The sequence below is a fragment of the Staurois parvus genome, unplaced genomic scaffold, assembly GCF_062004578.1.
Source record: "Staurois parvus isolate SC_StPar_1 unplaced genomic scaffold, SC_StPar_1.0 ptg001021l, whole genome shotgun sequence".
Taxonomy (NCBI): domain Eukaryota; kingdom Metazoa; phylum Chordata; class Amphibia; order Anura; family Ranidae; genus Staurois; species Staurois parvus.
The window spans coordinates 343,756-415,844 of record NW_028318817.1 but is presented as its reverse complement, the minus strand read 5'-3'; the positions used below and the strand labels follow the sequence as shown (position 1 = coordinate 415,844).

Here is a 72,089-nt window from a genome sequence, read left to right as displayed (position 1 = left end):
GCTAGAGAACAGCGATAGTAAATCAGAACCACTTGCAGAATTGAGTGATAATGATTCGTGGGGGAAATTCCTCATCAGACACTGAAAACGATTCTGCGACTGAGCTCAGCGATGTGCGAACTTGGCGCTCTATTTCACATTTCAGTGTTTTTGGTTTGATTACATTATTGAATTAAATGTATTATATTATTTTTTATGATTATTTATTAAATTATAATTTATGATTTTGTGTTTCAAATGTTTACTAGACTCTTGTTCGGACAGATTTCAGAGAGTTATTCCTAAGAATTACAGGCTTACAATAAAAAAATACATATTTCCATGCAAAAAAATGTACCGCTTTGAGCACAGAAATATGGACATAATCAGACCGCTAGGGAGGTTAATGGCACCTCAACATACTGTGCAAATGAATGTGTAATGCAGTGAATCACAATCACAGCAGTGAATTAAATATTAAAGGTAGAGGCTCAGCAGCCAAGCAAATGGCATTTTCAGAGTTGCATCAACAATAGCAGGTTTTGTTTAGTGGTGATCTGCAACCAAATATAAAACAATGTAATCTGGTAATGTATTCTTGATAAAATCATTAGCAATATTTTTAAAGCTAAACCCCAGCCAAAAACTTTAAATATATTTCTCAATACAAAAAAAATTACAATGTCACAAAAAATATAAATCCAACCAACCCAGATCTTACCCTGACATCCTTGCTGTACTGTATATAGCCGAGCTGTGGGAGGGACCAGCAAGCTCCACCTATTACAGGCTGTCTGCAGAAAACTATCGGAGGGGGTGGAGCCAAGACAATCACCCTGCACAAGGAGAGAGAGGACAGCAGTGACTGGTCTTTATTGCAGGAAGCTCCTACACAGTGGTAAAGATTTATACTAGATTACTGCACACATCAAGCTTGGACCAATTAAGTGTGTGCGCCATACATGAGGGATTGCTCTAGAACAGTGGTCTCCAAACTGCGGCCCTGGGGCCAGATGTGGCCCTTTGTTTGCTTTTGTCTGGCCCTTGAGGCATTATTCCTGCCACCGACACCAACAATGGGGCATAATTCCTGCCAATGACACCAACAATGGGGCACTATTCCTTTCACTCATACCAACAATGGGGCATAATTCATACCAATGACACCAACAATGGGGCATAATTCCTACCACTGACACCAACAATGGGGCATTATTCCTTTCACTCATACCAAGGATGGGGCATAATTCCTTCCACTGACAACTAAAATGGGACACTATTCCTTTCCCTCCTATCAACAATGGGGCATCATTCCTACCACTGACACCAACAATGGGACACCATTCCTTTCCCTCATACCAACAATGGGGCATAATTCCTATCACTGACACCAACAATGGGACACTATTCCTTTCCCTCCTACCAACAATGGGGCATAATTCCTACCACTGACACCAACAATGGGACAGTCACTATTCCTTTCCCTCCTACCAACAAATAGGCATAATTCCTACCACTGACACCAACAATGGGGCACTATTCCTTTCCCTCATACCAACAATGGGGCATAATTCCTACCACTGACACCAACAATGGGGCACTATTCCTTTCCCTCATACCAACAATGGGGCAGAATTCCTTCCACTGACAACTAAAATGGGACACTATTCCCACTGACACCAACTATTTCTCCCCCTAATACCAAAGATTGGGCATTGTTTACTCCCACTGGGCACAATCCGCCCCCCCCCCCCAAGTCTGAAGGGCAGTAAACTAACCCTTTCTTTAGAAAGTTTGGAGACCCCTGCTCTAGAAGCTGGAATCCACCATATAGTCATTGCTGCTACAGTGATCCCTACTAGATTCTGGGTGCCAAGCGGCTGCCCTGCTACTTAGAGCTCACAGGTCGCTTGCTCAGCATGGGTGCCATTGAGGGAGCTCTTTGCAGTTACTTAATGCATAAAAAGAGTTCTCTGATTGGATGAGGCGGAGAGGCGATGTGATGTCACAATCCCCATCCCATCCAATCAGGGAACACTTTGTATTACTCAAGAATGACTGTGAATGACATTAGTGCTGAGAGAGCAACTATACGTGTTCAGTAAGCAGCAGGGAAGTCGCTCAGCACAGGACCTGGAAGCTAGTGGAGAGTAGTGGTGTCTATAACATGATTTCCAGCTTCTAGGACCCCACAGGTATGGTATGTACTGTACACATTTATACTGGTCCAAGCTGGGCCAATGTAACTATGTACAAATTGCCATACCTGGAATTCAGCTTTAAGAATGCACACTTGAATATACATATTCTGTGTATTTTTATATTACAAATGTACATATAAATATATATACACACAGTATATATACAGTATATTCTTTCTTTAACTACTTCAATACCGAACACTTTCACCCCCTTCTTGCCCAGGCCAATTTTCAACTTTCAGCGCTGTCGCACTTTGAATGACAATTGCGCGGTCATGCAGCACTGTACCCATATGACTTTTTTTTTTTAGATAGAGCTTTATTTTGCTGGTATTTAATCACAACTGTGGTTTTTTTTTTGCTAAACAAACAAAAAAAGAACAAATATTAAAAAAAATCTAATTTTCTTCGTTTATGTTTTAAAATATTGCAAGTATGAAATTTGTCTTCACTGATGTGCACTGATGATCACAGTGTAAACAATGTACTACCAGCCATTGGCTCTCCTTTCCTCTCACAGAGGCAGTGTGAGAAAAGAAATACCAATAACCAGCAAGTCTATTTACATGTGCCCAGCTGCGATTGGACACAGCTAATCACATGGTAAAGGATCGCTGTGATTGGCCCTTTACAATAGTGCAAAGGACACAGCGGTAACAGCCCATATGGAAGACAAATATATTTGAAATATATTTTAGAAATATTCTTACTAAAAATATTGCCATATATAGAAAAGTAGTACATGCACTTCCCTCCTAGATTGTAAGCTCCCAGGATCAGGGCCCTCTTATCCCTCTTGTATTGAACTGTATTGTTGCTGTATTGTCTCCTGTTATATTGTAAAGCGCTGAGCAAACTGTTGGCGCCATAAATCCTGTATAATAATAATAATAATATTTGAAATACTACAATTTTGGCCATATTCAATATATTTTAATAAATATATATATATACTGCATGTTGAAATGCGTTTTTATTACAAAATATAAAATATTTTTAACAATACATTTCAAATATACTGTATGATTTTAAAAATACAAATGTAGATTTTTGGAATGCATTTACAAATATATGTAAAAATAACTTTTTTATATGTTAAAAAAAATCTGAAGAATATGTTTAAAAAAAAAATATTTTTCAAAAATATATTTTTTTCTGATTTTTTTAACATATAAAAATGTCATTTTAACATATATTTTTACATATATTTGTAAATGCATTCCAAAAATGTAGATTTGTATTTTTAAAGACTTACAGTATATTTGAAATGTATTTAAAAAAAATGTTTAATATATTTTGTAATAAAAACACATTTCAACATGCAGTGTGTGTATATATATATATATATATATATATATACAGTTGCAAGAAAAAGTATGTGAACCCCTTGGGATTACGTGGAGTTTTGCATGAATTGGGCATAAAATGTGCTCTGAACGTCATCTAAGTCACAACAATAGAAGAACACAGTCTGCTGAACATAATACTACACACACATTAGATGTTGCCATGGTTTAATTGCACATAACATGTAAACATTCACAGTGCAGGGAGGAAAAAGTATGTGAGGCCCTAGCTTAATGATTTCTCCCAGAGCTAATTGGAGCCAGGAATGAGCCAACCTTGACTCCAATCAGTGTGATGATATTGGATGTGTGGCTGACAGCTGTCCTGCCCTTAAAAAACACACACCTGTTTTGGGTTTACTGGTTTCAAGAAGCCCTGTCTGATGTGAACCATGCCTCGCAGAAAAGAGCTCTCAGAAGACCTACCATCAAGAATTGTTGACTTGCATGAAGCTGGAAAGGGTTACAAAAGTATCTCCAAAAGCCTTGATGTTCATGTGTCCACGGTAAGACAGACTGTCTACAAATGGAGAAAGTTTAGCACTGTTGCTACTCTCCCTAGGCGTGGTCGTCCTGTAAAAATGACTGCAAGAGCACAGCGCAGAATGCTGCATGAGGTAAAGAAGAATCCCAGAGTGTCAGCTAAAGACCTACAGAAATCTCTGGCACATGCTAACATTTTTGTTGACACATCTACAATAAGGAAAACATTAAACAAGAATGGAGTACATGGGAGGACACCACGGAGGAAGCCATTGCTGTCCAAAAAGAAGATTGCAGCACGCTTGAAGTTTGTAAAAGAGCACCTGGATGTTCCACAGCACTACTGGCAAAATATACTGTGGACAGATGAAACCAAGATTGAGTTGTTTGGGAAGAACACACAACACTATGTGTGGAGAAAAAAAGGCACAGCACACCAACATCAAAACCTCATCCCCACTGTGAAACATGGCGGAGGGAGCATCATGGTTTGGGGCTGCTTTGCTGCCTCAGGGCCTGGACGGATTGTTGTCATTGATGGGAAAATGAATTCCAGAGTTTATCAAGACATTTTGCAGGAAAACGTACGACCATCTGTCTGCCAACTGAAGCTCCGCAGAGGATGGGTGATGCAACAGGACAATGACCCAAAGCATACAAGTCATTCAACAAAACAATGGCTGCAACAGCACAGAATACGCCTTCTGGAGTGGCCCAGTCAGAGTCCTGACCTCAACCCCATTGAAATGCTGTGGCGTGACCTTAAGAGAGCGATTCACACCAGACATCCCAAGAATATTGCTACACTGAAACAGTTTTGTGAAGAGGAGTGGTCCAAAATGACTCCAGATTGTTGTGCAGGTCTGATCTGCAACTACAGGAAACGTTTGGTTGAGGTTATTGCTGCCAAAGGAGGGTCAACTAGTTATTAAGTCCAAAGGTTCACATACTTTTTCCTCCCTGCACTGTGAATGTTTACATGTTATGTGCAATTAAACCATGGCAACATCTAATGTTTGTGTAGTATTATGTTCAGCAGACTGTGTTCTTCTATTGTTGTGACTTAGATGACGTTCAGAGCACATTTTATGCCCAATTCATGCAAAACTCCACGTAATCCCAAGGGGTTCACATACTTTTTCTTGTAACTGTATATATAAAATTTTAAATATATCTAATACGGACAAAATTGTAGTATTTCAAATATATGACAGTATATTTGGAAGAATATTTTTAAAATATATTTTTCTTCCATGTGGGAGGGCACGCCCGATGCCTGCCCCAGGGGACGCACGCGTGGAAGGATGTCCACAGATGTCCTCCCAAAACTGGAGAGCCACGTTGTAGGGAAGTGGTTCGCCAGAGTTTAGTGTCACGTTAATCACCTTCCATCCACGCTATAGCTGATAGGCTGCTGCAGCGCGGATCTCCAGTCCTGTGAGGAAGCCCTTCCATGTGCACGCATCGGGCGCGCTCTGTGACCGCTGTATGCTTTGGACACAGCTGATCAAAGATCGGGGTAAACGGCCAATCACAGCTGTCACTATGTAAGGCTAGGTTCACATCTGTGCGGGTGGTGCCGCTGCGGATCCGTGCAGCTGCACCACCCTCACAGGGGAATGCGGACCCGTGGGCGGGTGCCATTAGTTCTAATGGCACGCCACCCGCACTGGAAGTCGCAACCGTACTGGGAACCTCGGCTGTGTTTTCAGAAGAAGTGCAGGGACTTCTTCCCTGCGTGTCCCGGGGCACAGGAGTCCATTCAAATAAATGGGTTCTCGTGCCTACGCAAAATTCGGCCCGCAGTGACGCAGATATGTAAACCGGGGGTTAACTATGAAAGGAGAGATGATTTGAGGGGGCACAGTGAGTAGCAGCATTTACACTGATAGTCAGTGCCCGTCAATGCAGCCTTGTCAGTGCCTGCCCGTCAATGCAGCCTTGTCAGTGCCTGCCCATCAATGCAGCCTCGTCAGTGCCTGCCCATCAATGCAGCCTCGTCAGTGCCCGCCCATCAATGCAGCCTCGTCAGTGCCCGCCCATCAGTGCAGCCTCGTCAGTGCCCGCCCATCAGTGCAGCCTCGTCAGTGCCCGCCCATCAGTGCAGCCTCGTCGGTGCCCGCCCATCAGTGCAGCCTCGTCAGTGCCCGCCCATCAATGCAGCCTCGTCAGTGCCCGCCCATCAGTGCAGCCTCGTCAGTGGCCGCCCATCAGTGCAGCCTCGTCAGTGCCCGCCCATCAGTGCAGCCTCGTCAGTGGCCGCCCATCAGTGCAGCCTCGTCAGTGCCCGCCCATCAGTGCAGCCTCGTCAGTGCCCGCCCATCAGTGCAGCCTCCTCAGTTCCCGCCCATCAGTGCAGCCTCCTCAGTGCCCGCCCATCAGTTCAGTGTAGCTCATCAGCGCACATCAGTGAAGAAGACAAATTACATGTTTGCAAAATTTAAAATTTTTTTTCATAATGTTTTGTCTTTTTTTCCATTTATGTAGCAAAAAAATACCCCCCCCCCCCCCCATGGTGATAAAATACCACCAATAGAAAGCTCTATTTGTCTAAAAAAAAAAATGAAATGAAGAAAATGTCATTTGAGTACAGTGTTGGATGACTGAGTATTTGTCATTCAAAGTGCGACAGCGCTGAAAGCTGAAAAATGGTGTGGGCGGGAAGGGGGTGAAAGCGCCCGGTATTGAAGGGGTTAATGTTCTTCCAGGTTGCAAGAGCAGAGGGATGACCTCATCAGTGGGACAATCCTTCATTGTCCAGTGAGCAGACAGGGGGCGTGCCAGTGACCATGCTTTATGACCTAAAGGAAATAGAGGTCAGGGACCTGGCCGGGCCATTGAGATCGCAAACCTGCGACTAAATGTCATCCATATCTGTGTATTTTTTTTCTCTTTTGCCTTTTGGTAACACCCAGCGATCATTCCATTCTCTGTACCAGGAAAGGTTTATACATTTAAACAGCCCAGGCACAAGAGTGCTATTATTCCGCCATTTTCCCGTCCGTCGGATGAAAAGATCGATTGTCCTGTCAGACACCACCCAGCGATTGTCTGCCCCCCCCCCCCCCCCATCATTGAACATTGTCCTTGTTTCCTTTCTCCAGGAAGTATTGGACAGGAAGTGCTGCTTCCTGCTCTCGGCTTCCTCTTTGCGCTCTAACGGGAGAATTCGCGGCTGGAATTCCTGCCGGGCTGAGCGTGCGGCCACGTAGGAAGAAAAAAAAAAAAGAGACCAGCCTTCATTTAGAAATTTCATGTGCTGTTCTTTTCAATGCTTTAAAAAAAAAAGAAAAAAGTTCCCATGACAATTTTTTTTTTTAACTGTCTGATCCTAATAGAGAAATACTCATTCCAGCTATCGCTCTTGTTTCTATGGTAACTGCAACCCGTCTGGGTTTTTTTTTTTCCAGAAATTAAGGAGGCTGGCAGGTGAATGGTTAACACGATGTTTCTGGGAAAACTCTGGAAAATGGTTAATATACCGATGGTCTCACACCAGGTTCCATGTTGCAGTATGGCGGTATCAGAGACGGCGGCGTGGGAAGTAACCGCAGTGGAATTTCAAGTAGTCTAGAATGTAGCAAAGCAATGTTCTTTGCAGTGCATTGTGTTGCATTAAGGTCTTGCTCACATGGGAATACAACAGCGTACACCTGTGCGAGGGTCTCATTTACAGTGGATAGAAAAAGTCTTCACACCCTGTTAAAATGTCAGGTTTGTGTGATGTAAAAAATGAGACAAAGATAAATCATTTCAGAACTTTTTCCACCTTTAGTGTGACCTATAAACTGTACAACTCAGTTGAAAAACAATCTGAAATCCTAAGGGGGGGGGGAAGTAAACAAAAAACTAAAATAATGTAGTTGCATAAGTGTCCACACCCTCTTATAACTGGGGATGTAGCTGTGTTCAGAATTAAGCAATCACATACAAAATTATGTTACATAGGAGTCAGTACACACCCGCTATCATTTTAACTGCCTCTGATTAACCCCAAATAAAGTTCAGCTGTTCTAGTCGGTCTTTCCTGACATTTTCTTAGTCGCATCCTCCAGCAAAAGCCATGATCTGCAGAGAGCTTCCAAAGCATCAGAGGGATTTCATTGTTAAAAGGTATCAGTCAGGAGAAGGGTACAAAAGAATTTCCAAGGCGTTAGATATACCATGGAACACAGTGAAGACCATCATCATCAAGTGGAGAAAATATGGTGCAACAGTGACATCACCAACAATGACATCACCAAGAACTGGACGACCCTCCAAAATGGATGAAAAGACGAGAAGAAAACTGGTCTTGGAGGCGGCCAAGAGGCCTACAGCAGCATGAAAGGAATATCTGGCAAGATCTGGCCATGTGGTCCATGTGACAACAATCTCCCGTATTCTTCATATGGCTGGGCTATGAGGTAGAGGGACAAGACGGAAGCCTTTTCTTATGAAGAACAACATCCAAGCCCGGCTAAATTTTGCAAAAACAAAAGTCTTCCAAAAGCATGTGGGAAAATGTGTTCTGGTCTGATGAGACCAAGGGTGAATATTTTGGTCATAATTCCAAAAGATATGTTTGTTGCAAAAAAAAAAATGCACATCACCAAAAGCACACCATACCCACCGTGAAGCATGGTGGTGGCAGCATCATGCTTTTGTGGCTGTTTTTCTTCAATTGCGTGGTCATGCAACGCTGTACCCAAATGAAATTTCTGTCTCTTTTATCCAAACAAATGTAGCTTTCTTTCGGTGGTATTTGATTACCTCTGTGATTTTTATTTTTTGCGCTATAACCAAAAAAAGACCGACAATTTTGAAAACAAAAACCAATATTTTTTACTTTTTGCTATAAAACATGTCCAGTAAAAAAATGTTAAAAAATCAAAATTCGGCATACATTTAGGACAAAATGTTTTCTGCTTTGTGTCTTTGCTAAGAAAAAAAAAAAAAAATACCAATACATATAAATTAATTGGTTTAAAAGTTATAGCACCTACAATTGGCGGTATAGATACTGGAAATTTTTATTTATATATTTTCTTTATACTAGTAATGGCAGCGATCAGCAACTTATAGCGGCACTGCGGTGGGCATTCTGACACTGGGGAGGGGGGGGGCTGACTTGGTGTCACTGACATCCCCAGTGACACCAATACAGTAATCAGTGCTAATAAAAAGCACTGACACTGTACTAATGGCACTGGGCAGGAAAGGGTTAACATGAGAGGCGATCAAAGGGTTAACTGTGTGCTTATACTAGTAATGGCGGCGACTTATAGCGGGACTGCGGCTATGCTGAGCAATACAAAGCAGCGTGCTGTAGCTGACAGGGGAGAGATCTGTGTTGTTTACATACAAACCTCTCCCCCGTCAGCGTTCCTCACCGATCGTCGCATAACGGCGGGGAATCTCCCGGGACCCGGGGATGGACAGCTGTAGCCACCAATGGCAGGGTGGGAAGGGCAGCGCGCACCCGCTATCCGGGGATGCAACATCACATATATATATATGTATATGTGTGTGATTTTGAACAGCCCTGCCACTCTGTAGCAGTAGTTCTGCTGTAGGGCGGTCGGAAAGTGGTTCACCCCTTGGCGCCGACGCCTCCTGGCCCTATAAGGGTTTCAGAAGCCGGGAGGTGGGGTGGGGTTTAGGGTCATGTGACCGCCGTGGCATGCCATCACGTGATCGGGAAAGGTCTCGATCAAAAGAGGAAATCGGGACCTTTCCGTGAGTACCGGACATGTGTGCTGGGAATACGCAGGCTCTCAGCACATATGTTTTTTTTTTAACAGAACGCAAATGTGCGGCCGCTCGGCGTCTAGGCCCAGACGCTGGGAGACAGCACATTTGCGTACGGCCGGCATGAAGAGGTAAAATAAACTTTCTGCATGCATCCTCTTCAAGCCCAGCCCTCACCTGAGTCCAGAGATGTGCACGAGAGCAGCGTCTCTCTCCTTCCTCATAGACTTAGACACAGCAGTGGGAGCCATTGGTTCCTGCTGCTGTCAATCACAGCCAGTAAGCAGAGAGTGGGGGCGGAGTCAAGTCATGCTCTGTCTTATGAATAAATAGAGCCGGCTTGGGAGCGAGCACTCACCAGTGCCCCCATAGCAAGCCGCTTGCTTTGGGGGAACTCAGCAGGGGGGAGGGGCCAGGAGCGCCAGTAGGGGACTCGAGAAGAAGAAGATTAGGGCTGCTCTGTGCAAAAGCATTACACAGAGCAGGTAAGTATAACATGTTTGGGTTTTTTTTTTTGTTTTTTAACAAAAATTTTGCCTTTAGAACCACTTTAATAGACCCTTAGATTTATGGCCTATAAATTAGATGGAGGTCATCGCAAAGGTGAATGTCACCACCGATGATTATACAGAACACTTCTTGGAGGCAGATATTTTTGTTAAAGGGTCAAAAATTGAAAAGCGTATCAAATACGTACAGTAATTTTCCTTTCCTGCCAACGATCCATGTGGTAGGATGCTGCCATGCTGGCGCCGTGAAAATGATATTGCATTGATAGGCAAAGTCTGGTGGGCTAAGTCAGCCCCTGGCTTCTTCTATGCCTTGGATTTTCCAGTAATGAGATCTCCCCAACTCTACTCCTACACACTTAGAGGGTTCAGAAAACTCCTTACATTGTGAATGGGGGAGGGGAGGGTGAATGACAGGATCCCCTCCTCCACTCACAGAACATGTTATTCTTTAAAAACAATGGAAACAGTGGGTGTTGGGACTACTTCAAGGTACTGCAATGTTAGACCCCAAGCAGTTAACCAACGCAGATCCGAAGGTTCAGAACTGTAAAGGGGACCTGTCATCATTGCAGGGAACATTCGCACGCTAAGAAGCAATCAGAAGGATGTGGGATACGCTTCATTGCAGGTAAGTTATATGCAGCTGTAGCCAACCCCCCCCCCCCCAGGGTTATGGACAGGGGCGGACTGACAACTTATGGGGCCCCCCCGGGCAATAGGGGATCATGGGGCCCCCGGGAAATAGGGGATCATAGGGCCCCCCGGGCAATAGGGGATCATGGGGCCCCCCGGGCAATAGGGGATCATGGGGCCCCCGGGTAATAGGGGATCATGAGGCCCCCCCAGGCAATAGGGGATCATGGGGCCCCTGTGTCCTTGCCCAAACTCAAAAAAGCCTATAAAAAAGGTGCCAGGGGCATCTCATGGGGCCCCCTACTGACCCCAGGCCCTCGGGCAGTGCCCGAGTTTCCAAATGGTCAGGCCGCCCCTGATGGTGGCCATAGAAGCTGCAATAAATGGTCTATTTCTTTTCTGAACAATCTCTTCCAATAAAGATAAATGATCTATAGTCCACAACCCATTCAAACGATACGTCACACACAGGGAAGTGGATTTGGATGGAAACTTTACAGTGGAAATTTACTCTCTCAATCAACATTGACTATTTCGAATCCTTATGCAGGCCATAGAAGGGCCGTTTATCGGCCGAATAGTTGGCCGATAAACGAAAAATTGGTCGGTGCCGTTGCCGCCACCAATGCTCATGAAAGATTGGGACAAGAAGCCAGTTTGACAGAGACAGGGGAGCGCACCATATAATGTGACAGCAATACAAATACATTATGTTTTTATTCGGATACTAATGGATACATTTGTTGCAACCGCAAAACTTCTTCATATAAAATATAATAGCGGAAGAAGAACGGAGCCGCCGTTCAGTGACACCTGTACATTCCATAGCGCAGTACAGAGCAGTCACAGGGCAGGCAAAGGCCAGGACTGGGAATGGTGCACTGAATTCACTGCTTGTGAGGTCTTCTTCTTCCTCCTCCTCAGGGGCGGACTGACAAATCATGGGGCCCCCGGGTAATAGGGGATCATGGGGCCCCTGTGTCCTTCCCCAAACTCAAAAAAGCCTATGAATAAGGTACCAGGGGCATCTCATGGGGCCCCCTACTGACCCCGGGCCCTCGGGCAGTGCCCAAGTTTCCAAATGGTCAGTCTGCCCCTGCTCCTCCTCCTTCTTCCTCCTCCTTCTTCTTCCTCCTCCTCTTTCTTCTTCTTCTTCTTCCTCCTCCTCCTTCTTTCTCCTACTTCCTCCTTCTTCTTTCTTCTTCATCTTCCTCCCCCTCCTTCCTCCTCCTCCTTCTTCTTCATCTTCCTCCTCCTTTCTCCTCCTTCTTCCTCCTTCTTCCTTTCTTCTTCTTCCCTTGCAGGTCACAGCTCATGCGCAGACTTTTTATCGGTAAAACGATCAGCCTATTTGCCCATCATTGCCGGGAAAATCAGCCGATCGTACAAATTGGCCGCACATTTTTCAACATGACTGATAAAAAAACTGTGCAAAAAACCCGAAAAACAGCCAACCAATTAACCCAAGATTTTTGACCCGTCTATGACCGGCATTATTACTGCTAGCAGTAAATAGATAGGAAAGCATATTATATTTACTCGTTTTAAACTTCTTTTTTTGACATTTCTTTAGTTACTTCCTGGTTTTCACGCCTAGGCAAATGATGTCATACATCCCAGGAGATTTCAGGAGGGGGTTTATCAGCTAAGCACACTCTCCTGTCTGCATGCCTGAGCTAAGGGCAGATGGATTCCAGGAGGTTAATTGCTACATGAATCATCTGCCCTTACTCAAGATGGTCACGGCCAGAAATGCTAGGGGAACGTTCTTTAAAGTGATTTCTGAGCCACACAAAAGCATGGAGCCATGGATGGGGGAGCTTGATTTGAATATTACATATGAATTAAGTAGTGACTCACAGTCCCATTTGCTTATTGGACAATGAAGGATCAGCGAACTGATGAGGTCACCTCTCTGCTCTCCCAACCTGAAAGCATGTTAAAGTAACATTAAACTTTAAAAGAAAAAAAAACAAAACATTCTATTCCAGTATGTATTCTTAAAGTGATATTAACAGCTTCTCGTCCGCCCTATAGCAGAAATACTCCAACAGGGCGGCACGGGTATATATATACGTGATTTTGCATTTCTGGGTAGGGGTGCAGCGCAAGCCACGCGCACCCTACCCGCACCGCCATTCAACCGGGTCCCGGACGGTAATTACTCGCTGGTGCCTGGTGATTTCCGAAGATCTCCGATGGGGAGGAGGACTGTTTTGTTTACTAACATTCCTCCTCCCTGTCAGCTCGGGCACACTGCACAGCACAACCATCCAGAGCAGTGTGATTACAGTGAAGCACACTGACCCCGCCCCCTAGTAAAACACTCCCAGCACACAGTTAACCCTTTGATCACCCTCATGTTAACCCCTTCCTGCCCAGAGCCATTAGTACAGCATCAGTGCTTTTTATTAGCACTGATCACTGTATTGGTGTCACGGGGGATGTCAGTGACACCAAGTCAGTTCTCCCCCGTGTCAGAATGTCCGCCGCAGTCCCGCTATAAGTCGCTGATCGCCGCCATTACTAGTACAAAAAAATCCCAGTATCTATACCGCCATTTGTAAACGCTATAACTTTCACATAAACCAATTCATTTACACGTATTGGGATTTTTTTTAGCAAAGACATGGAGCAGAATATATTTTGGCCTAAATTTATGATGAAATTTGATTTTTTAAATTTTTTTACTGGACATGTTTAATAGCAAAAAGTCAAAAATATTGTTTTTTTTCCTCAAAATTGTTAGTCTTTTTTTATATAGCGCAAAAAATAACCGCACAGGCAAGCAAATACCACCGAAAGAAAGCTCAATTCGTGGGAAAAAAGGACTTAAATGTCATTTGGGTGCAGCGTTGCATGACCGCGCAATTGTCAAAATAACACAGTTCTGTAATGCAAAAAATGGCCTGGTCAGGAAGGGAAGGGGGGGGGGGGAATCCTCAGGAGGCCAAGTGGTTAAAAGCAATATATTTTTTTTAATAACAAACATGTCATACTTACCTGCTTAGTGTAATGGTTTTGCACAGAGCAGCCCCAATCCTCCTCTTCTCAGGTACCTTGACAGCGTTCCTGGCTTATCCCTCCTGCCAAGTGCCCCAGAGCAAACAGCTTTCTATGGGGGCACCCAAGCAGGCTTGCTCCCAAGCCGCTGCTCTGTGTGTCCATTCACACACAGAGATGTGGCTCGGCCCTGCCCCCTCTCTTTCCTCATTGGCTCATTGACTCTCGCTGCTTTCTCAGCCAATGAGGAGGGAGAATCCCCAGAGAGCCGAGACTCTCGTGCACATCACTGGATTGCAATGGATAAGTATTGGGGAGGGCTGGTATGGGTCGCTGCACACAGAACATTTTTTACCTTTATGCATAGAATGCATGAAGGTCAAAAAAACCTTCAGCCTATACAACCACTTTAACCACTTGAGCCCCAGAGGATTTACCCCCCTTAATGACCAGGCCTTTTTTTGCTGTTTGGCGCTGCACTAATTCAAATGATAATTGCGCGGTCATGCAATGCTGTACCCAAACAAAATTTACGTCCTTTTCTTCACACAAATGGAGCTTTCTTTTGGTGGTATTTGATCACCTGTGCGCTTTTTATTTTCGGCGCTATAAACAAAAAAAACACGAAAATCTTGAAAAAAAACCAATTTTTTCTACTTTCAGCTATAAAAAATATATCGTAAACTCAAAGTTAGTCATAAATTTAAGCCAAAATGTATTCTGCTACATGTTTTTGGTAAAAAAAATCCCAAGAAGTGTATATTGATTGCTTTGTGTGAACGTTATAGCGTCTACAAACTATGGTATAGATACTGTAATTTATGCCTTTTTTTGCTATACAGCGCTGCACTAATTCAAATGATAATTGCGCGGTCATGCAATGCTGTACCTAATCAAAATTTACGTCCTTTTTTTCACACAAATAGAGCTTTCTTTTGGTGGTATTTGATCACCTGTGCGCTTTTTATTTTTGGCGCTATAAACAAAAAAACACGAAAATCTTGAAAAAAAAACAATTTTTTCTACTTTCAGCTATAAAAAATATATCGTAAACTCAAAGTTAGTCATAAATTTCAGCCAAAATGTATTCTGCTACATGTTTTTGGTAAAAAAAATCCCAAGAAGTGTATATTGATTGCTTTGTGTGAACGTTATAGCGTCTACAAACTATGGTATAGATACTGTAATTTATGCCTTTTTTTGCTATACAGCGCTGCACTAATTCAAATGATAATTGCGCGGTCATGCAATGCTGTACCCAATCGAAATTTACGTCCTTTTTTTCACACAAATAGAGCTTTCTTTTGGTGGTATTTGATCACCTGTGCGCTTTTTATTTTTGGCGCTATAAACAAAAAAACACGAAAATCTTGAAAAAAAAACAATTTTTTCTACTTTCAGCTATAAAAAATATATCGTAAACTCAAAGTTAGTCATAAATTTCAGCCAAAATGTATTCTGCTACATGTTTTTGGTAAAAAAAATCCCAATAAGTGTATATTGATTGCTTTGTATGAACGTTATAGCGTCTACAAACTATGGTATAGATACTGTAATTTATGCCTTTTTTTGCTATACAGCGCTGCACTAATTCAAATGATAATTGCGCGGTCATGCAATGCTGTACCCAAACAAAATTTACGTCCTTTTCTTCACACAAATGGAGCTTTCTTTTGGTGGTATTTGATCACCTGTGCGCTTTTTATTTTCGGCGCTATAAACAAAAAAAACACGAAAATCTTGAAAAAAAACCAATTTTTTCTACTTTCAGCTATAAAAAATATATCGTAAACTCAAAGTTAGTCATAAATTTCAGCCAAAATGTATTCTGCTACATGTTTTTGGTAAAAAAAATCCCAAGAAGTGTATATTGATTGCTTTGTGTGAACGTTATAGCGTCTACAAACTATGGTATAGATACTGTAATTTATGCCTTTTTTTGCTATACAGCGCTGCACTAATTCAAATGATAATTGCGCGGTCATGCAATGCTGTACCCAATCGAAATTTACGTCCTTTTTTTCACACAAATAGAGCTTTCTTTTGGTGGTATTTGATCACCTGTGCGCTTTTTATTTTTGGCGCTATAAACAAAAAAACACGAAAATCTTGAAAAAAAAACAATTTTTTCTACTTTCAGCTATAAAAAATATATCGTAAACTCAAAGTTAGTCATAAATTTAAGCCAAAATGTATTCTGCTACATGTTTTTGGTAAAAAAAATCCCAATAAGTGTATATTGATTGCTTTGTGTGAAAGTTATAGCGTCTACAAACTATGGTATAGATAATTTGAAATTTACACAGCTTTTACTTTCTGACCGCCCATCACATCTCTTGAGGTGCTAAAATACCAGGATAGAACAAACACCCCCAAATGACCCCTTTTTGGAAAGCAAATCTCAGGGAGGGGGAGGGGGGGCCATTTTCTCCCGCTGCTTGTAAAGGCAATTCTGCAGCTAATTAACCACTAGGAATGCTTTTACATGAAAGCCCATTTCCGGCTGAAAAAAATAAAACCAGGATGATGCCTGCAGCTGCAGGCATCACCCTGGTATAACCATTCAAAGTCCAGTGATGTACCAGTACGTCACTGGTCCTTGTTGGGTGTATATGCTATGTTCTTTTTTTCTTTATGCAGCCTGTGGGCTGAATGAAAAAAAAGAGAAGAAATCTCTGCCAGAAAAAGTGTGTGGTATGCCCACCATTAGAAACCTCCCTCAATCCACCCACTTCTAATGGTGGGCACATATGAAATGTGCCAACAAATATAAAATATATATGCCGAAGCATGGGGGCCATCCACCCACTGGCCACCCCAGGCCCCCATGCTTTGGCATATATTTTCTTTTTTTTAACTGCGGATGAAAAATCTCATCCGACAGCACTGCACACACCTACTTATGTCTATTCTGAAAGCAAGACCCTGTTGCTGTCAGAATAAACAGGTCAGTGCTGCAGTTTGACGTTCCTGCAAAAAAATCAACAATGGTTAACAATAAAACATAAACTCAATAAAACAACTTTATAAGGAAAAGTGTGTGGTGGTATGCCCACCATTAGAAACCTCCCTCAATCCACCCACTTCTAATGGTGGGCACACATGAAATGTGCCAACAAATATAAAATATATATGCCGAAGCATAGGGGCCATCCACCCACAGGCCACCCCAGGCCCCCATGCTTTGGCATATATTCTGTTTTTTATAACTGCGGATGAAAAATCTCATCCAACAGCGCTGCTCACGCTGACTTATGTCTATTCTGAGAGCAAGTTCCTGTTGCTGTCAGAATAAACAGGTCAGCGCTGCAGCTGAAAGCATTCCTGCAAACAGAAATGGTTAACAATAAAACAACAATAAACCAGTGAAAGTCGAACAATCACAAAAATGACAACAACAAAAAAAACTATAACTATTTTTGGTTTTTACATTTTTTATTTTTTTGGGGGGTATTTGTACTTTTATTTATTTTTTTTATTTTTTTTAACTTTTTTTTCCAAACTTCAAACATTTAAACAGCTGGTAGGGTCTCTCCAAATGCGATAGCCAGTTTCCTGACTACCGAACATCTTTTGAGACCCTGTGTAAATGTGCCCTGATCTGTGCCGTGCTGTACCCTATACTAATAGTTCACTAGTGTATGGTAGAGGCGGAAGCAGGGCTTGATGCAGAGGCCAGGTTGGCCAGGACAGGAGGGACAACAATAGCGGCTGTCACGCCTAATTCCACGTTTGCTGCAGACACGACATCTTTTTTGGGGTCTTCTTTGGGTTGGGGTACCAGGAATGGTATCGAGAAAATGTCTCTCATGCAGACGGCTAACTGCATCTGGGAGAGGGATTTGGGGCACAGCACCTTCTGGATACAAAAGGGCCCTGATGTTCTCTAACTGGAAATTTAGGTATGATCCACTATGTCCAGTTGCTTTATAGAGAACAAAAGCATTATATAGAGCCAATTGAAATAAATAAACTGACACTTTTATGTACCAGCGTTTGGATTTTCGGGAAACTAAATACGGCTGCATCATCTGGTCATTGAAGTCCACCCCTCCCATGTTAAGGTTATAATCGTGGACACAGAGGGGCTTCTCAACAACACCAGTTGCCGTGGTAATTTGGACGTTCGTATCTGCATGAATGGAAGACAGGAGGTAAACATCCCGTTTGTCCTTCCACTTCACTGCGAGCAATTCTTCATTTCTCAAGCAGGCTTTTTCCCCCTTTTTAAGACGGGTATTTACAAGCCGTTGGGGGAAGCCTCGGCGATTAGATCGCACAGTGCCACATGTGCAAATTCCCAAATTGAACAAATGTCTAAATAGTGGCACGCTTGAATAAAAATTGTCCACGTATAAGTGGTACCCCATGTGGAAATAGGATGACGCCAAGTCCCAAACTATCTTGCCACTGCTCCCCATGTAGTCTGGGCATCCGGGGGGCTCCAAGTAACTATCTTTTCCCTCGTAAATCCGAAACTTACATGTATAGCCTGTTGCCCTCTCACAGGTCTTATACATCTTGATCCCATATCTGGCACGCTTGCTGGGGAGATATTGTTTGATTACAAGGCGGCCAGAATATTGAATGAGGGACTCATCGATGCAGATGTTTTTCTGGGGAGTATACACATCTGCAAATTTTTGGTTAAAGTGATTTACGAGGGGCCGAATTTTGTGGAGCCGGTCAAATTCAGGGTCACCCCGAGGAAGACTGAGTGAGTTGTCGTAGAAGTGCATAAAACGCATTATACTCTCATATCTATGCCTGGCCATGGCAGCAGAGAACACGGGCATGTGAACAAGAGGGTCGGTGGACCAATACAACCGCAATTGATTTTTATCATTAATGCCCATGTTGAGGGTTAGGCCCAAAAAAACTTTAAATTCGGAAACCGTAATGGGTTTCCATGCGAATGGTCTGGCAAGGTTTGAATTTGGGTTGGCGGCGATAAATTGGCGTGCATATAAATTGCTTTGATCCACAATCAATGCATAAAGATCTTCTGTGAAAAACAGCTCAAAAAAATTAAGGGGAGTATTTAAATTTGCTGTTTCCACCTGAATTCCGGGTTGGGCAGTGAATGGGGGAAGTACGGGTGCTGCAGAATTTGTGGGCTGCCAATCGGGATTTGCAAGCACATCCGGAAGGACACTAGGGGCTCTACGGGCCTGTCTGCGAATTCTTGGTGGCCGCGGGACACTACTTGTGCTCGCCACCGCACCAGCTTGTACTGCACTTATGGGACTCGCCACGTCACCAAGTGATACTGCAGTGCTGGTATGCCTACGACCAGGACGTACTAGGCCGCTGGTGCTCGCCAGTTCACCAAAAGATACTGCGGCACTAGTACTGGCACTCTGCTGCATATGAGAGTCATCATGCATTTGTACCACCTCAGCAACCTGTGAATGGGATCGGGTACGCCTGACCTTAGCAGGGACCACTTCCTCGTCGCCTGAGCTAGCTGTCAGGGTGCCGCTGCTGTCTATAGGTTCGTATTCTGAGCCTGATTCTGCCAGTGAGTCTTCCCCTTCGCTCTCACTTGACATGCTCAGAATCCTATAGGCCTCTTCACTAGTGTACCTTTGCTTAGACATTTTGGCCACTAAATTTACAGGTACCTAGTGCGACTCACGGGAAAAAGAGCGCCTGGCTGTCAGGGACTGCTTGAACCGCTACAAAAAATTTACCGACAAGTGCTAACAGATATCAGGCCTGATTCTGTGAACACTGCGGTTTTGTGTGTAATATGTATCAAGTGACAGTTATCTACTGACACTGCACTTGCCGGGGGAGAAGGGGGGGCGTAGGGGCTAAACGCAGGTGCTGGCAGGTGTTGGGGCTGATCCCGCTAACACTGCGTTTTTGGGGATACTAAAGTAATGTGAATGCTGGTATAGCGCTGATCTGATCAAAGATATTGATCCAATCAGACACTATACTAGCAATGAAGGTTTAGCGTGCAAGTAAGCGTGTTCCTGGCAATCAAGGGGTCAAATGTGATTATCTGTGTACTAGCGGGCAAACTGGTGCTATCTGGGAGGGGCGCTAACACTATTGGAAGTCGCTAGTGACACTGATACAGTGATCAGTAAAAATTGGTTCACTGAGCAGTGACACTGGTGACAGGGCAGTGAAGGGGTCAACTCAGGGGGGAGGGGGGGGGGGCGATCAAGGGGTTAGACGGGATCACTGGTGTATTAGCGGGCAATCTGGCGCTATCTGGGAGGGGCGCTAACACTAACGGAAGTCGCCAGCGACACTGATACAGTGATCAATAAAAATTGGTTCACTGATCAGTGACACTGGTGACAGGGCAGTGAAGGGGTCAACTCGGGGAGGGGGGGGGGGCGATCAAGGGGTTAGACGGGACTACTGGTGTATTAGCGGGCAATCTGGCGCTATCTGGGAGGGGCGCTAACACTAACGGAAGTCGCCAGCGACACTAATACAGTGATCAGTAAAAATTGGTTCACTGATCAGTGACACTGGTGAGAGGGCAGTGAAGGGGTCAACTCAGGGGGGAGGGGGGGGGGCGATCAAGGGGTTAGACGGGATCACTGGTGTATTAGCGGGCAATCTGGCGCTATCTGGGAGGGGCGCTAACACTAACGGAAGTCGCCAGCGACACTGATACAGTGATCAGTAAAAATTGGTTCACTGATCAGTGACACTGGTGACAGGGCAGTGAAGGGGTCAACTCGGGGAGGGGGGGGGGGCGATCAAGGGGTTAGACGGGACTACTGGTGTATTAGCGGGCAATCTGGCGCTATCTGGGAGGGGCGCTAACACTAACGGAAGTCGCCAGCGACACTAATACAGTGATCAGTAAAAATTGGTTCACTGATCAGTGACACTGGTGAGAGGGCAGTGAAGGGGTCAACTCAGGGGGGGGGGGCGATCAAGGGGTTAGACGGGACTACTGGTGTATTAGTGGGCAATCTGGCGCTATCTGGGAGGGGCGCTAACACTATCGGAAGTCGCCAGCGACACTGATACAGTGATCAGTAAAAATCGCTTCACTGATCAGTGACACTGGTGACAGGGCAGTTAAGGGGTTAACTGGGGGGGTGGGGGGGGAAATTAAGGGGTTAAATGGCTTTATTGGTGTACTGGGGGGCAAACTGGCGCTATCTGGGAGGGGCGCTAGCACTATTGGAAGTCGCCAGCGACACTGATACAGTGATCAATAAAAATCGCTTCACTGATCAGGTACACTGGTGACAGGGCAGTGAAGGGTTAACTGGGGGGGGGCAATCAGGGGGTTAAATGTGTCCTAGAGTGTGTTCTAACTGTTAGTGTAGTGTTTTACTCACGTTTAAATGTCTCTTCTTCTCTGTCTGGAACGGAATGTGTCCAGGCAGAGAAGAATGACATCATATCCTGCCCTGTGTAAATATCAACACAGGACAGGATAGGACAGGGACCGATCATCCGATTTCAGCCAGAAATCACTGGCTGAAATCTAATGATTGATCCCTCCTGGATCGAATCGGATCACCCGCGGGTCGGCGGGCGCGCGCGCGCGCGCCCCCTGCCCGCGAAAGTGTCGGGAGCGCGGAACCCGTTTTTAAACGTGGTTTTGCGCTCCACTGCCGCCCTGCACACGTATAAACACAGTGGCAGGGCGGCAAGCGGTTAAAGCGGTATTATATGTTTGTTTATATTGCAGCTTATCCATTCTCATTGGATGAGGTGGCTGCATAAGTTTTCTTATTTAGGCTTTCTTCTATTTTCATCTGGTGATCCAGCCAGTAAGTCTGTTGTCAAATGAAGAAGTGGTCCTGCAGCTGTAGCAGTAAGGGGGATGAGACAAACCATTTACTCATGATAGGGGTGCTTACAATGATCAGCTTTTATTTATTTATGTAAAACCTTTATCCCAAAAGGAACAAAATGGTTATTGTAACTAATAATAAAGTATTGGCTGGAGTTTGGCTTTAATTTGTTAGTGTATCTAAATCTGTTAATACATCTAACACTCCCCCCAGATTAATTATGCTATTGTCCAAAGTTACTCCCTGTGCTCCTCTAACTTCCTGTTGCATCTCTGGGACAGGAAGTGAAGTAAAATTTCACTAATGGACTTCAGACAGCAAAAGAGTGTATTTTGGCCCTTAAAGTTTTCTCTTCCTATTCTATACAGTCAGGTCCATAAATATTGGGACATGGACACAATTCTAACATTTTTGGCTCTATACACCACCACAATGGATTTGAAATGAAACAAACAAGATGTGCTTTAACTGCAGACTATCAGCTTTAATCTGAGGGTATTTACATCCAAATCAGGTGAATGGTGTAGGAATTACAACAGTTTGCATATGTGCCTCCCACTTGTTAAGGGATCAAAAGTAATGGGACAATTGGCTTCTCAGCTGTTCCATGGCCAGGTGTGTGTTATTCCCTCATTATCCCAATTACAATGAGCAGATAAAAGGTCCAGAGTTCATTTCAAGTGTGCTATTTGCATTTGAAATCTGTTGCAGTCAACTCTCAAGATGAGATCCAAAGAGCTGTCACTATCAGTGAAGCCATCATTAGGCTGAAAAAACAAAACAAACCCATCAGAGAGATAGCAAAAACATTAGGCGTGGCCAAAACAACTGTTTGGAACATTCTTGAAAAGAAGGAACGCACCGGTGAGCTCAGCAACACCAAAAGACCCGGAAGACCACGGAAAACAACTCTGGTGGATGACCGAAGAATTCTTTCCCTGGTGAAGAAAACACCCTTCACAACAGTTGGCCAGATCAAGAACACTCTCCAGGAGGTAGGTGTATGTGTGTCAAAGTCACCAATCAAGAGAAGACTTCACCAGAGTGAATACAGAGGGTTCACCACAAGATGGAAACCATTGGTGAGCCTCAAAAACAGGAAGGCCAGATTAGAGTTTGCCAAACGACATCTAAAAAAGCCTTCACAGTTCTGGAACAACATCCTATGGACAGATGAGACCGACATCAACTTGTACCAGAGTGATGGGAAGAGAAGAGTATGGAGAAGGAAAGGAACTGCTCATGATCCGTCGCATACCACCTCATCAGTGAAGCATGGTGGTGGTAGTGTCATGGCGTGGGCATGTATGGCTGCCAATGGAACTGCTTCTCTTGTATTTATTGATGATGTGACTGCTGACAGAAGCAGCCGGATGAATTCTGAAGTGTTTCGGGAATATTATCTGCTCATATTCAGCCAAATGCTTCACAACTCATTGGACGCTTCACAGTGCAGATGGACAATGACCCAAAGCAGACTGCAAAAGCAACCAAAGAGTTTAAGGGAAAGAAGTGGAATGTTATGCAATGGCCAAGTCAATCACCTGACCTGAATCCGATTGAGCATTTCACTTGCTGAAGACAAAACTGAAGGGAAAATGCCCCAAGAACAAGCAGGAACTGAAGACAGTTGCAGTAGAGGCCTGGCAGAGCATCACCAGGGATGAAACCCAGCATCTGGTGATGTATATGCGTTCCAGACTTCAGGCTGTCATTGACTGCAAAGGATTTGCAACCAATTAATAAAAAGTGAAAGTTTGATTTATGATTATTATTCTGTCCCATTACTTTTGGACCCTTAACAAGTGGGAGGTACATATGCAAACTGTTGTAATTCCTACACCGTTCACCTGATTTGGATGTAAATACCCTCAAATTAAAGCTGACAGTCTGCAGTTAAAGAACATCTTGTTTGTTTCATTTCAAATCCATTGTGGTGGTGTATAGAGCCAAAAATGTTAGAATTGTGTCCATGTCCCAATATTTATGGACCTGACTGTAAAGACCAGATACTGAACTGCATAGTGTACCTTCATCTCCTCTCCTATGTATAACAATGTCCTGCACCGTACAGCCTTTACAGCAAAAACTCCAGGCTACGTGCAGCTCCCATGGCTTGCCACTCAGCCCATTCCCTCCTATGGCTGGGGCCGTACTCCTCTAGATGGCTGGATATCCCCATGAGTATGGACCACCCATAGGACTGAATGGGCCAGGGAGCATGTACACTGTATTGCCAAAAATATTGGTCCACCGGCCTTGCCACACGCATGACCTTTAATGGCCTCCCAGTCTTAGTCCGTAGGGTTCAATATTGAGTTGGCCCCGCCCTTTGCAGCTATAACAGCTTCAACTCTTCTGGGAAGGCCGTCCACAAGGTTTAGGAGGGTGTCTATGGGAAGGTTGGACCATTCTTCCAGAAGCACATTTGTCAGGTCAGGCACTGATGTCGGGGGAGGAGGCCTGGCTCACAGTCTCCGCTCTAATTCATCCCAAAGGTGTTCTATGGGGTTGAGGTCAGGACTCTGTGCAGGACAGTCAAGTTCCTCCACCCTAAACTGGCTCCTCCATGTCTTTATGGACCTTGCTTTGTGCACTAGTGGGCAGTCATGTTGGAACAGGAAGGGGCCATCCCCAAACTCCTCCCACAAAGTTGGGAGTATGAAATTGTCCAAAATGTCTTGATATGCTGACGCCTTAAGAGTTCACTTCACTGGATCTAGGGGGCCAAGCCCAACTCTGAAAAGCAACCCCCCACCATAATCCCTCCTCCACCAAACTTTATGCTTGGCACAATGCAATCAGGCAAGTACCGCTAAACTCAGAGACGTCCATAGGATTCCCAGACAGAGAAGTGTGATTGGTCACTCCAGAGAACACATCTCCCCTGCTCTAGAGTCCAGTGGCAGCGTGCTTTACACCACGGCATCCGACGCTTTGCATTGCACTTGGTGATGGAAGGCTTGGATGCAGCTGCTCGGCCATGGAAACCCATTCCATGAAGCTCTCTACACACTGTTGTTGGGCTCATCTGAAGGCCACACCAAGTTTGGAGGTCTTTAGCTATTGACTCTGCAGACATTTGGCGACTTCTGCGCACTGTGCGCTTCAGCATGCGCTGACCCCGCTCTGTCATGTGATGTGGCCTACCACTTGGTGGCTGAGTGGCTGTTGTTCCCAGTTGCTTCCACTTTGTTATAATCCCACTAACAGTTGAGCGTGGAATATTTAGTGGCCAGGAAATGTCACGGATGGACTTATTGCACAGGTGACCACCTATCACGGGACCACGCTTGGAGTCACTGAGCTCCTGAGAGCGACCCATTCTTTCACCAATGTTTGTAGAAGCAGTCTGCATGCCTAGGGGCTTGATTGTATACCCCTGTGTCCATGGAGGGGATTGGAGCACCTGAATCACATGATTTGGAGGGCTGGCCCAATAGATTATATGAGGACATACAGGGATGGGGGGACATTATATGAGGACACGCGGTGCTGGGGGGACATTACATGAGGACACGCGGTGCTGGGGGGACATTATATGAGGACACAAGGTGCAGAGGGACAATATTAGGGGACACACAGTGCCGGGGGTAGATTATATGAGGACATACAGGGATGGGGGGACATTATATGAGGACACACGGTGCAGAGAGACAATATTGGGGGATGCACAGTCCCGGGGGTACATTATATGAGGACATACAGGGATGGGGGGACATTATATGAGTACATGAGGTGCTGGGGGGACATTATATGAAGACACAAGGTGCAGAGGGTCAATACTGGGGACTGCACGGTATTGGGGGTACATTATATGAGGACATACAGGGATGGGGTACATTATATGAGGACACATGGTGCAGAAGGACAATATTGGGGGACGCATGGTATTGGGGTAGATTATATGAGGACATACAGGGATGGGGGGACATTATATGAGGACACGCGGTGCTGGGGGTACATTATATGAGGGCACAAGGTGCTGGGGGTACATTATATGAGGACACACGGTGCAGAGGGACAAATAGTGGGGGACGCACAGTGCTGGGGATACATTATATGAGGACATACAGGGATGGGGGGACATTATATGAGGACACACGGTGCAGAGGGCCAATATTGGGGGACACATGGTATCGGGGGTACATTATATGAGGACATACAGGGATGGGGGACATTATATGAGTACATGAGGTGCTGGGGGGACATTATATGAAGACACAACGTGCAGAGGGACAATATTGGGGGACGCACAGTGCCGGGGGTACATTATATGAGGACATGAGGTGCAGGGGGACAATATTGGGGGCTGCACGGTATTGGGGGTACATTATATGAGTACATGAGGTGCTGAGGGGACATTATATGAGGACACGAGGTGCAGAGGGACAATATTGGGGGACACACGGTATTTGGGGTAGATTATATGAGGACATACAGGGATGGGAGGACATTATATGAGGACACGCGGTGCTGGGGGGACATTATATGAGGACACGAGGTGCAGAGGGACAATATTGGGCGACACACAGTGCCGGGGGTACATTATATGAGGACATACAGGGATAGGGGGACATTATATGAGGACACAAGGTGCTGGGGGGACATTATATGAGGACACGGTGCCGGGGGTACATTATATGAGGACACGTGGTGCTGGGGGGACATTATATGAGGACACAAGGTGCTGGGGGGAAATTATAGGAGGACACACGGTGCAGAGGGACAATATTGGGGGACGCACAGTGCCGGGGGTACATTATATGAGGACATACAGGGATGGGGGGACATTATATGAGGACACGCGGTGCTGGGGGGACATTATATGAGGACACGAGGTGCAGAGGGACAATATTGGGTGACACACAGTGCCGGGGGTACATTATATGAGGACATACAGGGATGGGGGGACATTATATGAGGACACAAGGTGCTGGGAGGACATTATATGAGGACACGGTGCTGGGGGTACATTATATGAGGACACGTGGTGCTGGGGGGACATTATATGAGGACACAAGGTGCTGGGGGGAAATTATAGGACACACGGTGCAGAGGGACAATATTGGGGGACGCACAGTGCCAGGGGTACATTATATGAGGACATACAGGGATGGGGGGACATTATATGAGGACACGCGGTGCTGGGGGTCATTATATGAGGACATACAGAGATGGGGGGACATTATATGAGAACACGCTGTGCCGGGGGTACATTATATGAGGACACGCGGTGCTGGGGGGACATTATGAGGACACGCGGTGCTGGGGGGACATTATATGAGGACACTCGGTGCTGTGGGGACATTATATGAGGACATACAGGTATGGGGGGACATTATATGGATGGGGGGACATTATATGAGGACACGCGGTGCTGGGGGTACATTATATGACGACATGCGGTGCCAGGGGTACATTATATGAGGACACGCGGTGCTGGGGGTACATTATATGAGGACACACGGTGCTGGGGGGACATTATATGAGGACACAAGGTGCAGAGGGACAATAGTGGGGGACGCACAGTGCCGGGGGTACTTTAATAGCACAGGACAAGAAGGGCCAGGCTTTTACTTCTAATGTACAGAATATGTACACAGATGGATTCTACTGTTGGAAATTGTAAAAGAACACAAAGTAGGCCATTTTCTGTTCCAAAAGCCCTTAAAAACAGTTGGCACAAGAAGCCACGTCGAGCATAACACAAACCAACAAAATGGCGGAATTTCCTCCGGCGGGGACACCTAGGAATAGCCCGGCCACCTTCCAGTTTCCATGGTGAAGCCAGGGGCACGTGGCGCCGACGTGGAGCCGCCGCCATTTTGTTGTAGCTCGGACGTCAGGCGGCCCTCTACGCATGTACCGGGGACCGGGGAGAGCACCGCTAGGCGGGTATGGACGGCTGGGGGGCTGGTGTGTGAGAAGGGTGAGGGGGGGTACATGGCCGCGGTGGGCAGTACAGACACTGCTGGTGGTCGGTGAGCGCTGGAGAGGGAGGAGCCAGCAGCGGCTGTTCGGCCTCTCCCACAATGCACCGCGGTGAGATCACGGGCTGAGCATATGGGGTCTGGTTTGGTGATGTGGAGATGGCTTGTTGCCCGTGGCAACCAGTTAGAGGCCTAGTGTCAGAAATCAGAGATGGAAGCTGATTGGTTGATATGGGTAACAGGACATTTTCACATAAAACCTGTAAATAATGACTTAGGAAGAGGCAAGTAATGCATTGTAGAGAGGAACTACAAGTGCCAGCCAGCACTGCTACACTGGCATAAGGAGGAATAAAACATCTTTAGAATTACCAGCATGCAAAAATGTAACAAAGGCAGACATTTTGAGTTGTCACCAGAACAGGAATAGAGGGGAGATCTTCCGATGGGGACACTGGTTCTGGTGACTGGCAGGGATTTCTCCTCACTTCCTGTTGTAGTGATGGGACAGGAAGTGAAGGGAAATCTCCCGGATGGGACAATACCCTTCCCTTATTCTACCCAAAAACCTTTGCCTTTGCTTCTACTCTATGTTTGTAATCATTACCCGTCTATGAGGCAGCGGCCTATCACACGGCAGCGGATGGTGAAATGAAACCAGAGGACTTGGAGGGATGCCGTACCAATGGATCCGGTTTGGATGGTCATATACATGAAATGGGGGGAAACCGCGACCACGCGACATCCAAGTAAAAAGGTCTCCGCATACAATAGAAAATGACGCGGCTGGCCCTGGTGACCTTCACCTGCAGGTGTCACTGGTCTGACTGTCATGCTGATCCTCTGGCTTTCTGGGAGCAGTCCTGTGACCCCAATACCGGATTGAAACCAGACGGAGGTCTGCAGTGGCAGCCTACATCATTCAGGACGGGTCCCTGACAAGGGGTGGGGGGGGTGACCCTGACTTGGACCCATAGGCTACAACAGGGGTGCTCAACCTTTTGAAGAGGGCCACCTAAAACGGAACTGCTCTTCCTCCTGCTCCGCCCCTTCTTAACGTTTTTTTTTTGGGGGTGGGGAGGGTTACCTGGTTTTGACAGATACTCGCTCCCCCACTTCTGGTGAGATCGCCTCTGCGATCTGAATGGAGGCCCGCCCCCTCCTTTCCCTGCAGCCTTCTGGGACATGTGAAAGGTCAGAAAACTGCGCATGCGCAGTGAGCAGCTGGCTGCCCATACTTAGGCTCCGTTCACACCTATGAAGTTTGCTTTTTGCAGATCGTTTTGCATTTTTCTACATGCATTTTTGATGTGTTTTGTTCAGCTCTCTTTTTTTTTTTGTTAAAGTGGAATTTTTTTTATTGGCCAGAATAAAAATGCAAAATTCAAAACTCACTACCATGCATTTCACACGGTTTCTTCATTGAACTCTGTTGTAGCAAAAAACGCTGCTTTTGGCTTTTAAAAAAGTCCCCGACCCTTGCCAAAAACGCAGCAGCTCAAAAAAGCATCGAGGTTAAGGTGTCCCACAGGAAACCATGTTAAATGGACTGTAGTGCATTTCTGCAAAAAGCACTAAAACCCGCATTGGTGTGAACGGAGCCTTAAAGTGATTATAAAGGCTTTTTTTTTTTCTTTTAAATAACAAACATGTCCATACATACCTGCAGAGCGGCCTCGATCCTCCTCTTCTTGGGGCCACCGCCGGCGCTCCTGGCCCCTCCCTCCTGTCGGGTGCCCCCACAGCAAGCAGCTTGCTATGGGGGCACCCGCTGCTCTGTGTATCCATTCACACACGGAGTCACGACTCAGCCCGCCCCCTCTCTCTTCTCATTGGCTCACTGGCTGGGATTGACAGCAGTGGGAGCCACTTCTGTCTCTGCCAATGAGAAGAGGGAGTCCCAGGATAGCCAAGACTCCAGTTCTGGATCTAGAGGGGGCTTAGGTAAGTACTGAGGGGGGGGGGGGGGGTGGCTGCACTTAGAAGGTTTTTTACCTTCATGCATAGAATGCATGAAGGTAGAAAACTTTGAGCCTTTAGAACCACTTGCCGGGGACTGAATCCCGGTGAAGAAACCAGCCGGGTGAGGACGGCGTTGGATCCAGGGCTGGGTGAGTGTCCTATTACTAAAAGTCAGCAGCTACAGTCTTTGAACTTTAGACTGGAGAACTGCTTTAAGGGTCGGTTCACACTCCATGCGTTTCAGTTTCTTTTTTTTCTGCATCCAAAATGCACAGAAAGTAGGTGATCTGGTTGTAAATGTCATAGTTCACATGAGCACTTGCAGTTCCAGTTGCAGAAAAAAAAAAGTAGAACAGGCTGCATTTTTCCAGCACAGAACTGCACTGGAACGAGGTAAAATGCATAAAAAATGCACTGGAATGTACATGTCCCTTATGAACCACTTCTCGTCCGGCCGTTGTATATAAACGGTCGGGCGCATGTTTGTAAACGGCCTCCTTGCCCCCTGCTTGCCCCCTGGGAGCACGCAGCAACGCGCTCCGGTGCCCGCTGTGTCCTCCGGACACAGTGCAACACCGATCGTCGGACGGGACCTCTGTGCGAGGTCCCGATCATGTGATCACTGATTGGCCAATCAGTGATCACATGCAGAGTAGTAAGCAAGATATCAGTTCTGATATCATTGCTTACTACGTGTGAAATCTGTGAATGATCACAGAGGTCACATGGTAAAAGGCTATTCGCAACAGCCTTGTGCCATGTGACAAGCTGTGACCAATCACAGCTCACACAGTAGTTCTCAATGGCTGCAAGAATGCAGCCAGAGAAAAAGAGGAAATTATTGCTTTTACAGCCTTTATGGGTGTAAAAGCAATCAGTGTAAAAAAAAAAAAAAAATCTTCATCACCCCCCACAAGTAGTACAGTGTCACCATGGTGACACTGTTCTGCTAGGGTGACAGTATGTAAAAAAACAAAAACAAACCATAAATAATAATATTAAAAAATAAAATAAAAATGTAAAAAAAAATATTTAAAAATTATAATTTTTGGTTATAAACTAATTTGGGTTATTTTTATTTTACTAAAAAGTTAACAGAATAAATTTTGGCCAAGATTTATGATGAAATATTTATTTGCAAAATTTTATAAGAAAAACACTTTTTTTCAAAATTTTTGGACATTTTCATTTATATAGCAAAAAAAAATAAAAATCCCAGTGGTGAATAAATACCACCAAAATAAAGCTTTATCTGTCTCAAAAAAATGCAAATTAATATGGGTGAAATTAATATGATGAAAAAGGGGAAAAAATTAACCAAAACGCATCAAAAACGCTCATGCAGAAACGCATCCGGAATGCATCTGGACTGCCTTTCTATGGTGTGAGGGCAAATTCACACCAGTGCATTCATCTGCTTTTTTAGCGCAGATCAATGGAAGGACCTCTGAAAAAACAGTAATTTCCAATGTGTCCTATTGACACCATAACGCTGCGTTCATCTGCATTGCGCTAATATGCAACATGTATGCTTTTTAGTGGAACGAATGTAAGCGAATGTGTCCCGGAAATCCCAAGATCATGACGGGGGGCAGCAGCAGACAGGGGTTCCTAATTCTGCAAGATCCTAGAGTAGTTAAAGGATGAAAAACTTTCTTGGCCTCATCTGCTCAGCGGGAAGGGGGGCCGCGGCAGACTGGGGACTATTTCTCCATTTTTGGGGCGCCGTGGACTCCTGCGCATTAAACTAATGTCCCGGCCTCTTCTACATAAATCCACCGAAGCAATCCGGCCAGGAGTTTAGTTTATTAACCCCTTCATGGCTAAGGGTAAAACAAATCTAAATGCCTAAGCACAATTTTGCAACGTTGACATTTGTTAGTAAAACCGTACAGATCATCACAACTACTTTGTACATCCGTGTGGATTATACCGCGATTTTTTCAGGACAAATTGGGCTTTTATTTAGTGGTAAATGGTAATGGATATCTCCTTATATTTTTTTCTTTATCGAATGAAAACTGGCCCAAAAAAGTTAAAAGAAAAAAAAAAATTTTTAATTTAGCTGTGTGTTTCTTGTTACTACCATAACCTAACACTAAAGAACAACCCAAAATAAATTCTCCAGCTCTTGATGATCGCAGCGATACCATATATGTGTGTGTTATTTGTTGTTTGTACCCGGAGTACAGCCCAGAAACAATACACCGTGTTCCAAATTATTATGCAATTGATATTTTTCTCATTTACATAAATAATTGATGTAAATAACAGTCGGCATAATTCTCATGAGTTCTCAGAGTACAATTCAAATTTTATTGAACAAACCTCCTAATGATAACAGGATTTTTGTTCCAAATTATTCCGCACAGGAAGTTTCAAAACACTTTATAGGTTGTAAAGAACTGAAAATTGTCATTTGTTGTGTTTGCAGCATATTTACTGAAATCAAAAGCTATTTCAATCAAACTTTTCCCAACATTGTAACTTTGTAAACATTTGAACTGGTCACGTTACATTGTATCATAGGAGCCCTTATCTGATAGCAGATCACAAGTCTTGCATCCATTGAACTTGGGAGTTTTTGGACAGTTTCTGCTTGAATTTGTTTGCAAGATGTCAGAATAGCCTCCCAGAGCTGCTGTTTGGATGTAAACTTCCTCCCACCCTCATAGATGTTTTGCTTGAGGATGCTCCAAAGGTTCTCAATAGGATTGAGGTCAGGGGAGGATGGAGGCCACACCATGACTTTCTCTCCTTTTATCCCCATAGCAGCCATTGATGCAGAGGTATTCTTTGCAGCATGAGCTGGTGCATTGTCATGCATGAAGATGATTTTATTACGGAAAGCAAAGTTCTTCCTTCTGTACCAGGGAAGAAAGTGGTCAGTCATAAACTCCACATACTTTGCAGAGGTCATCTTTACACCTTCGGGGACCCTAAAGGGGCGAGACCAGCTCTGTTCCCAGGATTCCGGCCCAAAACATGACTCCACCACCGCCTTGCTGACGTTGCAGCCTTGTTGGAACAGGGTGGCCGTCCACCAACCATCCACTACTCCATCCATCTGGACCATCCAGGGTTGCACGGCACTCATCAGTGAACAGGACTGTTTGAAAATTAGTCTTCATGTATTTTTCTGCCCAATGCAGCCATTTCTGCTTGTGAGCATTGGTTAGTGGTGGCCGAATAGAAGGTTTCTGCACAGTTGCAAGACTCTGGAGGACTCTACACCTTGATGTCCGTGGGACTCCAGAGGCACCAGCAGCCTCAAATATCTGTTTGCTGCTATGTAATGGTATTTTAGCAGCTGCTCTCTTGATCCGATGCATGGATCTGGCAGACATCTTCCTCAATGTGCCTTTATCTGCACCAACCCGTCTGTGCTCTGAATCAGCCGCAAATCTCTTCATAGTGCGATGATCACGCTTACGTTTTCATGAAATATCGAATGTTTTCATACCTCGTCCAAGGCATCAAACTATTTCACTCTTTTCGGCAGCAGAGAGATCCTTTTTCTTCCCCATATTGCTTGGAAATGGTGCTCTGCTGGAACACCCTCCTTCAGTAGTTTTTCCTTAAATTGGGCTCACTGGCCAATCTAATTATCACAGGTGTCCGAGATTGTTTTCAGTGATCAAAAGAGCCCTCACACACAATGCCATCCATGAGTTACACTGAAAAACAAAATATTTAATCTTTGTGACACTTAAATAGAATTTGCATAATAATTTGGAACGCGGTGTAGTGCGCATTTTGTTTTTGTCTTTTTTTTTATATACCTAAAACACACTGACATTGACACTAACTGACACCAATTTTTTTTTAAATCCTGACCTTCGACCTTGACCTTTGGCCCTGACCTTGACCCACACACTAACCCTGGAACTGAACTAGATCAAACCTTTTCCTTATTTTTTAATATTTATTTATCTTTTTTTTTTTTTTTTTTTTTAACATTTTGTTTTCTCTCTATGCCAGGAGTTAGAGAGATACAATGTATCTCTCTCCTCCATTCATAGAGAGAGAAAAAAAACAAGGGGATTGGGCTGTACAGTGACTGATCACTGTGATAGCCAATCAGAGGCTATCACAGCGATCATGTGACCCGGAATCGGGAGTCCTGGGTCCTGATCGTTAGCTGTCAGTGACACCACGGTCTTTGTGCTGGGAGTGCGACGAGCGGTGTGCTCCCAGCACAAAGACAGGTACTCAAATATGTGGCCCCACGGAAAAAAGCCCAGTTCTGTGAGGCCGCATATTTGTGTGACGTCGGCGTCAAGGGGTTAATAAGAAACAGTGGTGCTACAGATTACTCTGCCACTCCCGAAAATGGAGAAATAGCCCCCAAGTCTGCCGCGGGGACCTCCCTTCCCACTGGGCAAATAATAAGGCCAGGAAAGTGTTCATCTTTTAACCACTCTAGGCTCTTGCAGAATTAGGAACCCCTATCTGCTGCTGCCTCCGCCCTGATCTCGGAGTTCTGGGACACTGGCGGGGACTGAGGAATGGCGGGACATCATTCAAAAATTTGTGATTGTTCTGGACAATCCGTGACAGTTGGCAACTATGCATTGGGATCCAGGGGAAGATGTAGACATAAACAAACTGCCACTGCAACTCATAATGACCTCCAATCAGTGGTGTATTTAGGTTTTGTGCTGCCCTACGCAACGCAAAACTCAAATCCCCCCCTTCCCCTGCAGAGAGAACCTGATATTGACCAACAACACCCCTGAGTCGGGCTCTGCATACACCATCAAGCAGCCTACAGCCTCTCTTGGATCCCACCTGGTCCCTATGCCGCATGTGTCCCTTCTTCAGTCCTTTCTTCCTGGGAGCGATGCTGCCCCCCTGAAAAATGCCGCCCTAGGTAAATGCCTTGTTTGCCTTGTGGTAAATACGCCCCTGCCTCCAATTCCACCCCCTACTAATCTCCAGCCCAGGCACAGCCAAAAGTCCCAAGGTATGGTAGCAGGTCATGGGATAGTAGATAATGACCCCCATCTAAGGTTCACCTTTTTTTTCATTCAGGTGTTCCGGCTGAGGCCAGGTCCATCCTTGGTGTACCATGCTGTGGCCGTCGTGTCAGAGCCTGCGATCCTGCGTCCTTCATCATCCTCCTTTCGTCACATTTTTTATATGTGTCGTGACGCTTGGTGTCACCTACCTGGCTCTCGGAGTGTACATCAAGACGCAGCCAGTGAGTGACGTGGATTTTACCCAGGTACGGGGTCCAGGGGGGGGGAGGAAAGATATGTGTAGTGGACTCTAATGGAAGAGGCAACCCAATTAAACAGATGTAGAAACCCGGGAAGTCAGTCTTTGTAACAAAAGTTATCAACAAATCATCTCCTTAAAGGCTATGTCCAACTTTTGCAAAAAAATTGTGCTAAATGCAACTCTGATTTCATGATTAATGTGTACTACTATTTATACAGTGATTCCAGCAAAGCATTGCACCCACAGTCAGTGCACCGCAGGTGTAATGTAGAGGCTCTCGCAAAACATTTCCCCAGCGTCAGGTTCAAAAGGAGGTATGGGCTTGGCTGGAGGAAGTGCGGCTGAACTACAGAGGGGGAACAGGGATCCCTGGCTCACGCTGCTGAACTACAGAGAGAGAGGAGGGATCCCCAGCACACACTGCTGAAGTACAGAGTGCAGAGAGAAGGGAGGGATCCTCGGTGCACAATGGTGAACTACAGAGAGTGAGGAGGGATCCCCAGCACACACTGCTGAAGTACAGAGAAGGGGAGAGAGGGGAGGGATCCTCGGTGCACACTGCTGAACTACAGAGAGGGAAGGGATCCCTGGCGCACACTGCTGAACTGCAGAGAGAGAGGAAGGATCCCCAGCACACACTGCTGAAGTACAGAGAGATAGTAGGGATCCCCAGCACACACTGCTGAAGTACAGAGAGATAGGAGGGATCCCCAGCACACACTGCTGAAGTACAGAGAGATAGGAGGGATCCCCAGCACACACTGCTGAAGTACAGAGAGATAGGAGGGATCCCCAGCACACACTGCTGAAGTACAGAGAGATAGGAGGGATCCCCAGCACACACTGCTGAAGTACAGAGAGGGGAGGGATCCCTGGCGCACACTGCTGAACTACAGAGAGATAGGAGGGATCCCCAGCACACATTGCTGAAGTACAGAGTGGGGAGGGATCCCCGGCGCACACTGCTGAACTACAGAGAGTGAGGAGGGATCATCAGCACACACTGCTGAAATTCAGAGAGGGGAGGGATCCTCAGTGCACACTGCTGAACTACAGAGAGAGAGGAGGGATCCCCAGCACACACTGCTGAAGTACAGAGAGGGTAGAGATCCCCGGTGCATACTGCTGAACTACAGAGAGGGGAGAGATCCCTGGTGCACACTGGTGAACTACAGAGAGTGAGGAGGGATCCCCAGCACACACTGCTGAAGTACAGAAAAGGGGAGAGAGGGGAGGGATCCTCGGTGCACACTGCTGAACTACAGAGAGGGAAGGGATCCCTGGCGCACACTGCTGAACTGCAGAGAGAGAGGAAGGATCCCCAGCACACACTGCTGAAGTACAGAGAGATAGCAGGGATCCCCAGCACACACTGCTGAAGTACAGAGAGATAGGAGGGATCCCCAGCACACACTGCTGAAGTACAGAGAGAGAGGAAGGATCGCCAGCACACACTGCTGAAGTACAGAGAGATAGCAGGGATCCCCAGCACACACTGCTGAAGTACAGAGAGATAGGAGGGATCCCCAGCACACACTGCTGAAGTACAGAGTGGGGAGGGATCCCTGGCGCACACTGCTGAACTACAGAGAGTGAGGAGGGATCATCAGCACACACTGCTGAAGTTCAGAGAGGGGAGGGATCCTCAGTGCACACTGCTGAACTACAGAGAGAGAGGAGGGATCCCCATCACACACTGCTGAAGTACAGAGAGGGAAGGGATCCCCGGTGCACACTGGTGAACTACAGAGAGTGAGGAGGGATCCCTGGTGCACACTGCTGAGGTACAGAGAGGGGAGGGATCCTCAACACACACTGCTGAAGTACAGAGAGGGGAGGGATCCTCAGTGCACACTGCTGAACTACAGAGAGAGAGGAGGGATCCCCATCACACACTGCTGAAGTACAGAGAGGGAAGGGATCCCCGGTGCACACTGGTGAACTACAGAGAGTGAGGAGGGATCCCTGGTGCACACTGCTGAGGTACAGAGAGGGGAGGGATCCTCAACACACACTGCTGAAGTACAGAGAGGGGAGGGATCCCCGGCGCACACTGCTGAAGTACAGAGAGGGGAGGGATCCCCGGCGCACACTGCTGAAGTACAGAGAGGGGAGGGATCCCCGGCGCACACTGCTGAACTACAGAGAGTGTGGACGGAGCTCCCTAGTGTGTGCTGGTGAACTGCAGGCCAGGGAGAGGGAGGAAGGATCCCCAGGGCACAGTGCTGAACTACAGAGAAGGAGGAGGGATACCTAGCGCATGCTGGTAAACTACAGGACAGGAAAAAGGAGGAAGGATTCCCAGCATGCACTGCTCAAGTATAGTTCTGCTATTCTGCTACACAGCACAACCCTGTCTGGCAGGGCAGGAGACCTGAGTTTTCTCTGCCACAGTTCAGTAACATTTAAAGATCTTGTCCTTCCCCCAGCCTGTGATGGGACAGTGAAAGCAGAAGACTGGTGAGCTTATCTCCCTGTCACTCTGCTCCCTCCTTCTATCAGCATGCCTTTTGTTAGCAAATGAGCACTGTGGTACAACTCCTTGTGCTGCCCTGCACCCCCACCACCAGTGTATGGCCAACTTAAACACATTGACATGTACTTTGCAGCATCTGCCCTTGGACATGACTTTTACATTTTTAGAATGGGTGACAAGTTCACTTTGAATAACCAAAGTGAGATTAACCTGTTTGGTTCCAGTCCTGGGTTCAGTGCTTCAGTGCAAGAAAAAAACCAAAACCAAAACTTGACAATGAGAGGCAAGGTGTGATATACAGCACATTGCTAATTCTTGGTTTCTCCCTGTTTTTTTAGGACTGGGGTGGCGTCCTTCAAGCCTTCACCGTGGGTAAGGTCTGCATTCAGGGTAACGGTAGCCGTCACATCACCACTGTGGATGAGACTAGGACTGTGAATCCTGAGAACAGCGCCAATGTGTCTGTGCTGGTCACTTTTACCGTCTCTCCATGGCAACTAGCGCTCAATCACAGCAACTTGCAGATAATAGCGACTGGCGCCCAGCTTGGCATGACAGGTCAGTTTGACTGTATGATGCTTGCTATGTGTCTTATCACGCTCAGCATGGGTGTGGTTTTTAACCACCTCCCGTCCGGCCGTTGTATATAAACGGCCAGGCGGTGGCAGTGCAGGGTCGGGTGGCCGTTTATAAACGGCCTTCCTGCCCCATGCTTGTGCGTGCTCCCTGGGAGCGCGCAGCACCGCGATCCGGGGCCCGCTGTGTCCCCCGGACACAGTGGAACACCGATCGTCGGACGGACCTCTGTGCGAAGTCCTGATCATGTGATCACTGATTGGCCAATCAGTGAACACATGCACAGTAGTAAGCAAGATGTCACTTCTGACATCATTGCTTACTACGTGTGAAATCTGTGAATGATCACAGAGGTCACATGGTACAGGGCTATTCACAACAGCCTTTTATTATTATTATTATTATTATTATTATTATACAGGATTTATGGCGCCAACAGTTTGCTCAGCGCTTTACAATATAAAGGGAGACAATACAACAACAATACAGTTCAATACAAGAGGGATTTGAGGGCCCTGATCCTTGGAGCTTACAATCTAGGAGTAGCCTTGTACCATGTGACAAGCTGTGACTAATCACAGCTCACACAGTAGTTCTCAATGGCTGCAACAATGCTTGCAGAAAAAGCAAAATGATAGCTTTTTCAGCCTTTATGGGTGTAAAAGCAATCAGTGTAAGAAAAAAATCTTCATCACCCCCCACAAGTAGTACAGTGTCACCATGGTGACACTGTACTGCTAGGATGACAGTATGTAAAAAAAAAAAACATAAATAATAATATAAAAAAAAAAAAATATATATAATTTTTGGTTATAAACTAATTTGCGTTATTTTTTTTTTTTACTAAAAAGATAACGGAATAAATTTTGGCCGAGATTTATGATGAAATATTATTTATTTGCAACATTTTATAAGAAAAACACTTTTTTTCAAAGTGTTTGGACTTTTTCATTTAAATAGCAAAAAAAAATAAATATCCCAGTGGTGAATAAATACCACCAAAATAAAGCTTTATCTGTCTCAAAGAAAAGCTAAAAAATTCATATGGGTACAGTGTTGCATGACTGCGCAATTGTCATTCAAAGTGTGATAGCACTGAAAGCTGAAAATTGGCCTGGACAGGAAGGGGGGAAAGTGTCCGGACTTGAAGTGGTTAATTGGATAAGATAGAGACTAAGATGTCATGCCCCACACCTCCACCTTGGCCAATCAGAGAATGCAATGTATTCTTTGAGAAAAATACAAGGCATTCTGTGAATGGTGCCCCTGCTGAGCGAGCAACCCCTTGCGTTCACTATGCAGCTGGGCAGCTGCTCGGCACAGGACCCAGAATACAGCAGCGGTCACTGTAGTAGCGGTGTCTCCGCTTCCACAGAAGTCCCATATGTATGGCATATTCATTCATACATTGGACCAGTGTAACTATGCAAAAAATCTGTCCATTCCCAATGATAAGGATTTTTATTTTAGCCATGTGACTGTGATTTTCAAATCTCATTGGACCTTTAAAAATAGAATCCATACACTGGTGTGTGGAAATGTATCCTAATGTTTTCGGCATTCACGCTGCAGTCCCCAAGATCATCCCTGGCTGCTGTTGGTTGTGGTTGCTGAGATTTACAGTTCAGGAAATGCTACACGGTCTGAGTGGTGGTCATGTGACCAGATCTTCCTGTGTGGTGTCCTGTGTTTCCTCATACCAGAACACGGCACACATTTCTCACCTCTTCAAGACGGCTTTTCATTCTGAACACTGAAGGGGCACTCTGGTGTGTACGACTCACTAAGCTAACACACCAGGATAAGGATCCTTATTTTCAAAAGAAAAAGTGACAGTTCTTTCCAGCTGAGTCCGATGACATTTTGAAAATGATAGTGCCAGGGAGTTCATTGGGTTGACTGCATCACCTGGGGTGACAACTGACCAAAAGGCAGGTGTGGAGCACAGACTGAGAACAGCTGAGATAACAGGCCAATGATAAGTGCCATTCTTATCAAATCCAGGATGTTGTACCTACCTCTGTGCATGACATCATTGTACCCTGAGACTTTGACTGTGACTCCAGTGCACCCAGTACACCTAGTGACTCCAGTGCACCCAGTGTACACTTAGGCTCCAGTGTCTCCAGTACACCTAGTGTCTCCAGTGTGCCCAGTACACCTAGTGTCTCCAGTGCACCCAGTACACCTAGTGTCTCCAGTGCACCCAGTACACCTAGTGTCTCCAGTGTTCCCAGTACACCTAGTGTCTCCAGTGCGCCCAGTACACCTAGTGTCTCCAGTGCGCCCAGTACACCTAGTGTCTCCAGTGCGCCCAGTACACCTAGTGTCTCCAGTGCGCCCAGTACACCTAGTGTCTCCAGTGCGCCTAGTACACCTAGTGTCTCCAGTGCGCCTAGTACACCTAGTGTCTCCAGTGCACCCAGTGTACACTTAGGCTCCAGTGTTCCCAGTACACCTAGTGTCTCCAGTGCGCCCAGTACACCTAGTATCTCCAGCGCGCCCAGTACACCTAGTGTCTCCAGTGCGCCCAGTACACCTAGTGTCTCCAGTGCGCCCAGTACACCTAGTGTCTCCAGTGTGCCCAGTACACCTAGTGTCTCCAGTGCACCCAGTACACCTAGTGTCTCCAGTGCACCCAGTACACCTAGTGTCTCCAGTGTTCCCAGTACACCTAGTGTCTCCAGTGCGCCCAGTACACCTAGTGTCTCCAGTGCGCCCAGTACACCTAGTGTCTCCAGTGCGCCCAGTACACCTAGTGTCTCCAGTGCGCCCAGTACACCTAGTGTCTCCAGTGCGCCTAGTACACCTAGTGTCTCCAGTGCGCCTAGTACACCTAGTGTCTCCAGTGCGCCTAGTACACCTAGTGTCTCCAGTGCACCCAGTACACCTAGTGTCTCCAGTGCACCCAGTGTACACTTAGGCTCCAGTGTTCCCAGTACACCTAGTGTCTCCAGTGCGCCCAGTACACCTAGTATCTCCAGCGCGCCCAGTACACCTAGTGTCTCCAGTGCGCCCAGTACACCTAGTGTCTCCAGTGCGCCCAGTACACCTAGTGTCTCCAGTGCGCCCAGTACACCTAGTGTCTCCAGTGCGCCCAGTACACCTAGTGTCTCCAGTGCGCCCAGTACACCTAGTGTCTCCAGTGCGCCCAGTACACCTAGTGTCTTCAGTGCACCCAATACATCTAGTGTCTCCAGTGCACCCAATGTACACTTAGGCTCCAGTGTCTCCAGTGCACCCAGTGTACACTTAGACTCCAGTGTGCCCAGTACACCTAGTGTCTCCAGTGCGCCCCATGCATCTAGTGTCTCCAGTACACCCAGTACACACTTCCTCATACCAGAACACGGCACACATTTCTCACCTCTTCAAGACGGCTTTTCATTCTGAACACTGAAGGGGCACTCTGGTGTGTATGACTCACTAAGCTAACACACCAGGATAAGGATCCTTATTTTCAAAAGAAAAAGTGACAGTTCTTTGCAGCTGAGTCCGATGACATTTTGAAAATTATAGTGCCAAGGAGTTCATTGGGTTGACTGCATCACCTGGGGTGACAACTGACCAAAAGGCAGGTGTGGAGCACAGACTGAGAACAGCTGAGATAACGAGCTATTGATAAGTGCCATTCTTATCAAATCCAGGATGTTGTACCTACCTCTGTGCATGACATCATTGTACCCTGAGACTTTGACTGTGACTCCAGTGCACCCAGTACACCTAGTGACTCCAGTGCACCCAGTGTACACTTAGGCTCCAGTGTCTCCAGTACACCTAGTGTCTCCAGTGCGCCCAGTACACTTAGTGTCTCCAGTACACCTAGTGTCTCCAGTGCACCCAGTACACTTAGTGTCTCCAGTATGCCCAGTACACCTAGTGTCTCCAGTGCGCCCAGTACACTTAGTGTCTCCAGTACACCTAGTGTCTCCAGTGCACCTAGTAAACTTAGTGTCTCCAGTATGCCCAGTACACCTAGTGTCTCCAGTGCACCCAGTACACTTAGTGTCTCCAGTGTGCCCAGTACACCTAGTGTCTCCAGTGCGCCCAGTACACCTAGTGTCTCCAGTGTGCCTAGTACACCTAGTGTCTCCAGTGCACCCAATGTACACTTAGACTCCAATGTGCCCAGTACACCTAGTGTCTCCAGTGCGCCCAGTACACCTAGTGTCTCCAGTGCGCCCAGTACACCTAGTGTCTCCAGTGCGCCCAGTACACCTAGTGTCTCCAGTGCGCCTAGTACACCTAGTGTCTCCAGTGCACCCAATGTACACTTAGACTCCAATGTGCCCAGTGCACCTAGTGTCTCCAGTGCGCCCCATGCATCTAGTGTCTCCAGTACACCCAGTACACACTTGTGCTCCAGTACATCCAGTGTCTCCAGGGCACGCAGTGTACGCTGAGACTCCAGTGTGCCCAGTGTACACTTGGAACTCCAGTATACCTAGTGTCTCCAGTGCTCCTGGTGTAGCTTATGACTCCAGTGTGCCAGTACACCCAGTGTCTCCAGTTTGGTCAACGTACCCAATGTCGTTTGGGCACCCAGTACATCTAGTGACACCAGTGCACCCCATGATTTCAGTGCTTCCCAGACCATCCTGTGTCATCTAGTGACGCCATTGCACCCCATGATTTCAGTGCTTCCCAGACCATCCTGTGTCATCTAGTGACGCCATTGCACCCCATGATTTCAGTGCTTCCCAGACCATCCTGTGTCATCTAGTGACGTCAGTGCACCCCATGATTTCAGTGCTTCCCAGACCATCCTGTGTCATCTAGTGACGTCAGTGCACCCCATGATTTCAGTGCTTCCCAGAGCATGCTGTGTCATCTAGTGATCCCAGTGCACCCCATGATTTCAGTGCTTCCCAGAGCATGCTGTGTCATCTAATGATCCCAGTGCACCCCATGATTTCAGTGCTTCCCAGAGCATCCTGTGTCATCTAATGATCCCAGTGCACCCCATGATTTCAGTGCTTCCCAGAGCATGCTGTGTCATCTAGTGATCCCAGTGCACCCCATGATTTCAGTGCTTCCCAGAGCATCCTGTGTCATCTAGTGACGTCAGTGCACCCCATGATTTCAGTGCTTCCCAGAGCATCCTGTCTCATCTAGTGATCCCAGTGCACCCCATGATTTCAGTGCTTCCCAGAGCATCCTGTGTCATCTAGTGATCCCAGTGCACCCCATGATTTCAGTGCTTCCCAGAGCATGCTGTGTCATCTAGTGATCCCAGTGCACCCCATGATTTCAGTGCTTCCCAGAGCATGCTGTGTCATCTAGTGATCCCAGTGCACCCCATGATTTCAGTGCTTCCCAGAGCATGCTGTGTCATCTAGTGATCCCAGTGCACCCCATGATTTCAGTGCTTCCCAGAGCATGCTGTGTCATCTAGTGATCCCAGTGCACTAGGGTTGCCACCTCATCCCTTTAAAACTAAACACATAATAATTACAGAGGTTCTGAGGCTTATTTAACGCAGATAAGACAATTAAGTGATTTTAATTACCACCTTAATCAGCCCCAGAACCTCTGTAATTATGTGTTTAGTTTTACAGGGAAGAGATGGCAACCCAACAGTGCACCCGATTCCAGTGCACCCCGTGTGCATCCTCTGTTAAATACTAGTACTCCTTTGTGCCCTTATGTTTCCATGCAGTCTCTGGCACGCTCTGTAGTCATCTGGCCTGCTGCGCTCCACTTTCTGTACCTAAAGCTGCCTTTCTACCCTAAGTTATACTCCTGAAATAACCTGGACTACTCTCTGCTCTTTCCTTATGTGCCCCTGTGTGTGACAATAAGGGTGGATACAGAACAGCTAAATGTAATTGTAGTCCATACAGTTCACAGCAGTAATCCAGGACATGAAAAGTCAGACATACCTCTAGCCAAGTCATGCATAGGCAGACAACCCTTTTACGAGGCACAGGAGTGAATGTACAGCAGCCTACTTAAACACTCCTAATTAGGGTAGGTGTGCTATGCAGAGATGGGAGCTATAGTACTGGATAACAACTAGCAGATGGTGAAGGCACAAGGCTGATCGTTACCGACAGTCACATGGCTAAAAATAAAGATCTTTATCCCTGGGTAAAAGCTTTGTAAATCGAACTTATCTTAAAGTGTTACTAAACCCACAACAGTAAAATCAGTCTGTATATGCAGTAAGGCATGCTTGTTAGGATCAAACAGCCCGTATAACAGTGAGTATGACTTCTCTGCCCCTCCTCTTGTTCAAATGTTCACCTGATAAGACAGACTGAACCTGTAGCCCTTCTGCACATGCTTAGTTTAGTGTGTACTGCTAGAGATGTTTTTTTTTTCTTGGGAGAGTGCATGTGATCAGCACAGGGCCAATCAGCACTCTCTAGCAGAGGTCAGGGGTTTTGCATCCTCCTTCTACAAGTTTTAACCAGTGCTCAGCTGAAGTCACAAGACTGCTATATACTGCTGATTGTAAAAGGTATTTAGCAGTTTATATTTACTGAAATAATTGTATTTCCATGTTCTGTGTACTGTGGGAGACCAGATATAGTGAATGCAGGGTCCTGGGAGACCAGATATAGTGAATACAGGGTCCAGGGAGAGCGGATATAGTGAATGCAGGGTCCGGGGAGAGCGGATATAGTGAATGCAGGGTCCGGGGAGAGCGGATATAGTGAATGCGGGGTCCAGGGAGAGCGGATATAGTGAATGCAGGGTCCGGGGAGAGCGGATATAGTGAATGCAGGGTCCGGGGAGAGCGGATATAGTGAATGCGGGGTCCAGGGAGAGCGGATATAGTGAATGCAGGGTCCGGGGAGAGCAGATATAGTGAACGCAGGGTCCGGGGAGACCAGATATAGTGAATGCAGGGTCCGAGGAGACTGGATATAGTGAATGCGGGGTCCGGGGAGAGAGGATATAGTGAATGCGGGGTCCGGGGAGACCAGATATAGTGAATGCGGGGTCCGGGGAGACCAGATATAGTGAATGCAAGGTCCAGGGAGACCGGATATAGTGAATACAGGGTCCGGGGGACCAGCTATAGTGAATGCAGGGTCCGAGGAGACTGGATATAGTGAATGCGGGGTCCGGGGAGAGAGGATATAGTGAATGCGGGGTCCGGGGAGACCAGATATAGTGAATACGGGGTCCGGGGAGACCAGATATAGTGAATGCAAGGTCCAGGGAGACCGGATATAGTGAATACAGGGTCCGGGGGACCAGCTATAGTGAATGCGGGGTCCAGGGAGACCAGATATAGTGAATGCAGGGTCCTGGGAGACCAGATATAGTGAATACAGGGTCCGGGGAGAGTGGATATAGTGAATGCAGGGTCCAGGGAGAGCGGATATAGTGAATGCAGGGTCCGGGGAGAGCGGATATAGTGAATGCAGGGTCCGGGGAGAGCGGATATAGTGAATGCGGGGTCCAGGGAGAGCGGATATAGTGAATGCAGGGTCCGGGGAGAGCAGATATAGTGAATGCAGGGTCCGGGGAGACCAGATATAGTGAATGCAGGGTCCGAGGAGACTGGATATAGTGAATGCGGGGTCCGGGGAGAGCGGATATAGTGAATGCAGGGTCCAGGGAGAGCGGATATAGTGAATGCAGGGTCCAGGGAGAGCGGATATAGTGAATGCGGGGTCCGGGGAGAGCAGATATAGTGAATGCGGGGTCCAGGGAGAGCGGATATAGTGAATGCAGGGTCCGGGGAGAGCGGATATAGTGAATGCAGGGTCCGGGGAGAGCGGATATAGTGAATGCGGGGTCCAGGGAGAGCGGATATAGTGAATGCAGGGTCCGGGGAGAGCAGATATAGTGAATGCAGGGTCCGGGGAGACCAGATATAGTGAATGCAGGGTCCGAGGAGACTGGATATAGTGAATGCGGGGTCCGGGGAGAGAGGATATAGTGAATGCAGGGTCCGGGGAGACCAGATATAGTGAATGCAAGGTCCAGGGAGACCGGATATAGTGATTACAGGGTCCGGGGGACCAGCTATAGTGAATGCGGGGTCCAGGGAGACCAGATATAGTGAATGCAGGGTCCTGGGAGACCAGATATAGTGAATACAGGGTCCGGGGAGAGCGGATATAGTGAATGCGGGGTCCAGGGAGAGCGGATATAGTGAATGCAGGGTCCGGGGAGAGCGGATATAGTGAATGCAGGGTCCGGGGAGAGCGGATATAGTGAATGCGGGGTCCGGGGAGACCAGATATAGTGAATGCAGGGTCCGAGGAGACCAGATATAGTGAATGCAGGGTCCGTGGAGACTGGATATAGTGAATGCGGGGTCCGGGGAGAGAGGATATAGTGAATGCAGGGTCCGGGGAGACCAGATATAGTGAATGCAAGGTCCAGGGAGACCGGATATAGTGAATACAGGGTCCAGGGAGACCAGATATAGTGAATGCAGGGTCCGGGGAGAGCGGATATAGTGAATGCAGGGTCCAGGGAGACCAGATATAGTGAATGCAGGGTCCGGGGAGACCAGATATAGTGAATGCGGGGTCCAGGGAGACCGGATATAGTGAATGCGGGGTCCAGGGAGACCAGATATAGTGAATGCAGGGTCCGGGGAGACCAGATATAGTGAATGCGGGGTCCGGGGAGAGCAGATATAGTAAATGCAGGGTCCGGGGAAAGCGGATATAGTGAATTCGGGGTCCGGGGAGAGCGGATATAGTGAATGCGGGGTCCGGGGAGAGCGGATATAGTGAATGCAGGGTCCGGGGAGAGCGGATATAGTGAATGCGGGGTCCGGGGAGAGCATATATAGTGAATGCGGGGTCCGGGGAGAGCGGATATAGAGAATGCAGGGTCCGGGGAGAGCGGATATAGTGAATGCGGGGTCCGGGGAGAGCGGATATAGTGAATGCAGGGTCCGGGGAGAGCGGATATAGTGAATGCGGGGTCCGGGGAGAGCGGATATAGTGAATGCGGGGTCCGGGGAGAGCGGATATAGAGAATGCAGGGTCCGGGGAGAGCGGATATAGTGAATGCGGGGTCCGGGGAGAGCTGATATAGAGAATGCGGGGTCCGGGGAGAGCGGATATAGTGAATGCGGGGTCCGGGGAGAGCGGATATAGTGAATGCGGGGTCCGGGGAGAGCGGATATAGTGAATGCGGGGTCCGGGGAGAGCGGATATAGAGAATGCAGGGTCCTGGGTTTAGTAACACTTTAAGCCATTATTGCAAGAATTCCATGAAAGTAATATTTTATGTTACTTGTTATTACAATTGTATTTCATAAAGAGCTCATTCTCCTCTAGTAGCTGTCTATTGATCAGACAGTACAGTCAGTATTCCTGCTGGCTTCGGAGAAACCCAAACCTCAATTTTTATTTAAAAAAAAAATGGAGTTACTTTGATCACATTTTCTTGTATATTTTTAGTGAAAAGTTGCAGTGCTAATTAGAACATAAAGTCCCAATCACAAAAAATGACAATATAATAGATAACAGCAAAGTCCATGTGGATGTCCCATATACAGAAATGAAGAGCTGTGCATAGGAAAGGGGTTCCAATCCAAAGAAGAGATCAGCACCATACACCCAAATAAATTGGCCTCTTACCAGAAGAGTTGACCGTCCCAACGGGTCGGCCAACATAAGTAGTGTAATAAATCCAGCAGGTACTGCAACCGGTTCTTGTATAGGAAACGCTCACAGGATCATCCAAGATATTCTTCCAAAAAGAACTTCAAATGGCAAACTCCCCATCAGGCAACCAAAGCACCGCATGAAAAGAAGAATTGCCAACTCATAGTGTAGCAGATTAATAGCTTAAACCGATTTATCTGAATTGCACTTACATAGCAAGCATAGATATCAGCATAACACTGTGATCAGTTTCAAACCAACAAGATGTCCGCTGTCCCTCCAGAGTGCGATGATGTCACACAGCATGGCTCTACCCTACGCGTTTCATCATCAAAAGACGTCGTCAGGGGCATGACCTGCGCTTTCACAAGAATATAATAAAAAAGTATATAAAATTACCTGTTATTGATAAAGGCATTTACATCCCACTCAATGTTGAGGCGAAAGGGAACATTACTCTTAAGGGAATACATCCGTAAGGTTTCCAATTTTGAAATTTCCCTTCTGACATGATTACCCCTCCAATTCTGTGGGTTTTTTTTTCTGCTTTCATCTCCCGGTTTGAGGTGGCGCTTTCGGGCTGTGGTATGCTCCTCAATGAGGGGGAGTGGCCCTCCTTGTCCTATTTATATCACGCAATGCGTCGTGCAGGCCTTGCCCCTGATGTCGTCTTTTGATGACGAAACACGTAGGGTGTGACGTCATCGCGCTCTGAAGAGACAGCGGACATCTTGTTGGTTTGAAACCGATCACAGTGTTATGCTGATATCTATGCTTGCTATGTAAGTGCAATTCAGATGAATCGGTTTAAGCTATTAATCTGCTACACTATGAGTTGGCAATTCTTCTTTTCATGCGGTGCTTTGGTTGCCTGATGGGTAGTTTGCCATTTGAAGTTCTTTTTTGGAGGAGAACAAGAACCGGTTTCAGTACCTGCTGGATTTATTACACTACTTATGTCGGCCGACCCGTTGGGACGGTCAATTCTTCTGGTAAGAGGCCAATTTATTTGGGTGTATGGTGCTGATCTCTTCTTTGGATTGGAACCCCTTTCCTATGTAGGCTCTTCATTTCTGTATATGGGACATCCACATGGACTTTGCTGTCATCTATTATATTGTAATTTTTTTGTGAATGGGACTTTATGTTCTAATTAGCGCTGCAACTTTTCACCATATCTTTTTTGTCTGCCTATCTGTACAAGCTGCTTTGTTTTTATAGTAATTCCGAGCGCAGTGTCTTCGGTATACATCTTGTATATTTTTCATGTAGATTTCTGTAGGAGTGTCTCTCCCTGGCGTTTGGGGTGTTCTCTACTCATTCTGTATTACACAATCTTCTATTTTCACAGGTACTGATGCGGACACCCCCCTGACCATTACTCTGACCTCTTATTGGGGGTACATCCAGTGTAACGGCAGTGAAGTAGAGTGCGCTGTGAAATATTGTGTCAGCTTGACCGGTCCTCGAGAACTTCTGCCACAGACATCGTAAGTGGGAGCTGTGCTGTACACAGTGAACGTTGTGGCTACAGAGATCCTCACAAGTCACCTTTCTATTTGGAAACATTTCAGCAAACTTTATTGCAGCCCCTTACCTGCTTCCATTCTGTAGATACTGAGAGCCATCACAGTGCACTCGCTAAACTCTTTTACAATCAGTGCTAGGTTGTTCTTTTACTATAGTCACATGATCATTTGTAGTGCAGTAACAAGGAACATGGCAATACCAACATCCCTCTACCCTGTGTGGCACATTAACCTCTTCCCCGATCCAGTGCTGGGTCTCCTCTCGCCTCAAATGATAAAGAGATCCATGGTCCCAGTGACCCCAGAGCATCCTGCATCACCCACTGACCCCAGAGCATCCTGCATCACCCACTGACCCCAGAGCATCCTGCATCACCCACTGACCCCAGAGCATCCTGCATCACCCACTGACCCCAGAGCATCCTGCATCACCCACTGACCCCTGAGCATCCTGCATCACCCACTGACCCCAGAGCATCCTGCATCACCCACTGACCCCTGAGCATCCTGCATCACCCACTGACCCCAGAGCATTCTGCATCACCCACTGACCCCCGAGCATCCTGCATCACCCACTGACCCCCGTGCATCCTGCATCACCCACTGACCCCCGAGCATCCTGCATCACCCACTGACCCCCGAGCATCCTGCATCACCCACTGACCCTCGAGCATCCTGCATCACCCACTGACCCCCGAGCATCCTGCATCACCCACTGACCCCCGAGCATTCTGCATCACCCACTGACCCCCGAGCATTCTGCATCACCAACTGACCCCAGAGCATTCTGCATCACCCACTGACCCCTGAGCATCCTGCATCACCCACTGACCCCTGAGCATCCTGCATCACCCACTGACCCAAGAGCATTCTGCATCACCCACTGACCCCATGTATTCTGCATCACCCACTGACCCCTGAGCATCCTGCATCACCCACTGACCCCTGAGCATCCTGCATCACCCACTGACCCCCGAGCATCCTGCATCACCCACTGACCCCCGAGCATCCTGCATCACCCACTGACCCCTGAGCATCCTGCATCACCCACTGACCCCCGAGCATCCTGCATCACCCACTGACCCCAGAGCATCCTGCATCACCCACTGACCCCAGAGCATCCTGCATCACCCACTGACCCCCGAGCATCCTGCATCACCCACTGACCCCCGAGCATCCTGCATCACCCACTGACCCCAGAGCATTCTGCATCACCCACTGACCCCTGAGCATCCTGCATCACCCACTGACCCCAGAGCATCCTGCATCACCCACTGACCTCAGAGCATCCTGCATCACCCACTGACCCCAGAGCATCCTGCATCACCCACTGACCCCAGAGCATCCTGCATCACCCACTGACCCCAGAGCATCCTGCATCACCCACTGACCCCAGAGCATCCTGCATCACCCTCTGACCCCAGAGCATCCTGCATCACCCACTGACCCCAAAGCTTTCTGCATCACCCACTGACCCTGAGCATCCTGCATCACCCACTGACCCCAGAGCATCCTGCATCACCCACTGACCCTGAGCATCCTGCATCACCCACTGACCCCAGAGCATTCTGCATCACCCACTGACCCCAGAGCATCCTGCATCACCCACTGACCCCAGAGCTTTCTGCATCACCCACTGACCCCAGAGCATCCTGCATCACCCACTGACCCCAGAGCATCCTGCATCACCCACTGACCCCAGAGCATCCTGCATCACCCACTGACCCCAGAGCATCCCGCATCACCCACTGACCTCTGAGCATTCTGCATCACCCACTGACCCCAGAGCATCCTGCATCACCCATTGACCCCAGAGCATCCTGCATCACCCACTGACTCCCAAGCTTTCTGCATCACCCACTGACCCCAGAGCATCCTGCATTGCCCTCTGACCCCTGAGCATCCTGCATCGCCCAGTGACCCCAGAGCATCCTGCATTACCCACTGACCCCAGAGCATCCTGCATCACCCTCTGACCCCAGAGCATCCTGCATCACCCAGTGACCCCAGAGCATCCTGCATCACACACTGACCCCAGAGCATCCTGCATCACCCTCTGACCCCAGAGCATCCTGCATCACCCACTGACCCCAGAGCATCCTGCATCACCCAGTGACCCCAGAGCATCCTGCATCACCCAGTGACCCCAGAGCATCCTGCATCACCCACTGACCCCAGAGCATCCTGCATCACCCAGTGACCCCAGAGCATCCTGCATCACCCACTGACCCCAGAGCATCCTGCATCACCCACTGACCCCAGAGCATCCTGCATCACCCAGTGACCCCAGAGCATCCTGCATCGCCCTCTGACCCAAGGGCATCCTGCATCACCCACTGACCCCAGAGCATCCTGCATCACCCAGTGACCCCAGAGCATCCTGCATCGCCCTCTGACCCAAGGGCATCTTGCATCACCCACTGACCCCAGAGCATCCTGCATCGCCCTCTGACCCAAGGGCATCCTGCATTGCCGTCTGACCCCAGAGCATCCTGCATCGCCCAGTTACCTCGAAACCCAAATATACCTAAAGACTTTGCAGGAAATGTCTCTAATTTGAACTCAAGCTCTTTGCTAAATTTTGGAAGAAGCTCTAATCTTTTTACATGATAAAAATGTAATGAATCACTTTCTAAGGATTGAATATTGTTTTTTCCATCAGTGGCTGGAGTAATTATATGTAGTGGTCCAACTTTTTTAGTTTAGCCAGAGCTGTCCTTTAAAGGGGAACTCAACAGAAGAGTACTTACCTCCATTCCAGCAATGCAACATCCAAAAGCTCCCCTGCTGGTGCCGACATCCTCTCCTGGGTTTAGCATCTTTGGCCATCTTGATCGGCCTACTCAAGATTAGGTCGTTCCTCACTGGGGAGTTAATTCATCCCACACAAAGGCATACCAAAAGTCTAAACAAGTTTGCCGAGTTGCACTATACAAATAGCATCACTCCAGCGGCTCAATTTCCTGAAACTGACACATTTTGCTTTCTTGCAACCATGGCAACAGTACTTTATATAAAGAGTTGTTTTCACAATTCTCCTCCTACTGATTCTGCAACTGACCCTCTCACTGCCTCTCCTGCAAGTGCATATATCACAGCCATCCAGTCTTTGTAGGTTTACTCCACTTTCACTGTAACATACATTCAATAATTGAAACAAGTGCACTTGGAATTCTGGTTTCTATATCTACAGAACAGAAGCAGGTGAGGATCGGCCTTATTGTTGTCTAAATTCTTCCAATGTCCATAGCTGACAAGGAGGGGCTGCCACTGCCTCGCACATTACCCTGCCGCGATGACGTCTTGCCTCCTCCTTACAGATGGTCCCCTCAATGTCCTGTGAATGGTTCTGCTGTCCCAGTGGTCCCGGAGTTGTATGTGCTGGAAACAGAAGCCAGCTCTTCCGCCAAGTGCCTTGTGTATCATGGAGACCTGACACAGAATATCATACCTGAGGTAAGGAGCACTCCATCACTGGCCCAGTCTGAAATATCCATTCACAACAGAGTCTCTCAACCTCTTCTGTCCTGGCACCCGTTCAAAGTTTGAAAAATGTGGAGGTCTTCCCTCCTCCCTCCTCTCCCATATTTGGGGGGACGGGAGCAGGTATGTGATTTTGACAGCTCCCCGCTCCCACTTCTGCTCTGACATTCTGGTGAATGGAGTGGAAGTCCCCCCCCCCCACACACACACACCTCTCCCCACAGCTTCTTGGGGCACGTCACAAGTCCAGGGGACTGTGGGACCATTCATGGGGACAGCCGGCTGCCCACAGTTAAGATGCCAGCGCTTAGACTCGAAGACCAGCAAAGAGCTGGGTTGGGTGAACACAGTGCTGGATCCTGGGACAGGTAAGTGTTTGTTTTTTAAAAGATCCTCTTTAACTTCACATCAGAGACCCCCCTTCACAACAGAGTCCCCCCTTCACAACAGAGTCCCCCCTTCACAACAGAGTCCCCCCTTCACAACATAGTCCCCCCTTCACATTAAAGTCCCCCCTTCACATTAAAGTCCCCCCTTCACATCAGAGGCCCCCCATCACATTAGAGATCCCCTCTTCACATCAGAGGTGCCCCCTTAATATCTGAGGCCCCTCATCACATCAGAGGCCCCTCATCACATCAGAGGCCCCCCTTCACAATAAAGTCCCTCCTTCACATTAAAGTCTCCCCTTCACATAAAAGGCCTCCCCATCACATCAGAGATCCCCTCTTCACATCTGAGGTGCCCCCTTAATATCTGAGGCCCTTCATCACATCAGAGGCCCTCACATCAAAAGGTCCCCCTTCATGTCTGAGGTTCCTCATCACATCAGAGCCCCCCCTTCACAATAAAGTCTTCCCTTTACATTAAAGTCCCCCCTTCACATCAGAGGCCCCTCATCACATTAGAGATCCCCTCTTCACATCTGAGGTGCCCCCGTAATATCTGAGGCCCTTCATCACATCACAGACCCTCACATCAAAAGGTCCCCCTTCATGTCTGAGGTTCCTCATCACATCAGAGCCCCCCCTTCACAATAAAGTCCCCCCTTCACAATAAAGTTCCCCCTTCACAATAAAGTCTCCCCTTCACATTAAAGTCCCGCCTTCACGTCAGAGATCCCCTCTTCACATCAGAGGTGCTCCCTTAATATCTGAGGCCCCTCATCACACCAGAGGCCCTCACATCAGAGGTCCCCCTTTATGTCTGAGGCCCCTCCTTCACATCAGAGGCCCTCTAATACATCAGACATCGCCCCCCTTTATATCAGAGTCCCCCTTCACATCAGAGGCCCTCTATCACATCAGACATCGCCCCCCTTTATATCAGAGCCCCCCCTTCACATCAGAGGCCCTCTAATACATCAGACATCGCCCCCCTTTATATCAGAGCCCCCCCTTCACATCAGAGGCCCTCTATCACATCAGAGGCCCCTATCACATCAGAGATCCCCTCCACACATCAGAGGTTCCCCCTTCATATCGGAGTCCCCCCTTTACATCAAAGGCCTGCTATCACATCAGAGGCCCCTTCATCTCATCAGAGTCCCCCCATCACATCAGAGGCCCCCCCATCACATCAGAGGTTCCCCCATCCCATCAGACCCCCATGTACTTCACACAAGTACATGGTAAAGAAGGCACATTTCAGAAATATGAAATGTTGGAGTAACTTACATTTTAAAGCTAAGTCATAAAAGAAAAGATTTTCATACACACCCTTTTCCTCGAAAAAATATATATAATGGCACCTATGAAAAAAGGGAGAAATATATCTATATATATATCTATAAATCACTTATTATAATATACCAGCTGCAAAAAATCACCGTAAGTAAATAAGATGTGGCAAATACCACAAAAAAGTAATTTGCGCTAGTAAATATATAAAAATATATCCAGAAATCAAATATATAAATAGTGCATAAATAAAAAATGTTCAAAAACAAAAAATCCACACTTTAAAATATGTGACACAAAAAAACGTGCACAAAAAAATATATAAATAAATGTGACAATACCACCACCAAAAAATGAATAAACTCACCAGAGCTAATAAACCTAAACCATGTATTGCTCTGGGAACAGTAGTATTAATAAATGATAAGTCATTCATAGATGTATCTTCAAGGAATAATATTCTGCAGAGCCCAGATCCACATAGACCAATTTCAGATGGAGCAAAATGCTTTCAAATCAAATATCATCAAGGAAATCCACTTCTCAAGAAAGCCACCTTTAAACGTATCCAAGGAGGGAAATGCCAGACACTCGGAAGAAACAGAAGAACTGCATGGTGCAGTATTATTAAAAACAACTTCTTTTATTAGGTACTCATTGCACTTAACTCAAAGGGTGTCCCGGCCGACACCAGCGTCAACAGCAATCACAGCAAACAGACCCAGCTACTCAGCACATGCGCGGTAGCTCGTGGGAAAACGTAATGACGTCACATTGATCAAGCTCCGCCCTACGCGTTTTGTCATCGACGTCCTTTTCGTCCCCCACCCTTTTCCTCGCTGTCCCGCCTGCCAGCGTTCTTCTCTCCTCTCCCACTCCCTGGGTTGGGGGTAGAATCTTGCCTTCCTCACGTTCAATGCAGGACTATGGTTCCCACATTGTTCTTGATGTTCCTGTCAACCAGAACACCATAGAGAAGAGGGGGGAATGAACACACTGAAGGAGGAAGCTTGCTGGAGCAAGGAATGAGATAAGACTTTTTACTTTTGCATTGAGAGGGTAATTTTTTTTTCCTGCATGGAGTGGTGCTATAATGCACGCTGTGCTGCGCTGTATTTATATACCATACATTCCATTTTTCCTGAGCGTTTATCAACGCAAGAAACAATAGTTTTCAGCTTGTCACTGTGTTTATTTCAGGTACTTATATAGTGCTGTTAGTTTATGCAGCGCTTTACATATATATTGTACATTCACATCAGTCCCTAACCCTCAAGGGGTGTACAATCTAAGGTCCCTAACTCACATCCATACATACACATACTAGGGACAATTTAGACAGGAGCCAATTCACCTACCAACATGTCTTTGGGGTGTGGGAGGAAACCGGAGCACCTGGGGGAAACCCACGCAGGCACAGGGTGTGTTGAGTCTGTGTTGAGCAATGAACATTATATGAATGGGCCCTCACAAATAGCATATAGTAGCAAATAAAGTGACCCTGTCCCTATTCTGAAGTTCTCCAGGTAAGTCATCCCTGTAAAGGAGGAGAGTAAATGCTTGCCTTTCCTGCCACCCATACCCATGAACACTGCCCTCCTATCCCTCTTGTATTGAACTGTATTGTTGCTGTATTGTCTCCCGTTATATTGTAAAGCGCTGAGCAAACTGTTGGCGCCATAAATCCTCTATAATAATAATAATAATAACATTCATAAGGAATGTTTCCCTGAATTTGCTGAAAACTGACACTTCCGGGAGTGTCGATCTCCTGGGCCCACCACAGCCCTTACATGTTCTTTAGCTGACCATCAGTAACTCTCTCCTGTAATGACATGGAGGTCAGCAAGAGGAACCAGTGAGAGCAGGGGGGGTGCTGATCTGATATGTGCAGGACACAAAGTGGGCACATCCATGACACAGGGAGGTGTGTGGTGTCCTAACTTACCTTTACACAGCAGTATAGAGTGATCCTCTACAGTGCGGTCACTGGTCACTTGCTATGTCTTTTGCAGGAAGATGCGGCCCTGTGTGCGCAGCGACTGCGCGAGGTGGCCCTGGTCATCCTCTTCCTGGGGCTCCTGTTGACGGTAATGTTCGTGTTCTGTACCCCTCCCTTCAAAGAGAAGAAGACAGGTGGACCTCTGTGAACTAATCCAACAGGCTCAGCAGGAATCCAGGGATCTGTGCCATGGACAAAAAATAAAATCGATAAAAATTTCCACTGGTGTTGTGTCTGTCACGATTGTCTGCTATTCACTTTAAATCTGACCTCCGGCACTTCCATCAGTTGTAGCAGCTCCTCTCCGGGACTCTGATTTCACTGCACACTGTGAGCTTCTCACAATGTGCATTAGCAGCTGCAGAAGTCAGATAGAGCTCCACCTCATTTCCTGGTTGGAGGACCTCCAGCACAGGGGCGGGCTGACAACTCATGGGGCCCCCGGGGAATAGGGGATCATGGGGCCTTGCCAAAACTCAAAAAAGCCTATGAAAAAGGTACCAGGGGCATCTCATGGGGCCCCCTACTGACCCTGGGCCCTCGGGCAGTGCCCGAGTTTTCAGATGATCATTCCGCCCCTGGTCCAGCATAACCTAGCCCTTTCCTCCCCAACCAGCCTTTTTATTCATTGTGTTTCAGTTCTTTCCATCATAAAGGCTCAGTATCTCATGTGGGCATGAAAATGTAGCCTTCTTGTCCTAGGGTGACAACACTGACTGTGCTGTATCTATGGGGGAGCAGCGTTGTCACCCTACTGTGCACTCCTGATCAGTACTACAGAACTACTCCCCTTCTCATTTGCATAGCATAGGGAAGTGGATAGCTGAAAAGGCTGATAACATTGTTTGATATTTCAGTTCAGTGCACAGGAAGTGACATAGACACGGGCTTTCTGGTTTAAAGACTATTCTGGACAAAAGCTATTTTTTCACTCTACCTCCCTCCAACCCTGATATTTATTTATATCAGGTACTTATATAGCGCCATCAATTTACGCAGCACTTTACATACATATTGTACATTCCCATCAGTCCCTAACAATCAAAGGGGCGTACAATCTAAGGTCCCTAATACTGGCCATAGACAGGTCGAAAATCGACTGATTTTTCAGCCGGAAAAAAAAATCAGCCGATTTTCGCACCATTAGTGGGTTAATTGGTCGGCCGTTTTTCGGGGTTTTTGCACATTCTTTTTGTCGGGCATGTTGGAAAATTTGCAGCCGATTTTCCTGGCAATGATGGGCAAATTGTCTGATCACTTTCCCGATAAAAAATCTGCGCATGAGCCGTGACCTGCAAGAAAAAAAAGAAGAAAAAGAAGAATTCCAGTCCGCTATTATATTTTATATGAAAAGTCCTGCGGTTGCAACAAATGTATCCATTTGTATCCGAAATGGATACAATGGACTTTTCATATAAAATATAATAGCGGACTGGAATTCTTCTTCTTTTATTCTTCTTCTTATTCTATGTATTGCTCCCCTGTGTGCTCCCCTGACAGAAGTAATTATGGGGTCAAACGCCGGCCATAGACGGGACGAAAATCGGCCGATTTTTTTTTTTTACCGTTGGTGGTAACGTCGGCCAATCGAACGACTGATTTTACGTTTTTTTGTTTTTTTTTAAACGGACGATTTTTGACCCGTGTATGGCCTGCATAACTCACATTCATACATACACATACTAGGGACAATATAGACAGGAGCCAATTCACCTACCAGCATGTCTTTGGAGTGTGGGAGGAAACCGGAGTACCCAGAGGAAACCCACACATGCAAACTCCAGGCAGGTGGTGCTGTGGTTGGGATTTGAACCAACAACCCAAGTACTGCCAGGCGGAAGTGCTAACCATTTAGCCACTGTGCTGCCCATCTTTATAGATTCCCTCCTTACCTGGTTAAAGCAGATATATTTGGTGCAGGGGAACTCTGAACCAGCGCTGTGATGGTGTCCTGAGGGCTGGTTCACACCAGTGGAGGTGTTAGAATGCAGCTGCCAGTGTGCGGTAGGATGACAACAGTGCCAATTGTTGCATTTTGCATTGTGCACTTTTTTCTGCACTCCTTGCCACTGGCCACATGCATATATGCCGCCCAGGGGCGGACTGACAACTCATGGGGCCCCCGGCCAATAGGGGATCATGGGGCCCGTGTCCTTGGCCAAACTCAAAAAAGTCTATGAAAAAGGTACCAGGGGCATCTCATGGGGCCCCCTTCTGACCCCGGGCCCTCGGGCAGTGCCCGAGTTTCCAATTAGTTTTTCGTTGGCTAAAAGATCATTTGCAGAAGCCTTTATCGCATGCAAAAACGCTTGTGCAAACGCACAAAAAACACCTAGGTGTGAATGGGAGATAAGGCCAAGAATATGGTTGACTGAACAAAACCATCACAACCAATCAGAATGTTCCTTCTATACTAATAGAAAACTGATTGGTTAGCAAGGGCTAATACAATTTAGGCCTCCTTCGCTCGGATGTTCCGATCGGGTCTTCCCTTTTTTCAGGTGGACCTGATTGGAACCTCCATTCTCCTCTATGGAGCAAAGTTCCTGCTCAGTTTGCCGTCTAACTGACCCGGAAGTGGAAGCGGGTTCTTGTGAAGACCACGGAGGAGCATAAGCAGAGCTTACACTTTTGGGTTTAACTCCACTTTAACCACCTCCCGCCCAGCCGTTGTATATAAATAGCCGGACGGTGACAGTGCAGGGTCAGGTGGCCGTTTATAAACGGCCTCCCCGCACCCTGCTTATGCACGCTCCCTTGGAGCGCGCAGCACCGTGATCCAGTGCCCGCTGTGTCCTCCGGACACAGTGGAACACCAATCGTCGGGCAGGACCTCTGTGTGAGGTCCCGATCATGTGACCACTGATTGGCCAATCAGTGATCACATGCAGAGTAGTAAGCAAGATGTCACTTCTGACATCATTGCTTACTACGTGTGAAATCTGTGAATAAACACAGAGGTCACATGGCACAAGGCTATTCACAACAGCCTTGTACCATGTGACAAGCTGTGACCAATCACAGCTCACTCAGTAGTTCTCAATGGCTGCAAGAATGCAGCTAGAGAGGAGAAATGATTGCTTTTACAGCCTTTATGGGTGTAAAAGCAATCAGTGTAAAAAAAAAAAATCTTCATCACCCCCCACAAGTAGTACAGTGTCACCATGGTGACACTGTACTGCTAGGGTGACAGTATGTAAAAAAAAACAAATAATAATAAAAAAAAAGTAAAAAAAAATGTTTAACAATTATAATTTTTGGTTATAAACTAATTTGGGTTATTTTTTTTTTACTAAAAAGATAACAGAATAAATGTTGGCCAAGGTTTATGATGAAATACTATTTATTTGCAAAATTTTATAAGAAAAACACTTTTTTTTCAAAATTTTTGGACTTTTTCATTTACATAGCAAAAAAAATTTAAATCCCAGCGGTTAATAAATACCACCAAAATAAAGCTTTATCTGTCTCAAAAAATGCTAAAAAATTCATATGGGTACAGTGTTGCATGACCACGCAATTGTCATTCAAAGTGTGATAGCGCTGAAAGCTGAAAATTATCCTGGACAGGAAGGGGATGAAAGTGTCCTTGACTGGAAGTGGTTAAGGTGATTTCTGAGCATTTTTTGGTGTCTTTGTACATACATTTCTTGTTTGTGGTGTCAGGATAGAGCATTTATGTTTTATCCAATGGAAAGCTATTAGTGGAGGAAGAGAGGAAAGAAATCACGCTTAAAGGGTTACTTCACCTTTACCAAAAAACATTTTATGCAGAGAAGGGGTGTCTGTAGCTAAAAACAAACTGTGCAGCTCTGACCAAAATTGAATACAGGCGTACCTCGGTTTATGAATTTAATGCGTTCTGCGGGACTTTTTGTATTACAAAAATTTGTAAATGGAAGCGCGGTTTCCCATAGGAATGCATTGAAAACCAATTAATCCGTTCCTGGGTCAGAAAAAAGTAAAAAAAAAAAAGAGTCTTTTATCTGTTCAAAACTCTTTATAAAGTGCATTTTAATGGCATAAATACTGTACAGGGATATGATTAAAATGAAATTCGTAAATGCAACGAAAACCAATTAAATTATTGCGAAAATAAAATTGTAAACCGAGGCATTATTTTCAATGGATTTTAATTCGTAAACCGAACATTACGTTAACTGAGGCGTTTGTAAACCGAGGTACACCTGTAATATCCTTGCTATAGGGGTAGGTCATTTACGTACTTCGTGAAACCTGACTGAAAAACTCTCAGGACGTTGCTAAGTTGTTGTTAAGTGAGGCCCAGGTAATACTGTTCACTTTCACTATCACAGGAGTGAGCTCTTTCTCTAATTCAAACCCCCTTCACATGCACTTTCTCTCCCCTGACAGTAGCTCTGAACTCAGCGTCTGAGAGCTCACTCCTTTGATGGTGGGGTGAACAGTAACACATACCTCTCAACTTTTTGAGATGGAAATGGTGGACACCTATTAGCAAAAATATGTAAGATTAGGACACGCCCCCTTAGAAGAGAATTATACAAAACAATTATAAGGTGAATCCACAAGTGTCTTTTTTTTTTTACTACTACTGATCTTTTATACTAGTTTTTGAAATTTACAAATGCAGCAGTTTAGAAAATGGATGAATGATTTAGCACTGGGAAACACCTTTTGAAAGATAAAAAGTGCATTTTATATACAACTATCAGACCAAAATGAGGTTCAAATGAAGAGGAAAGAGGGTCAGAGGAACTTTGTTCTAAATCAGGGACAGTGGTAACAGCTAGGCCTCTCTTAGCAACATCCTTAGCAACGTCCTGAGAGTTTTCCAGTCAGGCTTTTTGAGGTATGTATAGTGCCTTGAAAAAGTATTCCTACTTCTTGAAATTTTCCACATTTTGTCATGTTACAACCAAAAACGTAAATGTGTTTTATTGGGATTGTATGTGATAGACCAACACATAATTGTTGAAGTGGAAAAAAATGATAAATGGTTTTAAACATAAACATTTTTTTACTAATAAATATCTAAAAGGTGTGATGTGCATTTGTATTCAGCCCCCTTTACTCTGATACCCCTAACTAAAATCTAGTGGAACCAGGGGCGGACTGACAACTCATGGGGCCCCCGGGCAATAGGGGATCATGGGGCCCCTGTGTCCTTGCCAAAACTCAAAAAAGCCTATGAAAAAGGTACCAGGGGCATCTCATGGGGCCCCCTACTGACCCCGGGCCCTCGGGCAGTGTCCGGGTTTCCAAATGGTCAGTCCACCCCGAGTGGAACCAATTGCCCTCTGAAGTCACCTAATTAGTAAATAGAGTCCCCCTGTGTGTCATGTGATCTCAGTATAAATCCAGCTGTTCTGTGAAACCCTCAGAGGTTTGTTAGAGAACATTAGTGAACAAACAGCATCATGAAGGCCAAGGAACACACCAGACAGGCCAGGGATAAAGTTGTGGAGAAGTGCAAAGCAGGGTCAGGTTATAAAAAAATCTCCCAAGCTTTGACCATCTCACGGAGCACTGTTCAATCCATCATCCAAAAACGGAAAGAGTATGGCACAACTGCCAACCTACCAAGACATGGCCGCCCACCTAAACTGACAGGCTGGGCAAGGAGAGCATTCATCAGAGAGGCAGCCAAGAGGCCCATGGGAACTCTGGAGGAGCTGCAGAGATCCGCAGCTCAGGTGGGAGAATCTGTCCACAGGACAACTATTAGTCGTGCACTCCACAGATCTGGCCTTTATGGAAGAGTGACAAGAAGAAAGCCATTGTTGGAAGAAAGCCATAAGAAGTCCCGTTTGCAGTTTTCAAGAAGCCATGTGGAAGAAGGGGCTCTGGTCAGAGGAGACCAAAATTGCACTTTCTGGTCTAAAAGCAAAACGCTATGTGTGGAGGAAAACTAACACTCCACATCACCCTGAACACACCATCCCCACCGTGAAACATGGTGGTGGCAGCATCATGTGGTGGGGATGCTTTTCTTCAGCAGGGACAGGGGAGCTGGTCAGAGTTGATGGGAAGATGGATGGAGCCAAATACAGGGCAATCTTAGAAGAAAACCTGTTAGAGACTGCAAAAGACCTGAGACCGGGTCAGAGGTTCACCTTCCATCAGGACAATGACAAGAAACATCCAGCCAGAGCTACAATCTAATGGTTCAGATCAAAGCACCTTCATGCGTTAGAATGGCCCAGTCACAGTCCAGACCCAAATCCAATGGAGAATCTGTGGCCAGACCTGAGAATTGCTGTTCCCAGACGCTCTCCATCCAATCTGACAGAGCTTGAGCGATTCTGCAAAGAAATGAGCATAAAACGCATGTTTTTAGGCATTTTCAGGCGCTCTCATTGACCTCTATAAAGGCCAAAAATGCACAATTCTACCTCAAACAAGCGTACTTTCTGTGACACGACGCTCGTGTGTGAAAGGGCATTATTTCATATAATGTGAATTTCGATTCAGGAAGCATGCTTTAACTTGCTGGGCGTGAATGGAGTCTGGCGGCTGCCGTAGGTTTGGGATGGGTAAACAGCTTTTTATTTGGATAAGGAATTACGTTTTGTTTACTTACAATAAAGTTTTGATCTTGTGACAAAAAAAAAAAGTTGGCGAATGCGCATTAGCCCCCTTTGCGCTGCCCTCTGTGAGACCGGGAGAGGCGCTCGCGCCTGCGTCACCTGCCCTTCCCTCCCTCAGGAGACGCCCCGCTGTTCCTCTGACAACTCGCGCATGCGCGCTAAGGCCGCCTCGGCCGCTTCCGGTTTAGCTCCCGCCCGGTCCGCCATCTTGGATGGAGGGAGAGATAGAGAGAGAGAGAAAAAAAAAAGGGGAGGGGGAGGAGAGCTGTATAGAGAGGACGGGAGGAGGAGGAAGGGGGGGCTCTGCTCCCTATTGACTGGCACTGAGCTGGGGCTCCTGCACTGAGGGCACACACAAGGCCTCCATAGGCTCCAGGTAGATGACAGGGAGGGGGAGAGGGTCAGCTGCCATCCACACTCCATTCTAGCTGCAGCTCTGCACCTCCTATGGCTGCCTGATTCCCTCCACAGCCTGAGACAAGGCAGGAGGGGCCTGCACACACCTCATAGAGAGCAAAGGGGGGGTATATACATTGTATAGGGGGGGCAGACATCTCCACAGCCTCTGTGGGCGCTACAAGACTGAGGAGGGGCACACACAGAGGACCCCATTGCTCTGTACATCACCACAGCCTCTGTGGGCGCTACAAGACTGAGGAGGGGCACACACAGAGGACCCCATTGCTCTGTACATCACCACAGCCTCTGTGGGCGCTACAAGACTGAGGAGGGGCACACACAGAGGACCCCATTGCTCTGTACATCTCTACAGCCTCTGTGGGCGCTACAAGACTGAGGAGGGGCACACACAGAGGACCCCATTGCTCTGTACATCACCACAGCCTATGTGGGCGCTACAAGACTGAGGAGGGGCACACACAGAGGACCCCATTGCTCTGTACATCTCCACAGCCTCTGTGGGCGCTACAAGACTGAGGAGGGGCACACACAGAGGACCCCATTGCTCTGTACATCACCACAGCCTATGTGGGCGCTACAAGACTGAGGAGGGGCACACACAGAGGACCCCATTGCTCTGTACATCACCACAGCCTATGTAAGCGCTACACTGGGGCTTACCCAGAGGACCTCATTGCTTTGTACACTGCCGCAGCCTATTTAGGTGCTACAGGACTAAGTTGGGCTCATAATATCGGACCTCATTGCTTTGTACATCACCACAGCCTATGTAAGCGCCACACTGGGGCTCACGCAGAGGACCTCATTGCTCTTTACACCGCCACAGCCTATGTGGGCGCTACAAGACTGAGGGAGGGGGGGAGGAGGGCTTATATTCGTGGACCTCATTACTTTGGACGCCACCACAGTCTATGTGGGTGCTACAGGAGTGAAGAAGGGGACTTACGCAGAGGACCTCATTGCTCTGAACATCGCCACAGCCTATGCGGGCGCTACAAGACTGAGGGAGGCACACAGAGGGCCTCATTGCTCTGAACATCGCCACAGCCTATGCGGGCGCTACAAGACTGAGGGAGGCACACAGAGGGCCTCATTGCTCTGAACACCGCCACAGCCTATGCGGGCGCTACAACACTGAGGGAGACGCACAGAGGGCCTCATTGCTCTGAACACCGCCACAGCCTATGCGGGCACGCACGCGGAGGACCTCATTGCTCTATACATCGCCGCGGCCTACGTGGGCGCTACAAGACTGAGTTAGGCGCACAGAGGACCACGTTTCCCTGTACATTGCCACAGCCTATGCAGGCGCTATAGGACTGATAGAGGCACACACGGAGGGAACTCGTTGGTTTTGACATCGCCACAGCCTACGAGGGCGCTACAAGACTGAGGGGTGGCACACACAGAGGGTCTCGCTGCTGTTTACATCACAGGAGGTGGGGGCGTCTGTATTGCATAGAATTGCAGTGTAGGGGATGCTATAGGCCCCTGGAGACATATACCAGGGCCCCTGTACACACCGTAGGGGGTTGTATAGATGACGGGGTGGGGGGCTGGCAGGGTATAGAGGATGCCGTACATAGACCCCAGCCCCTATAGAGGATAGGCTGTAAAACACTAATATCGGGGGGGAGACTCGATCCTCGATTGCTGCAGATTTTCCCCATTAGTCCTATGTATAGGCAGCCCCCTACAGACGCTGCATCCTCCTTGCATGAACAATCCAGGCCGTGCACAGGACAATCCTGCTCAATCGGGGGCTCGGATGGCCGTCCGTGTGTAGAGATTGGCACGTACGCTCTATAGGGCACCGGGGAGTGACAGCTACGAAGGAGACATCAGAGGCACCTGTGCTGGCAGATACGAGACACAAAGAGAGGCTGCTACATGCAGGCAGAGACCGCCCGGCCGGGGTGTTGTTTACGGACGCTCGAGGGGTCGGGGCGGTAAGGCTGGCACGCTCCGAAGGGACCGCTGGTGTCGGAGGCAACGGGGGGCGACGTGCCCGAAGAGCCAGCATGGGAGGCCGCGGGCAGAAGTCGATGCCCCTCGCCCATTAGGAAGCCACCAGGCGAGCGAAGGAGCCGGCGACGACGGTGACGCTTCCAGGTAAGATGGGTGCTTTGCATGTCGCGACAGGTGCTGTCATCGAGGGTTGTGAGAAGCTATGCAGGGGGGGGGGTGGGGACAGGAAAGAGAGATGCCATTCATAATTGTATGTCATTGTGATTATTATTTGCTACCCCCCCCCAATGTGACATGCAGTTCCCTGGGTATGTACAATCGGAACTCGTGGGCAGAATTGTCAGTTTCGGGTGCCAGGGACTTGGTGATGGGTTGTATCCATGTTATCATTATTGATCGTGTTTGGCCTACTGAGGGCAGTTTGAGAATTCTGTAGGCAGTCATTCATGGCACCCCTGACATTGTGGCAGGCATCCACGGCGTGGGTGGGTGTTGTGGATTTTTGTTGAACATACATATAGTCAACACTTCGATTCCACAGCTTTGGCAGCTATGGTCCCCTTGGTATAGTAGAGGGCATCAGTACTCTCCTCAGCACAGTAGCAGGCCCCCATGAATCTGTGATTTCTGCCATGGGCATGGTGTTTGCGATCTTCTTGGCTCTGTGGCAGAGGCGTCGGTGGCCTCCACGGCTCTGTGGCAGAGGCGCCGGTGGACTCCACGTTGGCCTCCTGTGTTCGCTATGGCTTGGTGGCACGGGCACCTCTGTTCTCTGTGGCGCAGGTGCCTCTGTTCACTGTGGCGCCTCTGTTCATTGTGGCAGAGGCGCCTCTGTTCTCAGTGGCGCAGGCTCCTCTGTTCACGGTGGCGCAGGCTCCTCTGTTCACGGTGGCGCGGGGGCCTCTGTTCACGGTGGCGCGGGGGCCTCTGTTCACGGTGGCGCGGGGGCCTCTGTTCACGGTGGCGCGGGGGCCTCTGTTCACGGTGGCGCGGGGGCCTCTGTTCACGGTGGCGCGGGGGCCTCTGTTCTCTGTGGCGCCTCTGTTCCCGGTGGCGCGGGGGCCTCTGTTCTCTGTGGCGCCTCTGTTCTCGGTGGCGCGGGGGCCTCTGTTCTCTGTGGCGCCTCTGTTCTCTGTGGCGCCTCTGTTCTCGGTGGCGCCTCTGTTCTCGGTGGCTTAGTGGTGGTGGCGCCCGTGGTGCCATTAGAATAACATGGTAATTTGTGTGTTATCCGGTCTGTAGACAAAGATTTATCCAGGTTTTTAGGTGACGCAGGGATGCTAGAAGGAACATGTAGGTGCTAATGAAGCCGTAGTCATAGTGCGTCAGAAGAATTAGTGCTGAACTCCAGTAATTAGACACAATGTATTCTGTCAGTGGCCCCCTCCCCCGCACTGCAAGGCTTAATTGGTTGTGTAGTCTCGGGGTGCGGGGTAGTCTCGGGGTGCGGGGTAGTCTCGGGGTGCGGGGTAGTCTCGGGGTGCGGGGTAGTCTCGGGGTGCGGGGTAGTCTCGGGGTGCGGGGTAGTCTCGGGGTGCGGGGGTAAGGTGTAGTAACTTGTTCCTGTCTCCAGAAGCCATACGTGATCTGTGTAAACGCCTGTCTAAGGCGCTGTCAGCCGCGTTCACATGCTCACCTTCTCCATGAACTGCGCCCTGCGCTCTATGTGATGACGATGAGGGACCACCTGGAGCTCCAGGTAGAAGAGAACAGTACTAGAACCAGCTGGGCCGAGATATAAATCCAGTATTACACCTTTTTCTGGCACCCCTATACTAAACGAGAAATTAACGGGGGGTCCCCAGTGCAAGAATAGATTTGTCTACTTCCTGAAGTTCAGCTTTAAGCCTGACCATGGATTTGTGGTCCTAATCAAAAGAAAGGATGTGTTTTTGTGGGCGATTGTCCAGGCAGCGGCCTCATCACTTTATATCCGCAGTGTGAGATCTAAGGCGCTGCTGCTTCTGAGTCTCGGGAGATTTGGTGATATACCTATAGGGCGTCTCGCTGTTCTCTTTGCTGGAGGCTCTGACATGAGGATGTTAGGCCCTGCCTCTACCAAGATGGCTGCCCCCCCCTATCCCCACCAATGCAGAACGAGGCATGGTAAGTCATTAATGGGGAAATGATCAGGTGCAGGGAGACCACAGACAGTACTGGTGACTGTTCCCTTGCACTCTGCCTGCCTTTTATTATTTTGGGTGCAGCCTCCAGAGCCCCTTTCACACGACCCCTGAAATAAAGCTCTAATAGTGATGCGAGCCGCAGTTTTAACCCGACCCTAAAACACGGCCTATGTGAACCCTAACAACAAACTTCTCTTTTTTTTTATCTGTTCATCTTCCCATTGAAAAATGTTTTGTTACATCTATTCGATAACGGCAAAAAATACCAGTTGATCCTGCCAGAAATCTTATGAGCTGCTGACTTCCTGTGCTCGTCACCTAAGCTGTACTCTATTAGTTACAATGTTCTCAGTTATCTCTGTGGACTGTAAAGGGCCTTCCACCGATGTTATGGAGAAGACTTCCTGTTCTATGGTGACAACACTGCTCCTCATAGGTGCAGTACAGTATATGAGTGTTGTCACCCCTCAGATTATTATTATACAGGATTTATGGCGCCAACAGTTTGCTCAGCACTTTACAATATAACGGGAGACAATACAGCAACAATACAGATCAATACAAGAGGGACAGGAGGGCCCTGATCCTGGGAGCTGACAATCTAGGAGATGGGATTAGAAAGTCTGAAAAGTGAAAACTAACACAGCCACCACATCTAGGCCTGGTAACGGGTTACATTGTTGCTGTTGGGTTTAGATCCCCCTAAAGTGGTCTGAATCGGTAGCTGGTGGGACAGGCTTCCCATCATGTAACCATTGTGGCAGTGGTCACATGATCGCCAATCCTTCCTGCCCCTCTTGGCTACTCAGAACTATTAAAGGGGACTCCAGGATGGGTACAGGACGTACATTTAACCCCTTCCAGTCCAGACACTTCCCCCCCTTCCAGTCCGGGGACTTCCCCCCCCCCCCCCCCCCCCCTTCCAGTCCGGACACTTCCCCCCCCCCCTTCCAGTCCGGGGACTTCCCCCCCCCCCCCCCTTCCAGTCCGGGGACTCCCCCCCCCCCCCCCCCCCCCCTTCCAGTCCGGGGACTTCCCCCCCCCCCCCCCTTCCAGTCCGGGGACTTCCCCCCCCCCCCCCTTCCAGTCCGGGGACTTCCCCCCCCCTTCCAGTCCGGGGACTTCCCCCCCCCTTCCAGTCCGGGGACTTCCCCCCCCCCCCTTCCAGTCCGGGGACTTCCACCCCCCTTCCAGTCCGGGGACTTTCCCCCCCTTCCAGTCCGGGGACTTTCCCCCCCTTCCAGTCCGGGGACTTTCACCCCCCTTCCAGTCCGGGGACTTTCACCCCCCTTCCAGTCCGGACGCTTCCTCCCCCCCCCCCCTTCCCCCCCCAGGCCAATTTTCAGCTTTCAGTGCTATCACACTTTGACAATTGCGTGGTCATGCAACACTGTACCCATATGAATTTTTTAGCATTTGTTTGAGACAGATAAAGCTTTATTTTGGTGGTATTTATTCACCGCTGGGATTTTTATTTTTTTTTGCTATGTAAATGAAAGTCCAAACATTTTGAAAAAGCGTTTTCCTTATAACATTTTCCAAATAAATAATTTCATCATAAATCTTGGCCAAAATTTATTATGTTAGTAAAAAAAAAAAAATAACCCAAATTAGTTTATAACCAAAAATTATAATTTTTAAACTTTTTTTTTTTTTTTTACATTTTTATTTTATTTTTTTATATTGTTTTTTTTGTGGTTTGTTTTTTTTACATTTTTATTTTTTTTTTTATATATATATTGTTTTTTTGTTTTGTTTTTTTTTACATACTGTCACCCTAGCAGTACAGTGTCACACTGTACTACTTGTGGTGATGAAGATTTTTTTTTTTTACACTGATTGCTTTTACAAAGGCTGTAAAAGCAATCATTTCTCCTTCTCTCTGGCTGCATTCTTGCAGCCATTGAGAAATACTGTGTGAGCTGTGATTGGTCACAGTTTGTCACATGGTACAAGGCTGTTGTGAATAGCCCTGTACCATGTGACCTCTGTGATCATTCACAGATTTCACACGTTGTAAGCAATGATGTCAGAAGTGACATCTTGCTTACTACTCTGCATGTGATCACTGATTGGCCAATAAGTGATCACATGATCGGGACCTCGCACGACGATCGGTGTTCCACTGTGTCCGGAGGACACAGCGGGCACCGGATCGCGGTGCTGTGCGCTCCCAGGGAGTGCGCACAAGCAGGGTGCGGGGAGGCCATTTATAAACAGCCACCCGCCCCTGCACTGCCACCGTCTGGCTGTTTATATACAACGACCGGACGGCAGGTGGTTAAAAATGACTCCTTATAAAAGTTACCTGTCACTCGTACAGCTGCTGTTCACTGTTTTGAGGAGCTAAGCTGGCCGAACAATCTTTAGGGTCAGAAACGATTCCAGGAGTGTCACAGGACTGCCCACGTCTTCTGATTGACTACCTGCCGATCAGATTTTGTGACTGCATCCTATAGGGGCCAGCAGGTGGACCTACAGCAGCCTCAGACACTCCCCTAAAGTATGTTTATTTATTTCAGGTACTTATATAGCGCCGTCAATGTACGCCGCGCTTTACATGTATATTGTACATTCACATCAGTCCCTAACCCTCAAGGGGCGTACAATCTAAGGTCCCTAACTCACATTCATACATACACATACTAGGGACAATATAGACAGGAGCCAATTCACCTACCAGCATGTCTTTTAGAGTGTGGGAGGAAATCGGAGTACCTGGAGGAAACACACGCAGGCACAGGGAGAACATGCAAACTCCAGGCAGGTGGTGCCGTGGTTGGGATTCAAACCAACGACCCGAGTACTGCCAGGCGGAGTTGGATGATGATTCTTCGGCCTACCTGTTCAAGGGAGTGAAGATTAGCAGCCAAGGAGGCGGAAGTATTAACCACAAAAAGTCTTTGTTTTTGCTAGAAAATTACTTAGAACCCCCCCCCTTCCCCCAAACATAGATTTCTTTAAAGCAGAGGCCGTAGAGAATAAAATGGCGGATGTTGCAATTTTTTTATGTCACATGGTATTTTTTCAAACGCATTTTTTTTTTTTTTTAATACACTTTAATGAATTTTAATGCACAAAAAACACAATATAATATCCATTTGGTAAGATGTATAAAAGATGAGTACAACACACGCCTGAGTAAAGAGATGCCAAGCACGTCATTCATTAAAATTGTGCACCCCTGTTGAGCGGCGACAAACTTCGTGAAATGTATTATCCATAGGTGACACTTTAAAAGCCTTTTACAGGTTACACAGGAGGTCTGTTGCTGGAATTATGCCTCTCGATCTGACATTCACAGTGCTACCTCACTTGTGTGGGCGATTGCTGTTTGCATACCGGCAAGGGACCGTTGTGTGCGTTTGCCTTCGCACTCGAGCACGGGGGCAGGGCACTTTAACCACTTGCTGTCCGGCCTCTGTATATAAACGGCCGGACAGTGGCAGTCCAGGGGCGGGTTGCTGTTCATAAATGGCACTCGCCATTTTGGACTGGGAGTGCGCAGCACCGCGATCCAGTGCTCGCTGTGTCCTTCGGACACAGTGGAACACCGATCGTCGTACAGGACCTCTGTACGAGGTCCCGATCATGTGATCACTGATTGGCCAATCAGTGGTCACATGCAGAGTAGTAAGCAAGATGTCACTTCTGACATCATTGCTTACTACGTGTGAAATCTGTGAATGATCACAGAGGTCACATGGTACAGGGCTATTCACAACAGCCTTGTACCATGTGACAAGCTGTGACCAATCACAGCTCTCACAGTAGTTCTCAATGGCTGCAAGAATTTATAACTGGCGAAACCAGAAGTGATGAAATGCTCGTTTCTTAGACCATAGAGATGTTCAGGGCCATTCCGGTCCCCGATCAGTTCTGTGGTTCCGCCAGCTGCAATCCTGGGTTCCATGGTGGGACGGGAGAGCCTTGGAAGGCGACGAAAGGGGGCTATTTAGCTGCTAGGTTTGCTTTTACAAGAAAGTGCTTCACCAGCTACAGAAAGAAGAGAAAAAAATAAAAGCTGCAGGCATCCTCCTAGTATAATCAGTAAGGCTCAGATGACATACGGGTAACCTGGTGTCAGGGGCGGACTGACAACTAATGGGGCCCCCGGGCAATAGGGGATCATGGGGCCCCTGTGTCCTTGCCCAAACCCAAAAAAGCCTATGAAAAAGGTTCCAGGGGCATCTCATGGGGCCCCCTACTGACCCCGGGCCCTCGGGCAGTGCCCGAGTTTCCAAATGGTCAGTCCGCCCCTGATGCCGCCTTTCGGCAGGTGGGCCTTAACGCCAAGAGATCTGCGTCGAGAGCATGCACTGTGCACTCTCCCGGCACAGTTACCAGCGGCTAGCGGAAAGTTTCCGATCTCTACTTGTGATGGGGAGCTTTCCGATCATGTGACCGCCAATGATGGTGGTCACATGTTCACAAACCCTGCCCCGCCTCCCAGCATCTAAAACCCCTTAAAGGGCCAGGAGGCATCGGCGCAAAGAATTTAAATAAACTTTATTAAAATGTCACACTGACGTTTTATTACGTTTTATCGGCCACAGTGCGAGGTGGTGGAGTGCGTCGCCCTGAAGAAAGTATTACATGCAGTACTTTTAATTTTAAGAGCATAACACTGCAGTGTTTCCAAATGGTTAGTCTGCCCCTGCCTGGTGTTAAGTGGTTTAAAGCATAAGTTCAGCTTTAGTGATCTGTTAACACCCATATCCGGGGGGGGGGGGGGGTGGGTAACGTTACTAAATCCCATAGCGCCACCCCGTCCCGATCCCCCATTGGTAAAGCAGGTGGGGGATCCTCCTCCTGCACCCACTGTCACAATGTAAAAATTGCATCTGTCATGTCATTCAGTCACAGAAGTCAATGTAAACAAGGCCAA

General features: G+C 47.3%; 2 protein-coding genes and 1 long non-coding RNA gene across 4 annotated transcripts in view; 2 read left to right on the top strand and 1 right to left on the bottom strand.

Moving 5' to 3' along the window:
• Positions 1–27,467: 27,467 nt before the first annotated feature.
• TMEM219 (transmembrane protein 219) lies at positions 27,468–56,338 on the top strand. Of its 2 annotated transcripts, none has more exons than XM_089657685.1 (6): positions 27,468–27,566; positions 34,598–34,790; positions 37,601–37,820; positions 48,777–48,915; positions 52,275–52,410; positions 56,132–56,338. In XM_089657685.1, exons 2-6 carry the CDS (start codon positions 34,635–34,637, stop codon positions 56,264–56,266), a joined length of 786 nt encoding a protein of 261 aa, XP_089513811.1. In that variant the 5' UTR covers positions 27,468–27,566; positions 34,598–34,634; the 3' UTR covers positions 56,267–56,338. The 2 variants fall into 2 exon arrangements, with proteins under 2 accessions (XP_089513811.1, XP_089513812.1); XM_089657686.1 differs by lacking the exon at positions 27,468–27,566 and adding an exon at positions 27,697–27,713.
• A 3,105-nt stretch (positions 56,339–59,443) lies between these two features.
• Positions 59,444–62,623, bottom strand: LOC149441163 (uncharacterized). The gene is made up of 2 exons (XR_016307431.1): positions 62,493–62,623; positions 59,444–62,402 (listed from the first exon to the last, which is right to left on the bottom strand). It is a non-coding gene; the product is annotated as an uncharacterized LOC149441163 (long non-coding RNA).
• A 337-nt stretch (positions 62,624–62,960) lies between these two features.
• Positions 62,961–72,089, top strand: part of TAOK2 (TAO kinase 2) — a 107,676-nt gene continuing 98,547 nt past the window's right edge. Inside the window, exon 1 of the mRNA XM_089657684.1 lies at positions 62,961–65,219. The gene's annotated coding sequence lies outside the window, so the exon portion shown is untranslated. The remainder of the gene's footprint in view (positions 65,220–72,089) is intronic.

Bases quoted from the DNA above. Each gene is read 5' to 3' on its own strand.
- TMEM219 (XM_089657685.1), top strand. From the start codon at position 34,635: ATGCTGTGGCCGTCGTGTCAGAGCCTGCGATCCTGCGTCCTTCATCAT. The intron at 34,791-37,600 runs GTACGGGGTCCA...CTGTTTTTTTAG, and splicing joins GTGACGTGGATTTTACCCAG to GACTGGGGTGGCGTCCTTCA. The intron at 52,411-56,131 runs GTAAGGAGCACT...TGTCTTTTGCAG, and splicing joins CACAGAATATCATACCTGAG to GAAGATGCGGCCCTGTGTGC.